Raw genomic sequence first — 72,089 nt, 5'->3', positions numbered from 1 at the left:
GTATGCAAGAGACCAAAAATTTATTCTAGTCATTTATATGTTCTATCTAGACCCGCGTATGAAAAAGTTAGGTATGTCTCTTTCTTTATCTATTTTTTTCCATCTAGATTCTCAGGCTGCAAGAAAATTCAGATTATTTCACCATGGTTACTTCCTTGCTTTGTGGTCCTTTATTATAATCCATCGTTACTTTTGTCAAACGTCTTGCTTTTTATTTTTTTCTAATTTAACATTCATCTAATAATATATTAACACGTGGATTTCGTATTTTCTTGTGCATAATTTTTACAGTGATGGACTTAAGTAGAGTATTTTAGTTAACTTGTCATGATTTAGTTTACGAGTCGTCACAATAATATGATCCAATCATCAGCTTAGTCCAGCATTCAATTTTGGCGTGTAATCCATGGCGATAATCCTCCATTCTTTCTCTAATTCTTCTTATGCGGGGACTTTCTCACTTCAAACACACTCAAATTGTATCCAACAAATAATTATTAGGCATAACGAACCCCATTAATAATAAAAAAAAATCAAATACAAATAAAAATTCAGGACCTCAGGTCATAATCACAAGAAAAATCGTTGTGCATTCAAGAGTAACAACTTTTTTTTTACAAGAGTAATATAGTTCTTAGATTTGTACCTTCATGATGTACTCCACCACAAGATTTGTTTCTAGTCCCCCAAGAGCAAATGACTACAAAAGAAACTAGAGTGAATTAATTTGTATCCCTGAATGAAGTTCATCAATTTCAGAGAAAAAAAAATGCAAGCTTACCTTCATGAATAGATCAAGATCTTCATCTGGTTTTATTCCAGCATTCTTTTCTCTTCTGGCTAGTTCTAGCAACATATCTGGTAAGAGTCCACGATTTAGAATTAGCATATAAACTTGCAAATTGAACTTGTTAAGACAATCACATAAGAAATATACCAAATTTAAATCCAACGCCTTGACAACGACCAGCAAACTGGAGAGTTTCCCTCACGGTCATCTCTGCCACATGCCAATCTTGTTGGCTGATATAAGCAGCAGTCCTCTGAGGAACAAACTCTTTCAGACCATGTCCATTGTATGTAATGTTCCCAGACATCTTCAAACGGCATAAATACATACATGAGATCGGGGAAAGAAACCAATATATAAATCCAGAGTAGAGTGTTGGCATAAATGATCAAGTATAAATCAAAGAGAGAAGGCATTTATCAGCTTTTTTTCTATCCAGTTCAGTCTAATTGAAAACAAAATTCTGTTTCTTTAGAGAAGAATAAAATTCCATTTATGAAAAAGGTACTTTTTACACGATCTAAGATAACAGTGAAAAAGTCAACTTTGAAGATAAATTCGACAATTTGATTGTTTTCTTCTTTGGAAAAAAAATAAGGGAAAAAAAACGTCAACAGTGGGTTTGTGCCAAAAAAACAGTAAAATTGAAGACTGTACTTTTAAAATCAACTTTTCCGTTATCAACTTACACCATACAAATCAATACTTTAGTAACCACTGCACTACTTATAAATAATGGACAAGATTTTATTTTCTTTACATCCATTTATTATGGATAATGGCACCAAAAACGAAAATCTCGAGTATGGATAACTCCAAACAGAGTGCAGAAAAGGCTCCGAATAGAGTTTATTACATTTTGGAAAGTTGTTCGTATTCATTTCGATTTCCAAGCAACTTGTGCCGATACTCGATCGGCATTAAGCTTAAACAGCACCTTGTCTGGCAAGAATTTTCAATAATATTGGCAAAGTAGTGGGGCGTCCAGACAAAAAGAAACCCCATTTTAATTTGATAGAGTAATTGGAAAACTTAGTACCTGCAACCCGGGTCCTAGCCTACCAGCAAGTGCTAATAGTAGTGTTGTTTTTCCGGAGCTTGGCGGACCCAATAGCAACGTTAGCCTGCAAGAATAACAAAATCACAGTCTATCCAATATACTTTCAAAAATTACAATTAGATTTTGAAAAAAATTTATCAAAGTATCATTTAATACATGACAACGATTTTTAGTCTTGTTTTGGGGTGTCAGTTCCTTCTCCCACAGGAAAAAAATAAAATAAAATAAACACGACAACGACATATTTGTCTGCCTGTGTTACATCATGCATGAAACGAATGCGGTTTATAGAAAATAAAATTGGAAATATTCAACAATTTTAAATAAAATATAAGTATTAAACAATGTTTTTCGAATCAATTTATTCGTTGTAACGAGCAGGAGAAACTGATTCGTAAAATTTATAATTTTATACATGTAAATGTTCTTTGAATAGGACTGGTAGTTGAATGTTAAAAAAAAATGTCACTCTTTTATCCTTTTGATTTGTCAAAGTGCAGTTAACGCTAGGTTGAACTTATCCCTCAACAGTCAATGAAAAAACGGAAAATAGGCTACGTTGAACCTAATGCCAGGACTTATACCCTACCTACTGAGCAGTTAACAACAGCACTATCTATTTTCTTCTCACATCATATTATTGTTATACATACACTTCCCAGTATAGGTGAAAAGTATTCAAACAGCTAGAAATTTAGGTTTCATTTTATAAAAAAAATAATAGATTTAGCAACCTTGACTCGTTTTTTAAGCAATAATTATAATTGGAAATCTAAGCTTGGTTTATTTAAAAAAGAAATTAAAGTTTAATTTTATTCATTTAACTTAATTACGTTTATTTATGAGAAGTTTTCTTTAAAAGTACTTGATAATAAATGTTTGTTTGAAAATAAATTTATGTGCACAACACAAACATGTACTAAATAGTAGATCTATGTAAAAAGAATTATGACCAGTTATTCACCAAGATTTTGCCTTGAGCTTGTAAAACGTGACTTTTTAGAAATGTAAGTAATTAACGTTGATCTCAAAATATTTAGTTATAAATTTAGAATCAAACTTATAGTATCTATTTTTTTAGTTTATACATCTAAAATTTGCTCTTTTAATTCTGTGCATTCATTTAACTCGTCTTAGTTATTATAGTATTTAAGCTAATTATAAATGCATGTGTCAAGGTCCAATGCAGAGCCTAAAACAAAAAATTGTATGAATATCGAGAAAAAAAAACTTTATTAATTAAGCACATGGATTTAAAGGAACATTATACTAGTGAATCTGGCCGTGGTGACCATGGATTTTTTTTTTTACCACATTACTTATCTCAACACTGACCTTGAAGGTCTAATAATCCCACTGATGTCCGCTAGAATTGTCAATTTGCTTCTCTTCCTTCTGTATATCAGCAACTGCCTTAAAAGAGCCTAATTACACATGTAATATTACAACCACGTTCCAAACAGGAAAAGCATGAAAAGGAAGATATTACAAATGAAATTAGGGAATGAAAGGTGAGAAAAAGTAAGCACCTCCGTCATATTACAAATGAAATTAGGAATAGTTGGCAGAGCTCTGCTACCGACATGTACGTAAGTCTCAACAGTCAAGTTCTGAAATCGAACTTCAATTTTCGGAAACTCCAAACCTACTCTGCGGAGTTCAGCATCCAGTAAAACACATTCAGCAAAATTTACCACCTACATTCTGATAATATTTAAACTGAAAGATCGAGAAGAAGCAGTAATAATTGTAAGCGAAGAACAAACACCGGTATTGTCAACTGTAATTGACTTAGAATCGCAAGTCCTGCTACTCAGTTACTCTAGAATATGGCAACAAGAGAAAGAGAGAGATTACGCGTTGAATCGACTTCTCATGCGGTGGAAGATGATCTCAGGATCATTGTCGACGCAGTCGACGAGCCTTTCAAGAAGAAGGCGCTGGTCCTGCGACTGGAGATCTCTAACGTCGATCTCCTTCATGTCACCAGTGAGATTCTTGAAGATTCCCCGGCGCGCTCGTTTATAAGTAGGGAGCCTCTCCAGCGCCGCCCAGCGCAGCGCCTCCTCGTCTTCCCCTTGCTCCCTGAAGGAGGCCGACCTGGCGAAGGCGTTCTCCGCAGAGTTCCACATTGCGCCCTCCCACCGCCACTGAAAAAAGTAAGAGAGTCCAGAACGCCTTGTGTGATTAGGAATGAATGTAGACGCAGTACTTCTTCTTCTACTAGTTGTTTGTTTTTAGCGTTGGATAGGAGGTAGTTGAGACTTGAGAGAGTACATTAATGGCCGCACTTTCTCTTTCTTCTTTGTTGAAGTGCAGCATAATGTCTGCGTGCTGTTAGAGGACCCTCATTTAATAGCCGCGGGAAAGACAAGTAAGGGGTTCTCTGCAACTTCCACGCGCTCTCTTGTTCCTACCCGCTCTGTTTAAGAGGACACGTCTCAGAGGACATACTTGTAATTTCAACATCTTCATACTTACTATAGTTTATATCATAATGATGTATATTAGTGCTAACAAGCGATAACGTTCACAATGCCCCCCTTTTCCGAAAACGGTTATACAGTGTGAGATTTATCGTTTTGCCCTTGAATGATGACGATCCAATGGTGGATATGATGCGATTCGCTATTACTATTTTGGGAAGGCACCTTGCTGCCGCTGGTTTCACGAGTGGGACTACCCTCTATAGTGACCTTTTTGCCTCCTCCACGAATCATTCAGATTAAAATAAAATAATGAAATTAAAATATTTAAGATTTTAAATTTTTTATAATCTTTTATCATATATTTCTTAGTACATACTTCACTATTCAATTCTCTTAGTGATCCTATACCATCTCAGTTGCCAAATATATGTTCGCCAACCAAAATCGATAATTAAAAATTATTGATTTAGTTTATTAGTTTAAGATTGTAACTAAAATAAGATTAAACACATGGATTAACTAAATACTAAGATGAATAATTAGTAACATGAATCAGATTTATCCAGATAAAAAAAATTATAAACAATAATATAAATAACACGCTAGAAAGGAACTAAGTATTCTTGAAGTTGTTGAGTCTTTGGAATGTTTTGTAGGAGGGTGTTACTTCCTCCACCACCACTTACTCCCTGCACCTTCCCATTCTACTTTTATCCTTCCTTTCACTTTTCTATTCCTATTTTATCCTTAAGTAAAATTTTACTTTTACTATTAATATTTTTTAACTTCTATCCACTCCAATCCAATCCCCTACGCATGCAGTGACATACAAGCTTTTCTTCCTTTTTAATGTTCCACGACATCTTATTGTTTTTGTTTCATTGCGCTCTTCTTCTTGTTTAACGTCCCTAAATTAATGTATAAACCTTAAACGGATGTGAGTATCTGTCAACAGATATCAACATCCGTTTATGGTAAAACGGATGTCAACATCCGTTTAAGATAAAACGGACGTCGACGTTCCTTTTACATGTTGACATCCATTGACAATTTTTAATCAAGGGAAAAAAATGACATAAAGTGATAGCTATTAGTTAATTAAAAGATATCGTCGTCGTGGTTCCTCCATCGGGGGAGAAGAAAAACCAAAACTACAACTCACTTTCTCTCTCTCATTCTCTGATCTATAAATCATCATCTCACTGTGAAAACTCAAAGTTGCGTTTTTTTCTCTCTGTTTATGTCTCTGTTGTTGTGCTTCCTTAACTTTTTCAATTTTTCTGCACACCCATTTGAATTTTCTAGGAGTATGGCTGTCACTTCTTCAATTTTAGCTTTGACCGATTTTCTATAATCTTGTTTTTTTATTCACCACCGGACAAGTATTGGTGGTTTCCGTAATTTGATCCAATTCCTTGGAAATCACCATGCACCCTTTACTGCTATTGTTATTTTACCCAAAAAGAAATGTTTTTTTCAACCAATATCGATTTCGGGAATCCTCAACAGAAAATGAAAATCAAGATGGAATCTTGGTTTGCTTCTGTTTCTATTTTTCACTTTATGCATGTGATGTTTGATTAAATGTGGTTCTTTACCCTTTTCTGCAGTGCTTTCCAAGTTTTGAATTTCTATCGTGAATAGGTTGTTCTCTTCATTTTCAATATTTTTACATGCAGTGTCAATATTTTTACACACCACCGCACCACCACGAACGGAAAGCAAAGGGAGAGTTGGAGTGAGAAGAAACGGATCTCATAAAAGAAAGAAAGAGTGAGAGAAAGTTGGGGGAGGGGTGGGGCTGGGAGAGAAAGTGAGAATGATTTAGGGTTTGGTAAATAAAGAAGGTAAAAAGTAAAATGATTAAAAATTATAGAGTAATTTGGTAATTAAAAAATTTGTGTGGAGGTGAAGGGAGAAAGGATGGTGGTGGAGGGAGCAACGCCCTTTCTAGGATATATTTGGTCATATAGAATTATTTTATTTTATTTTATTTTAATGAAAAAAATGTTAATTTTTTTTATAAGTTAACAGTACCATGTTGTAAGAATACAATTTCACAACAAAAAATTTACCATGAGAGTTATTTAAAAAAATAAGAATTAAATAAAATATTTTTATAAGATCGAATATATCTTATGAAAACTTCCACCTGTAAGAGCCTGAAAATAATAAGGTTATTGGGTCTTATGTTGAGGCAGTCAACCCATAAGCTAAGGACCCATGACCTTAGGAAGGGATTTTTTAAAAATCAGAATTCATTCATTTTGCCAGCTTTCTTTCTCTCCCTAAAACCCTTGCCCTAAAATTCTCTCTGTCTTCTCTCTATATTTTCTCTTCACTGAACCGATAAAATTTTGATTTGAAGGTGTTTTCGCGCTTGCTGCACCAAGGGCTTCAGTTTGAACCGAACGTTTTTCCATTCCGACCGGTAAGTGTTTTTCCCTTTTCTTCAACCGTTCTTGAACCTAAGCCATGCAACTTGCTGGTTGCCTATTACTGGTAGCTTTTCCTTTAGTTTCTCTGTCCCTTCCAACTCTAAGAAATGTGCTCTGCACCAATTTTTGGTGGCTTATAGGTGCTGTCAAACTCGCCTCTGTGAGGAGGTACTGCTAGAGTGTTCCTAGGAGTGGTACTGTTAAGCTTTCCAGGTAAGGGGAGCTAATTATTTTTGTATGAATTTATTTTATAAAAATATATGCATATGAATGTTGAACTGGTGTACTCTTGTGAAACTGTTTTATGACTTTTATTGTATTGGGTGTTATAACTGAAACTGTGAAATTGTGCATGTTGTGATGTGATGAATTTAATCTGTTTTGAATGAGTTTGTTGGCTGAAATTGATCTTGTTGGAAGGTCTGGAGTAAGGGTTCTGTAATAGCATGTATATGGGTATTAAATAGATGTACAGGTACTGTTTGAGGTTGCTGTGAGAGGAAGTGAAAATATTAAAATTAGGCATTTGAGATTTAGAGCATAAGAGAATAGGGTAGATAATTTTAATAAATTAATTGTTAATTGTTGAGAGCCTTTCTTTGTTGGTAGGATAGAAGAACCTTAAAAACCTGAGTTAGCACATCCCTGATCATAGAGCAGCTCTGGCCTGATCCAGTCAGTTGTGACTAGTCATATGTACTGGACATATTTTGAAATACTCTAGTGCTTGAAGTTTTAATTTCTTAGTAAATTCTAGAAGACTGTAATCCTATAATACTTTAAGTACATCTCTTAAATGCTTTCTAATATTATAAATTGGTCATGTCTTTGCATATATATCTATTGTATATTTGGGATGTCACACCACCAACATTCTTGAACAAACTTTACAATTTTTGAGTCAAAATGTTTTTAGATCTGTTTCAAATTAAAATAGAATTTGCATCCTAAAAATACTTCAATGCTTAAGTAACTGATCTAGATGACAATAAATATTATAATAATGAATGTAAATAATTTAACTCGTATGCTATGTTATTTTTACTATGTTTATACACTTTTACTTTGATTTGATAAATCTCACCAATATAGATAAATATCTTAATTAATCTAAATTAATTTACTTTGTGTTAATTTTATAATATTTATACACTTTTACTTTGATAGATCTCATCAATATAGATAAATACCTTAACTAACCTGAATTATTTTACTTAATGTTGTTTTAGTTATTACTTTAATTTAATAATCATTTACTCTCGTTAATATGTCTTAATCAAAATAATACAATATTATTCGAGTAGATGCAAACCGAGGTTATTTTAGATTAGAAAATCGAGATAATCTTAAATAAATAAATTAGAGAGCATCCATCAGGGTGACTCGTTGTGTGAATCCATTTGCTCAGCGAGTCTGCATAATCTATCGTACCATATTCTGCAAAATTATGCAACTCAACACCCTTTACCAATTCTAACTATTTTTCCCAACTTCTAACGATCCTAATTCATGTTATACACCTAATTAGATTTGATTGATTGATTTTAAACCTTCCTACCATCAATCTAAGGCATTTTATACACAATTTCTACTCCAAATAATCAAATTCATCAACTTAGAGACTCAAATCTCATTCTACCACTTTTGGCACTACTTTCAGCCACTTAAGGACTCAAGCAAGTCCTAATTGACCTATCTAACCTATTCTAACTTATCAATACAGCCTACAACTCCTGGTTCACAATTTCACTACCCCACTTCCTCAAAACTTACCTAAAACTAGTATACTTCATTCAAATTTCTCATAAGTCAATCTCATATAACAGATTTTAACATTTCATCTAGTCTATAACATCAGAATCATCATCCAAATCAGTTCATATTCATAGTTTCTTCACACACACTTACAACAGCCACAGTAAGCACATTCATTCTAACATCAAAGTCAACAATTCAGCTCATTATATATATATATATATATATATATATATATATATATATATATATATATATATATATATATATATATATATATATATATATATATATATATATATATATATATATATATATATATATATATATATATATATATATATATAACTAACATACTCTTCACACATGCACAATATAGTGAAATAAATAGAGATAAAATCCAGCTTTCCTTACCTCAGAGAAATACTACCCAACTCTAGAAAACCCCAACTTGAAACTTGTGCCTCAAGGAAACTCTACAGAAACCTATAACTCACCGATTGGTGATAAGAAGTCAACTTTAGGACCTAAAATGAGATAGAAATTGAAGAGAAAACAACCAGATACATGCAAACAGGAATCGTTGCATGATCACGGTCCAAGAACGTACGGAAAAAGAGGAGAAACAACTTACAGGCTCAAAACAGGAAATTGATCGGTAGATATGGTAGCCCTTGACGCCAAGATCGTCTAGGTACTCCCTGGTCGTCGAACAGATACCCCGAGAGTGAGAAAAAGTAGAGAGAAGTGAGAGAAAGAGAAGAGAACAATGTTTTAGAGAGATATAAGTATTTTAGATAATGAACCAAGCTTTATAAAATTTTATTTATATTATAAGGTTATTTTATAATAAAATACTCTGTCTCATTATTTCAATATACTTATCTATTCTAATACTCCATTTTCTAGATTCTTACATAATTTATTTTTCTAAATCTGAAAATTAATTACTTTTTGAAAATGAATGAAATAATGGTATAAATTTAGTTATTGACATAAAAACATATATAATATAAATATATTTTCATTAATAAAATTTTAAAAATATTTATTATTTGCAAATATATTATAAAATAAATGCATAGCAATAGTTTTCATTATAAAATATAATTTATTATGTCCAAAATGTTCATTAATAGAAATATATAAACAAGTGCTTACAATTTTGAACTATATACTCAACATGTTTTGCCATATTATGTTTACCTTTTAATGGAATAACTTCCAACAATTAATTAATGGAAAGGCAACCTCCAGAAAGAGGACATAGGAGGTGGAAAAGTCAATAAAACTTCGTTTATAACTGGACATTCTTGTTGGAAAAAACTGAGATTGAGTTTATGGCTTCAAATTTATCTCATGGTGTCACGTTGTTAGTTAAGGATACACGGAACATTCACCAAGTGGTGAATTTATATTAGTTTTCACTATTTTCAAATTAATTTAAGAACTAAAAATTTAAAAATAAATATTAAAAATATTATTTCACTGTATACAAGAGTTTAGTACGGTCCAATATACCAAAATATATATATATATATATATATATATATATATATTTATTTATTTATTTATTTAATTTTCATAAAAATCTGTTGGCTAAAAATAGCTTGAATATGGGGGCTAATGCACAAAAGGTTGAAGATAAGATGACCTCGGCTCCTAAATTAAGACGAGATGAATTCAGATTCCCAAAGACAAAAATTCAGTACTATAAATAAATATTATTCATGAAATATGATATCTTGTCCCATTATTACAACATTTATTATCTTATGTAAGGCTGATTTGAGTGTATTAGAATTAAGAGTGAAAAGAATAGATTAATCCAACCTGGTTTGATCCATAAAAAACAGATCAATCTGGATTGATATGTCAAACAAAAATAGATTAATAATGATATCAATTCCATAGATACTAACAAATCAGGTCAAGTATGTACATCACTTATTTTTTAATTTATTTTAAAAAAATTAATTTTTAAAAAAATTGTTTATATATATATATATAAATGAATATTAAAATTATATTTAATCATATAAAATATTTTATAAAATTTTAATTGATTAGTTAATATTTTTAATTAGATAAATTAAAATAATTATTATATTTATAAGTTAAATTCTTTTATCATAACTAATAATTAAGACTTGATCTATAAGTATTAATGATTTTAATTAAAATACTATTATATTTATGCCTTTTAAAAAAATATAAAACATTAATATTTTTAATTATTTTTTATTTTAATTTTCGATTTAAAGAAAAAACAGGTCAAAGAATCATATTAAATTGGTTTGCGTTTTTACTCATCAAATTGATAGTAAACGGATCGAATTAAAATATTAAAATTTTTTACCCGATCTATCCTTTTAACACGAGTTGATGAGATGATTCAATCTATTTTATCACTTTTACTCAAAATGATTTTTAAGGCAATCAAAGATTTTAGTGATAAATATAGTAGGCCCATTCACATTCATACCAAAACATAGGACATAACTAGAAAGAGTGAAGATACAAACAAGATTGTGATAGACACGTGTTTGACCTTGTGAAAAAAAAAAGGTACATTGAATAATTTGATAGCATTTTAAGAGTTGAAATAAAAAATAATTTAAATTAATTTTCTTAAAAAATATGTTCTAAGAATAAAACTGAAAAATAATTTTAAAAGAAACATAATTGATTAAAATAATTATTGTGATATGATCTGTTCCGTATGTGAAATTAAAATGAATATGTCGTTTCACTTTGGTGCCTAGAAAAGTTTGGTAGATTTGGTATAAATAATAATGTGCGTTATGAAATGGAGTAAGGTGACCCACTTGAATGATGTAGGCTGTTTCTAAATTGAAGAAAACATATGTATGGTTAGTTACTTATGAGATCTGAAAAATGCTTGGAAGATGCCTCTTATTCCTTCAGTTGGGCATCTGTTGTGGACTAGTGAGAGATGAGTTAGGTCTATTGGTTTGTCGATTTCACAAAAATTTTAAGAAATCAGAGAAAAGTAGTTCTGGCAAAGACCTCACTCTTCTACACATTGAAAGTGATATTTTAACCCTCTTCCCTTTTCTTCAACTCTACGCATTCGCCTTCATTCAACTGTCATTATGCCACTTGAGCTACATGACTTGCTACACAAGTCAACAAGTTTTAGGACACCTTCGGAAAAAAATGATTTTAACATCACTCTTGCTCATTATACAAAGGTAACATAATTAATAAAATTATATTTATAGATATTCCTGTTGAATATTAAATAAATAATCTTAATGAATATCCATAAATAATAACAATTATTTAATTTCTCATTTATTAAGGACGAGAGTGCGAGTATTATAGTTAACAACAATAAAAGCAGATATTACATAACAATTATAAATACCTATTCAATGGTTTTTATCTATTATAACTCAAATAGTACAACCAAAAATCATAGTATCATCCACCAATTAAAATATATCTACCAAATTAAACCATAAAGAAAAATAACAAAAAATCATAGTACAACCAAAAACCATATCTACCTATTCAATTTGTAAACCCTAAGATATTCACAAATTAAACCATAAAAAGAAAGATAACATATTTACAATAAAGAAAAAACTTACCATAAAAAATAATATGATCAGTTAGAGAGATCAATTTAAGAAATATACAAAAACAACTTAAAAAATTTAAAGATAAATAGTAAATGATATAAAGAAAAATAGTTTTATAAAATTATAAATTTCAAAAACAAAAAACTAAATAACTAAAAATCTAATTTTATATATTTAAACATGACATTAACTAATTCTCTCTGATGAGGTTGAGTTATTTTTATTGTGAGATGAAGGCTTTATTTAGATGAGATTTTCTAGGTTCACTTTACAACACATTTATCACACAATAAGAAATCTACAACAATCATGCCGCTCTCGAAACAAATATGCTATGTACACATTAACATCGATCATTATACATGATTCACATGGATTGCTTCACCTTTATAACAGAATCCTTCACACATCATTATTGTACTTTTTACATATACAATTACAATCCCTATTTACGTAAAATCATTTTAATTTTTTAAAAATATTTATTTTGCTTTCTTAATTCGTCATGTTTTTTTTTTCTTGTTGGACAAGTGTTTGCAGAAAAGGTATTTAAAAGCGTCTCGAACATAATGAATGTAAAGCGTTTCTTATAAATGGATGGAGAACTTTTGAGCTTGCAGCATGTGTTTGGCTGTTTATGCAGTTCACACTTTAACATCAAAATCTTAGCCACCACTTGGATTTGTTAGAATAGGCCTTTGACTTCCATATATATATTTTCTTTTCCACTCTCACTAAGTCTCTCTTTTCACATATACTCAACTTTTTTTAAATTTTATACAAAAAATATACAACCTTTTCAACATGCTAAACATATAATAACATTGAAGTTTATATCAAATGTATTACTATATACTAACATTTATAACTCAGGCTTGCTCTAATTTATTCACAACTAAAAATCATTGTAAATCAAATCAAAATGTTAATAATTATTTATTTTAAATTAATGAATCCACAAATTCTAAAATTTATTGTAATATGTATTAATAAATAAAAAATATGATATATCATATATCCTAAAATGTTATAGATTTTAACGAAATTTGTTGTTTAAGTGTTTTAACGTAATTAAATGCTTTAAAGTTTAACGAATGTGTCCACGATAAAATATGACATATAACAAGTTTTGTACGACAAATAATTATTTTAGTAATAAATTGTTCAAAAATGTAACATTTAAAATTTTATGACGTAATCTTTTTCATACGTAGGTTACTAGGATTATACTAATTATAAATTATATAAATATTTTATAATTTTTTAAAATAATATAATATGTTAATTGATGATTGATTATATTACGAGTGATTTTTTTTAAAGTTTATTTAAAATTGGAGGGTTGTATTTAAGACTGAATATAAATGACTCAAAACTAGATGATTTTATGTTGTCATATAATTTTTTTTGTTTTGATTTCAAATGACAACGGTTAATAAAAATAAATTTGAAGTATGATTCATTTTAAAACGTGGAACTTCATCACGTTTTTATTTTTGAAAAGCGTCTGATAAAGAGGAAGAAAGAATGAATATTTAAATTATTTTAAATTTTAACTTCTAAGTTATGTGAAACTACTTGACATTATAAAAACACTCTTAAAATCAAATACAAATTATTCAAAAGTGAAGAATTATGTATTGTCATTTCTCTATAATTGAATGAAGAAGTTTTATAAAGTTTGATCCAACCAATTTCATTCAATTGATTATTGATTTAATAGGTTGAGTAAAGATTAAATCTCTAGTATTTTTAACCATTTGAGATAAAAGTTAATTTATAGTTGATCTAATAAATAAAAAGTAAAAAAGAAAAAAGAAAATATGAGAAAAATCTCCACGTGGGTAAACCTTATCCATGTCTTTAAAGATATATTTGTAATAAACTCAACTAGAGTGCCTAATAAACAAAAATAATCAACTGAAACTAAGCTAAGCAATCATTACTTAACCACTATAAATACTTGTGTAGGTAAATTTGAAAGTAGTGAAAGAAGATAATCAACGAGAGAAGAAAATCACTAAAAGAAGAGAGTGCATAAAGAAAGAGAAGAAAAATAATATGTAATAAGGGTATATTTTGAAACCTTATATCTAATTTGAGTACACCTTTTATAGTTACTAAAATAAGGAAGGGAGACATTTATCATTTCATTTATTTATAATTATGTATGCTTAGTGAGGTATCTAACCTCATTTTATCTATTTATTTAACTTAACTATCTATATTTATCTCGAATATCCTAATTATTTCTTTATAATTGTAATAATTAAAATTTTAAATTATCTAAAGAAAAATTACATTATAGACATCATATTACACATATATTAATTAATTTAACGAATACTTTAAGTAAATAAATCATATATATAAATAATATGACAAATAATGAGTTTACTTATTATAAACTTGTTTGTAGTTGGAGGTTTAACTTGAGAGATCTAAATGAATTTTCTTTTTACACAAGATGAAATAATTTTGTATAAATTTAGTGACTCTCATTTATTTCGACTAAATAAATAAATAATATATTTATATATGTATGTTATTTTATTTTATATTATATTATTTTTACATATTAGTTATTAAGTTTTAAAATTAAATAAATATAATCTCCTTTGATTCAATAATATTATATCATGTAATATATATCTTCTTAACTCAATAATATTACATATATATATATGTTAAATAATGTTTCAGAATATTTAAGAATTTAATATAATTAAATTTCAAAAATTATATTTATCCATTTTTAAAATATAAATATCAAATTATATGGTAATAACAAAATTTTATTTCACATCGAATACAATAACTAAATATATTTCATCCTTAAAAAAACATATTTCCCCCTTAAAAAACATTTTCATGTAAAATGTAAAAGGGTGATTTCATTACCAATTTATTATATGTTTAAAGCATGAGCTTCTTGTACAACAGGCAACTAATGATTTCAATAATTGTCTATAACTTATTTATTAAGCATATACGTAATAATGAATATATGAAGAAATATAAATTTGTTTTACAAGAAAATCATTAAATAATAATATACCAAAATAATTAATCATTGTATTAACTAAGTTAGATATTATTTTTGTAAATTAAAAATCATTAACATCTAAAATAACTTTTATTATGAATAAAAAATTATAACTAATTTATAAATTAGAATTTAAATTGATTTTTAACAGGTATTAAAAAAAATTACATTCCATGATTTGAATGATTCCCCCTTTAAGTATGTCAATAATAGAAAAAGAGATGTGATTGAGTGTCCTATGTTTGAAGTATATTAATAAAAAAGAAGTGTTTGGGTGAAGTCCATTATTGTTGGTGGGTATTTATTGTTATTGTTTGATTAATGAGAAGGGCCTCCACCGTAAAATGTAGGAACCCTAATGCCATGAACTTCTTTTCTATAAACCATACTCCCATGCTTTAATATTAATACCAGTCAATCAAAACAACAAAGTATTAAATGCATTGTCATCTCTCTCTCTATTATGTACAGTGTAGTTGAAAAGAGTGTAAATATAAACACAGTGCAGTAGGCCTGCACTTTCATCACACATCGCTGTCCACAGCTGTGTTATCCATCGCAAGGAAAATTAAGCCTTTCGCATCAACTGTGTTGAAAATCTAAACCTCCTACCTGTCACAAACACAGTATTTCAAATTTACAACATCTCCGATCCATTTCCACAGGCGCTGCATACCCACCGAATTCTTGTGCAAAGTTTCAGATTATTCATTTATTTTTCTTTCAAGGATAAACTTAAGCTTATATTCTTAATATTTATGTAAAGATTTAAAAGATAATATTTTAGAATTGATAATTATAACATCTCAGATTATATAAAAATATATAATATAGTAGTTCATATTTTAATATAATAAAACAATTCGAATAAGACTTGCAGATAAAGTTTTAAAGTTAGAGTCATCCCAAAATGGATATAATTTAAAACTTTAAACACATATTTCAAAATGATATAACTTATCTAAGAAATCCTAAAAAAACTAAGTTGCAACATCATCTTCCACCAAGACTTGCTCCAGGGGCACATCACCTACCTCTGCTCACATCCAAATAGATAATCATTGCAAAAAGGACACACTACACACAAGGAGACACATAACAAACAGAAGGGTGAGCTAGATATACAAAAAACATGTTATAACGATCACACCCAACATACAAGTTTAATTCAAAGTTATTGGATCACATAACATAACTTGTTACACTTTAAAACTTGACTCGTCCGGACTTAGAATGATTGCCGAGCTATGGCAGGTCATGCACTCGTGGTGACTTCTACTGCTTTGCAAAGTCGTTGCCAATGGGTTTCACCCTACCACACTCACGAGGTTAGTCCGTTATCACTCACCTTGGATCATACTGGAAGCACCCAAGACTAGGACCTCCTACTACTCCTCACGACATAGATCGATCTTCTCTAAGTGAGAAGAAAGACTATTGGAGCTTAGGATAACCCCCAAGACTGAGCTTCCATGCAAATCATTCTAAACATACTAAGGGCACCACCATGGATCCCCTCCTTGAGGATCATGGAATTACGTCCAATAACATAGGGCACCACCATGTAACCTCCCTTTGAGATCCATGGAATTACGTCCATCAACCATACTGTCACTTTAAAACTTAACTCAAGACATGAACACCCAAATACCATAATACTATCACATTGAATCCAAACATATAACCTCACCGATCATACACTATCATAGATACTTCTACACCATTCTAATAATCAAAACATAGTTCAAGGTTATCAGAAAACAGGAATAAAAAGAATAAAAACAGGTTCTGGGCAAGCCGCCCAGTGCACCAAACTCGTTGTGCGAATAACATAAACAATGGATTTTACTCACTCACATTCGCTCAGCACACCAAGCCTGTGCTCTAAGCTAAAGTCCATTCGCTCAACGTACCAAGTCTGTGCGCTTAGCTAAACTGAAAATTCTGCTACACATTATCAGACCCTAAACCCTCGCATAGCGCCCCAAATTCGCTATTCGAATTAAACTAGCATTTTCCCAGGAAACCACCATTCGCACAGCGCCCAGATTCGCTATGCGAATCACCAAACAGAGAGCAGCACCCTCCAGTCATTCGCATAGCGCACCAGCTCGTACAACGAATGACTCAAATAGAGAGCACCATCAGCAGGGACTCGCTATGCGAGACCATTCACATAACGAGTCTACATAATCTGCATAACGCAAATTCTACAGAATTATGCACTAAAACACCCCCTTACCATTTCTAGGCCTTATCTCCAATTCCTAACACCTCTAATTCATGTTTTACACCTAATTAAACTTGTCTAGATGTTCCTAAACGTTCCTACTACAATTCTAACTTGATTACAACTCAACTTTTTCTCCTCAACATCAATTTCCACAACTTGAGGACCCTAAACCCAATTCTAACACTTTGCACCTATTTGGAGCACTTTGGTGACTCAAACAAGTCACAATACACTTGCTAAGACTGCCCCAACAGACCACGATAGTTCCTGACCACTACTTCTCAAAATCACTACCTCACTTCCTTTATAATAACCTAAAACACTATCAAAACTCAAAATTTTCTATCTAACCAAAGTTATAACAGATTTCACACTTCAAACACTTCCAATCTGATCAATTATAGCAATTTAAACTCATCCAAATCAATTCCAAACATCACAACACAGTTTCATAGATTTGAGTTTCAGCACAAACCACACCATAAAATTAAGACCTCAAATACCACTCTAAAAGCACACCAATTCAAATTTCAACATACATACATATCATACCACAAATTTAAAGAAGTATTCCAGCTCTCCTTACCTCAAAACTTCACAGCCCAGCTCAAAGACTCACCTTAACCTTGAGTTGTGAGAAACCTAGACAGCACCCTACACACCACCACTTGGTGATCAAGAACAACTCTTAGAGTTAGAATCGGACAGGAAATGCAAGAGAGGAAGCATAAGACGCATGCAACCAGCAGAGATTGCATGGTTTAGGTCCAAAACAGCGAAGGAAAGGGAAAAACAGCTTACCGGTCCGAATGAAGAAAGTGATCAGTCAGTTGTGGAGTCCTCTACGCTGCGGATACTTGGGCACCACCTGATTGGAAATCAAATGGTTCAGATAGGAGGAATGGTAGAGAGAAGGCATATGAACTTGAAGAACTGAGTTCTAGAGAGATAGAAGGATTTGGCTAATAAACCAGGATGTTCTAAAATTATATTTATACTGGTGAATATGTTTTAACAATAAAATATAGTTTCATTAACATAATACACCTATCAGCTTTCTAATTCTAATTTTTCAGGTTCTCACAATAATAATTTAAAAATAATAAAATTCAAATATGAAAGAGTTTTATTATTTTAAAACATATTATTTTTTTAAAAATAACTTTTTTAGACTTTTTTTAATTTTTACAAGAACCGGTAAGATTAACAACTGTCTTTTTCTACTCCTTTTCCGTAATTCTCTCACTTTTATTTTGTCTCTCATCGTTTGTCTCATGCGTACTTTTCTCCTTATTTTTTGTTGTTGTTCTTTTTTTGTTAAGAACTGGGCTTTTTACATTTTAAAAAAACTAGTTCTATGTATAGTAGGGGTGTTGCTCCCTCCACCACCCCAAGTGCTTCTGCACCTCTCCACTACTTTTTTTATTCCAAAAATACTCTACATCTTCTCACTATTTTCTTTTATTCCAAAAATACCTTACACCTCCCCAGTATCTTCAACAATCTTTCTCTTTCTCTCTCTGCATTAATGGAGCATTCATATGGCTTAGATTTAAACTTGATATATTACAAAATATAAATTTCAGGAAACTTCAATATTAGTGCTTCTACCACTTCCATTTTATAAACTTAAAAGTTAGATGCAAATACAAAATAATAAACACAATAATATTAATAGTAAATAATATATTATTATTATTATTATTATATACTAACTTTATAATGACGAAAGAACTAAATAAATTTCAAATCTTTAACAAATAACTTTTCTTTTATATTTAAGTATTTAATAATATTTTTATATTATTTATCTAATAAATTAAATACTTTATTCAAGTTATTTGAGTCAAACATGTTGGTAAGTTAAAACATAATATAATGTTAAAAATTATAGATATTAAATGTAAAAAAAACACACATATATATAAACATTTTTTTAGAAATTTAGAACAAAATTTTACCATTTGTTAAGTAATTTGAAGAAAAAAAAATATTGAACAGTGAAAATAAGATTGAATCAAACTTATTTAAGGAAAAATGTAAATAAAATTTTGCAATGTATCACAAGTTTAAATCTGAGCCATGTGAATGTTTCATTAATGTAGAGAGAGAAAGAGAAAGATTGTTGAATATAGTTGGGAGGTGTAGGGTATTTTTGGAATAAAAGAAAATAATGGAGAGATGTAGAATATTTTTGGAATAAAAAAAAATAGTGGGTAGATGCAGGAGCACTTGGGGTGGTGGAGGGAGCAACACCAGTGTAGTAGTCATATCAACTCTTTCCAACAGTGCAAATGAGATAAACTTTATTTAATTTTAAAATAAATAAAAATACTGTCATGCACTCAATTTTTTTATATTTATTTAATATTATAGTTTCTTTTTCTTTTTTGAAAAATACAAAATTATTATTTTCATGATTATTTTATTTTTATAATATGTGTCAATGTAGCAAATAAGGCAGATATGCAAATTAGTCCCTCTGTTTTTTTAGATGGATATGTTTCTTACGATAATCTTTTTATAATAAAACTGTTTTATTATGTAAACTGTGAATCGAAATTAAAAGTTAACCCTTAACGTTTACATGTATAGTTTGAATTTTTAATACTTTTTTTTTTCCTTTTACGTTTATGTCTTTTGTTTTCTGCACTTTCTTTTCGAATTGATATTTATTAGAATGTTGTTGGTTTAATTTTATTTGGGATGTTATTAATAAGGAAAGAAGGATGACGACACATACATCAATAATAGAGCTAGAGCTTTTTATTTTACTTGGGTTTTCTTTCTCATTTTTTTTTATTGTGCAATAATAACGAAAACACTATTGGAGTAAGGGTTTGATTTCCTGCGAAGAAATGGTGGTGGTTTGAAGATTCAATTTTCTGTTGGCTTTGACTATATTTTTTTTTTTCTTGAGTGACAAAATCAAAATCGAAATTCATTTCTTACATTGGTTCATGTTTTCCAAAGAAACACTGTAACATCCCGATTATATAATAATCAATATTATATAATAAGGACGTTAACATTCAAATATAGAGAACAGTCGGAAATTTGACGTGTAATTAAATGTAATAAATTACAGTCATCCAAACAAAAGAAACTGGAAATTCAAACTTGAACAATTGAAAGGATTAAACACTACAAGTGTTCAATCAATAAATTCTAAGGAGACTATTCTGCAAAATCAACAACCTCCAGCTATTGCTCCAAGGGAAACTCCGCGACAACATCTGCTCCCATCCAAGTGGATGATCATCGCCAAAGAAACATACCCAAACAGCACATAACAAAAACAATGCAAGGGTGAGCTAGATATAAAAACATGTTATACAGATAGAACAGTTAAATTCAATGTTTTCATACTTAGATTCGTATAAAAGAACAATTAGAGCAAATTCATTAAACCATAATTCCATCCACTCATACAACATGCAAAAGTCATCCAAACATGGTAAACCAACATTACAATACTTGTTACTTTATACCCCGACTTGTTACTTTATAGACCGACTCGTTACTCCATAGACAGACTCGTCCGGACTAGAATGAATTTTGTGTAGCTTCGATGTTCGTGCACCCGGGTGATGTAGTAACTGGAACTCTCATCAGCTGCCACCCGAGGTTAGTCCTATCTGTCCCGATACCCTAGGACTAGGACCTCCTGCCGTTCCCACACATGACGTACCCCCTCTACGTGAGGACGAGTACTCACGGAACATCAGGATGAACAACCGGCTAAGCTTCCCACATTCATTCTTTACACCAACTGATCTCACCGAGAGATCTAAATTTCCGATTCAATCCGACCATTTTAAATCTCATGATATTTCTTTTGGATCAACAATGTACATCATAAACCACTTACAACCATACCCTTTCAACCAATCTTGATTACATGAACATGCATTCATAAATTGCAACCGAAATATTTAAATAACATAATTTACTGTTACTTTGAATCTTAACCCCAATTATGAAAAATCAGATACCACCATATTATCCCAACATATCTCATACATTCACATAATTCATGTCATAGATAATATTCCAAACATTGGTACACATAATTCAATCCGAAAGCAAAGGAACTTAAAATTCAACATATTTGTAAAATACTATTTTGACGAGTACTGTTCACTGGACACTATTGGACGAACGCTCACTCAATTTAAGGACGAACGCTCACTCAATTAAAGGACGAAAATCAATGTGTTAAGGACGAACGCTTCACTATTTGGACGAACGCTCCACATTTTGGACGAACGCTCAACAATTTGGACGAACGCTCCACAATTTGGACGAACGCTCCACTATTGGACGAACGCCAACTATTTGGACGAACGCTCATATATGCAACTTAAGGACGAACGCACATACTATTTATTTAAGGACAACGCTCACTGGACGAACGCTCATTGGGAAGGACGAACGCTCTCTGGACGAACGCTCACTGGGACGAACGCTCGCGGAGAAGGACGAACGCTCTCTGGACGAACGCTCACTGGGACGAACGCTCACGGAGAAGGACGAACGCTCTCTGGACGAACGCTCACTGGGACGAACGCTCACTGGGAAGGACGAACGCTCTCTGGACGAACGCTCACTGGGACGAACGCTCACTGGGAAGGACGAACGCTCTCTGGACGAACGCTCACTGGGACGAACGCTCACGGAGAAGGACGAACGCTCTCTGGACGAACGCTCACTGGGACGAACGCTCACTGGGAAGGACGAACGCTCAAAAGCACGGACGAATACCATTTGATCACTAAGAGGACGAATACTGTTTGGACGCTCACTTAATAGGCCGAACACTATCAGATTACAAAGAATACTGTTTGAATGAACGCTCAATAAGACGAACACTATCAGATTAAACACGAAGAGACCGAACGTATATAGGCAAATACTACAAAACCGAACATGTAATTACTGTTTGGACGAATGCACATACAGTCAATACTATGAGACCGAACGCTAAAATAGGATTAAAGGACGAACGTTGACGTTCGCTGAACAAAACCGAACGCTCTTAACAATAGGACGAACGTTAACAAAACCATATGGACGAACGTTAGCTATTTTGGACGAACGTTAGCTATTTTGGACGAACGTCCAATTTGAAATCAAATTGGACGAACGGCGTTTCTGCAGAATTCTGCAGAATCGCGTGCAGTGTTCCAGAACTCAGAAACTTCATTTTTCAACTCAAAAATACCCAGATTTGCATCAACCACAGCATCATTCAACAATCAAACGAATAAAATCTAACTCCCCTTACCTCTTGAAGACCTCCTAGCAAATCTTGAACCAAGAAATACAAGTGTCTGGATCTCCTTCCAACTCCAAAGTTCTTCACTTCTTCTCTCCCAGCAACTTTCAAACTCTCTTCCTTCATTTCGGCTTTTCCTCCTTCCATCCTCTCTGTTTGCTCATTCCTTTATGCCCTCCACAAGTATTGTTGCAGACCGTGACAACATTCAAGCTGGACTAAGAAGTGTTGTTCTTCATTACTGTGCAAACCTCTTCCTTCTTCATTCTCCATATAAGAACGTGACTTCTCTGCTGGTGCTGGTCCAAGCTGCTGCCATGGCTTTGCTGGAACGTGGCCTCCGTCTGCTGCTGGACTGTGTTGATGGAGCTGCTGTCGCTACTGGATCAGCTGGCTGGTGGACGTATGTGCTCCTCCTTCTTCACGGTGGCATATCCATACACATCCCATCTCTCTTCCGCGCATGCTGTAATGGAGATAGTTGGACTCCTCTTCTTCCGTTTTGGTGGCTCGGTGTGTGCTTCCTTGCCGTCGCCATGCAGCTCTTTAAGGGCTCTGAGCTCTTCCATTTCCAGATTTTGCAGCAAGCCTATTGCTCCTCCAGATGCAGCACCGAACACCCCTCTCAGAGATATGGCAGCAAGAATTCTACTCTTCCCGAAGTTCAGAACCAACACCCCATGAATCCATGGCTTCTTACTTTTAAGGGAAAACAAATAAATTGGACCCTCCACTGCTGGAAGAACCACAACCGTTCCCTTCTACTCCTTGGTGCAGTGTCCATTAACGAAGGAGATGATGGTGTCTCCCTTAGTGGCTGAAGCACTCCAAAGTGGGAAGACCCACTACCCATTTTGATGCTGCCGAAAGAATGGAGCCCCCACCACTTACAGTTGCACCATCTGCTGTTAGATAACCGCCCCTCCCTCTTCCAGAAACGTGTAGCCACCCACATGAGGCCCACCTCCACCACAATTCTTTTCCAAAGAATATACGGTCCTTACAAACACTACAATAAAATGAATAGTTATGAACTTTGTCACTTTAGAGTGATTTGTATTAAAAGAATTTATTTATAAAGTTGAAGAATAGTTAATGAATAGAAAAGTTAATTTTAGGATAAGGCGAATTTAATTGAGTTAAATAGATTCAAGAGTATCCAAATTCTAAGAGTATTCAATACCATTGAATATGTAAAGTTTAATTTTTTTTTATGTTTCTAAATATTTATGCTAAGTTTGACTTTCCTAGTCACAAACTCTTCTTTTATCCATCAAAAAATTTTATATGATACATGACATTGCTAAGTTAAAACAAACTAAAAAATATTAATTTTATTATAATTTTTTTTATCTGTATCAAACTTGACAATGTTCAATATAAATGAACACATTTAAGTCTAACTCAGAATAATATTCAACATAAATTTACGTTGGACACTACCATATTCAATGTAAATTTTGTATCATGTATTTTACATAGAATGTAAATTTATGTATCTACACTAACTTTGGACTTATGTCTAACATAAAAAGTTTAAAATAATTAACGTTAAAGATATTTGTTATTTAAATAAACTTGTTTAAACCCACACTTAAGCATGCAATCAAGCAAATAAAAACATTTAACTCAATTACGGTATTGTATGACCACATGGTCATGCTTACGTGATAGACTGTATGATCATCACATGAGACACCGAACGGTTAAATCACTGTGAGATGATCATTAAAATTAATTACTTCAAAGCAAAGTGTGATTACCATCAATTAGATTATGATTAGATTACCGTTAATCTAAAGTTCATTATAAAAACTATAAATACATGTTTGAGGTAAAAAAGATAGATGATTGCATTTAATATGCATTAATTATTATAACTGTCAAACAATCACTAATTTTGGCATCAGACTACCTTCTGCAGGTAACTTCTAAATTTGATTGAATGAACATCTAAGATAAACCTAGCGAAGACTAGAGGTGTGTTTACTTGAGGGAGTGGATTTGAAGAAGAGGAAGTGAATGAATTTTAGAATAAATTGTGTTGTTTTTTTAAAGAGATTTGAAGGTGATTAAGAATGAATTAGAAAGTAAAGTTTATAAAAAGTTTGTGTAGGACATGACCTAGATAAAAAAATGTTTTAATAGATAGAAAATGAATATTACTAAATTGTCCTTAATTATAATAGTAATATAAAATGATATTTAAGAGTAATATTATATATATATATATATATATATATATATTATAAAATATATATTTAATTAGTTTAAATTAAATTTAAAGAAAAAAGAAAAATATATTAACGAACTACAACACAAAACTTAAAAAAAATCATATGAACCATGTGGGATAGGTAAAATATGCACCATAGAATTCGTTCACCAAAGAATCTGATTGCCCCCAACCCATAGAACTAATGCAACTTCATGAACCTGTAATGGAAAATAATATATGAATATTTTTGTAAAAGCGTATAACCTCCACATATTTCATTCGTAAATCCTCTCTTCATAATATTTTACCTATCCACAAATCATCGTCCATGAATCATCAAATACAAACATATAATCACCCACAATTTCTTTCCTTCTAACAATAAATATACCAAAACAAACACACCCTGAAACTTGGACAATAAAACATACATTACAGTGTAAAAGATATAACATCGACTCCATCATCAAAACAATTCCTATTAGAAAAATTATTATTATTATAGCATCGATCGAAATATCAGAGTTAAAGAAAACTTTACATAATCTCTAAAGGTCACAAGCTTCATATTTAACAGTTTATGGTTGTATTTTTTTAATATTGATTTTTTTTATCGACATTTTTTTTAATTTGATTATATAAATTCTATAACGTTTATTAAAAGTAAAAGTTAGATAACTACGGAAAAATAAAAAAGAAAGGAAGAACGAGGAGAATTGGACCACTATAAAGACAAGCTGAAGCAAACCTAACATATACATGTGAAAACAACCGTAAGAATCAAAGATTTTCTGGTGAAAGTGATTTCATCTTTTATGGTATTCGATTTTATCCGCAACACCGTGGACAAACAGTATCGAACTGTAAGAATCTTAGCACAAATTTCTGGCTTCTCTTATTTAAGCATGACGTGAATAGTATGGTCCGCTTTTTAAGTCTGTAGTGCAATGATTTTATTTTAACCAATTTAATGCAACTTTAATTTTTCCATAAATTAATGCAAATCACATTAAAATAAAGAAGAATTTTAGTTAAACAACGAAAGCAGACATCAATTCAGTTTGACACTAAAAATAGACTCAAATTTTAGTTACTCCTAAAAATAATACTTTCGTTTTAATTATTAAAACAAAGTGACTTTAATCGATTACAAAATTATTTTAATTAATTAAAATAGAGTCAGCATGATAACTTTGAGTTTTAAACGATCTTAACATATTAAAATGTCATGTTAATATATTAAAACGTTTTTTCTTGTATTTCTAGCAAATTTAGGAACATTTTTATCTATTAAAGCATAACTGTAACTGCAAGTCATAAAGGACCACACAATATTTTTAAAAGCTTTTGCAACTTAATAAATGATTAAATCAAGATTAAGGAAGTACTTACAACACGATTAAAACAAAAAATTACAACTAAAATCTTAAAACAAACACAAAAATAACATCTTCAACAGTACATAAAACTTAACATATTATGATTGAAAACATCAAATGTAATCTTCAAACTTACAATCATCAAATCTTTAAATTTCGAACTTTTATATAAACACACTTCCCGCAACATTGAATTTCAACTATTTCTTTTTTATGACTCAAGAATTTGACTTGAGATTTTATATTGATATAAAATAATAAATATTAACCGATTTAGTGAAGTTAACAAATATATCATAAAACCAATACCAGAAAGTCAAACATATAGTATTGTATGTTCTATTTACTACATAACTATTAACTATCAATGACTTTACCATAAACTCTGTGAGTAACTGTTCACTGTTCACGTCTAATCAATTTTCCTAATTGTCTTAAATTGCAAAAATACATTTCTCGTGTTCAGTAATTTTAAAAATTAAAAGTGTAGAAAAACTTTTGAACATGAATTTGGTCATAGGTGGTGAATAGAAGATTTATTATTTAAAAACATATTTTTATTTTATTTATTTAATATGATAAATAATTATGTTTTGATAAGAATAACATATCACTCTTTTAATCTTGTAATAAATATTTATGATTTTTATTTTCTCAAAGATGTTAGTTCATAATAATAATAATAATAATAATAATAAAAAAGCTAATTATTTCTTAAATGTAACATATTTGGACTCGGGGCAACTAAAGAATGAGGTTAAAATGGCCGGTGAACAGTGGTTCTAATTTCATGGATCCATGGCCCAACTTATACCAGCTCTATATTTCCAGGGCGAGCGCTTCATCTTACACCTCCAACATCTCATTCTGCACCTCCGAAAATTTCATTTTTAACCTTCTGACATCCTGCACCTCCAACTTTTTTAAAAATTTTATTTATTCTCTTTCTTATTAAAGATATTTTAATAACTATTCTTTAATTTTCTTCTCTTTCTTATTAAAGACACTCTACACTACCTTAAAAATAATTCTAATTTAATTTAAAATTTAAATATTATTTAATATAATTTTATATTTTAATAATTATTAAAATATGATTTATATTATAGTAATAGCTATATTAAAAAAATAAAAATAAAATAATTAAAATAAAAATAAAATAAAATAATAATAATAATATAAAATTTGACTTAATATATTCAAATATATTAAATTATATTAAAATATTAAAATAAATTAAACAATTATTAAATTGAAAATAAAAACAAATTTTTTTAAAAATTTATTTATCGGATATCCATATCTGATTATAAATTTATCGGAGTTAATATCCGACTAACGTTTCTAAAATTTTGTTTCTTATTTAAATTTTAATAATTATTTAATTTAATTTAATATAATTTAATATATTTAAATATATTAAATGTGATTTTTAATATAATTTTTATTTTTATTACTTTTACTCTTATTTTAGTTATTATTAGTTTTATTTTTTAATAAAAATATAAATCATATTTTAATAATTATTAAAATATAAAAATATAATAAATAATGCTATAATTTTAATTAAATTAAATATTGATTAAATTTTAAATAAAAAACAAAACTGATTTTCGATAACAAGTTTTTAAAAAATTTTGTTTTTATTTTTAATTTAATAATTGTTTAATTTATTTTAATATTTTAATATATTTTAATATATTTGAATATATTAAGTCAAATTTTATATTATTATTATTATTTTATTTTTATTTTTATTTTAATTATTTTATTTTTATTTTTTAATATAGCTATTACTATAATATAAATCATATTTTAATAATTATTAAAATATAAAATTATATTAAATAATATTTAAATTTTAAATTAAATTAGAATTAATTTTAAGGTGGTGTAGAGTGTCTTTAATAAGAAAGAGAAGAAAATAAAAAAATAATTATTAAAATGTTTTTAATAAGAAAGAGAATAAATGGAATTTTTAAAAAAGTTGGAAGTGCAGGATGTCAGAAGGTTAAAAATAAAATTTTTGGAGGTGCAAAATGAGATGTTGAAGGTATAGGATGAAGCATTCTTCCAGAACATCATTCTCAAACCCAAAAGAAGAAAAAATATTTGCGTTTAAACAATAAACAAGACTGTTATATTTATTTGTGGAAATAAATTTAAAAGATTTCAATTTTTTTAAATTAGAAATAACTTTCTAAGAAGGCTTTGATTTTAGAGAACAATTTTGAGAATTTTCAGAAAAAAAGTTTTGGTAATTTATAATTTAGGTTAAATATAAACTTGTAATTTCAGTTAATATGATTAAATTCAAATTAATTAAGTTGAGTTATTTTATTTTATTTTTAGATTTGGTCAAATTTAATCTAATTCAATTTAACTCGATTTTTTATGGGTTGGATAAGAACATTTTATATGCAAAACCTAAAATCGACCAAAGTTATTAAACAACACAATAATAATAATAATCTAAACTATTCATTAAATTATTTAATTATTCAAATACTAAATAATATAATATTTTTTATAAATTAATGTAAAAGATAAAAAAAGTGAAATTATAATGATTTTACTTAAACTCACCCCTGAGCACAATCTTGCGAAGTAAGATATTTATTTATAATATGTTTGATTGGATAATCCATTTTAAAATTTGAAATGAACCAATGGAAGCATTCTATACTAATTAAACATAGCGGTAAAGTGATGTTTTTAATTTTTGGGAAAGCTTTGGAAAACATAAAATAACACATTATAAAGGTCTATAAGGTTTTTGAAATTAGTTTTTAAAGACAAAAAATTATTATTGAAAATTGTAGTAATTTAATAATACAGAAACTGAACAAATCTTTGAACATTGAGTAATTGATTAAAAAATTTAATAGAAACCTGAAGAATTTCTTTTCCCAATGCGTCTTCAACATTAATTTAACTATGTATGGTAACATTTGAGAAAGTTTTTAAAACTGAAAATAATACTGTTTAGATCCTTATTAAGTGGATAAGATGTAATTTTATTTTTCTTATGTTTGGTAATGTGGTAAGTCTTAAAGCTTTTTAGTTTATTGGACTTTTACTAAAATTAAAATTAATCAACAATAAAATAATCTGATAGGTTTTTTATGTAAAAAAAAGGACTTCCACACGATAGACTCTGAAAGTCAGATAAACTTTCTAGATTATACATTTTCAAAATAAAAAATAACTTTCGAATTATATAATAAAAGAAATTATTGTAAAAATAAATAACTTATAGATTATATAATTAAAAGTAAAACAAATTTTCTAATTTTAAATAAGAGAAATTAGAGATTTTCATATTTACAAGAATGAAAAAAATGAAAATACAAAAAGAAATCTGTTTTTAGTTTAATAAACATTTTATAAACGATAATTTTTTAATTTAAGATATATATGCATTTTAATATTCAAATTTACAATTATTAGTCAAATAAATATCAATTAATTTATTTAATATTCATATGATAAAAGAATATTGATAACGCTTAATTAAGTTTCCATTGCATTGCGTATATGAGAGTCACATTTATTTATTTATAAAGAAAGACCAACATGGAAAATTTCACTCCATACACTTATTATTAAAATATCAATTACTTAAAATTATGATAAAATATTAAAAATTATAATTAATATGATTTAATAATTTTATATAATCTAAAATTAATTATAACCGGTATCAATTTATTTTTGTTGTCATATTATTTTATAAAATGAAAAGATTCTCTGAGAGAAGCTAAATCTGGCGGTGAACGGTTGTTGTGCGAAGAGGGTGACCAGCCACTCTAAGTACAACAGTGTGAATAGTTTCATCAAATAGTTAGAGTTATGTTCTAAAATCAACTCCCTGCACAGAAATTTCTAATTTCAAATGGATTGGTTTTCTCAACTCTGTGTGGCTGTCTCCATTGCGTTCGTAATCGCATTCAGAGCTCACAGGAAGAAATCCCTCAGCAATTCTGGCGCTATTGCAGGGTTCTTCGTCATGGCTCTTCACATTTTTGCGGGATACAGGTTATTTTTCTTCACCCTTCTCCTCTTTTTTGTTCTGGGGTGCTCCAAAACAATAATCTTTGTGTTTCCTTGGTTTATGGGTCGTCAAGGTTTGGGGCTGTGCTGCTTGCCTTCTTCTTTTCTTCGTCCGCTCTCACAAAGTTTGGAGAGGATAAGAAACGAACACTCGATTCTGAATTCAAAGAAGGTGGACAAAGAAATTGGTGAGTTCTTACTTTTTTGTCTGCATGGAGGTTTTTGATTTTGAATATCTTTGTGAAAGTTCAACTGGTTGTGTGTTTTTCAAGTTAGGAATGATTGCTTCCCTATTTGGATGTATTATTCTGTGGAGTTACCCATATGATGATTGAGATATTTCTTTGGTGTCGCTAAGTTAAGGAAATGTTGGAAGTTTCACGTTTACCCGTGATAAGGACACTTTAAGGAGCATTTAAGTGATTGCAAACCTCTCTCTTTACCTGTTTTCCGAGGTTGTCATAGTCATGAATTAAAGGTTATTATTTGTTAGATAAATTGTTTCAGCGAGTTATTATTGAATTATCTAATGTCTAGTTATATATATACACCAGATGAATCATTTTACAAGTGGATTCTTTTGATAGAGTTAGGTTTAAAATCTTTCTTACCGGGATGACTTTGGGGTTTTTTCTTTCTCTATAAAATCTTTCACATAAAAGTTTGTCATTTTAGTTTTTACCTCTATGTACGAGGATCCCAACGTTATCCCTACTTAGTTTTTGTCTTTTGTCTAAATATTCCTTGTTTTTCTATCTTTCAGGATACAAGTTCTGGCCAATAGTGGCATTGCCTCGGTTCTTGTTATAGCTATATGGGTGCTTACTGAAGGCCAGGATAAATGTTTGAACTCCAAAGACTCACCTTTGATCACGACTCTCATTGGTGCTGTTATTGGCCATTATTCCTGTTGCAATGGGGATACTTGGTCTTCGGAGCTTGGAATTCTCAGTGAAGATAAGCCCCGTCTAATCACAACCTTCAAGGTGAATAATGTCTTGGTCAAAGTCCTTTATTCTTCCGATCATTCTGTCCATATTTGGTGTTTTCTTCTTTAGTTCAACTTATTCATGAATGTTTGTCATTAAGTCTTAGGAATTTTCCTCAATTAATGTGTTTGGTAGTTGATGTTACAAGCTCCATTTCCCATAATCTTGGCCATTTTCTTGAAAGTCACCCTTGTTCAATTTGGATTAAAATTCAATTTTGGTCATCCTAACCGTGTCAGACACACTCCCTTATTCAACACAACCGAACCCTTGTATTCTCCTAACTTCATTCTGCAGATTTTGTACATTTTATACAAATACAAACAAAAATAGAACGATAGAATTTTATTAGTTGATGCTAACTTTTAAAACATTGGTTGTTATCTTTTAATTAAAGATTTGTACTTAAATGCTAGTTTTATATGTTGCACTATGCCCATGTTGTGTCTTCCAATTTCTAAATTTTGTCATATCCCTTGCCGATGTTTTATCCGTGCTCTCAGTTTAATCTTTTGTTGTTATTTTTTTTGCAATCTAGTTGCTCTCAGATCAAATTCACACCTATTAGTCCCTCAATGGACCACCTGATTCTGAGAAATATGGAATGTAGCCAAATTTAGCCTCGTTTTGATATATTATTAGAATAGTCTTTACAAGGTTAAGTTTAGCTTTATGTTAGTGATAAATTGCTAAATAGGGTGACATGTACTAGACGGACACTGTAGCATATGATTCTAATGATGATAGCTAGTTATTCCATCTGGCTCGCTTTACTATGGAATTGAAGGATTAAATGTGAAACTTGCTTACTGAGGGACTAAATTGAGACTAAAAATAGGTTAATGAGGGAAAATACGACTTTTGTCAAATATTCAACCTAACCATTTCATGAGTGATGGAAGTGAGTATAACTGGAGGCCACCCTTGGTGGGGGCATTGGGAGCACTTAAGGGTGATCAATGATGTTACAATGTCATTAACATTCACATTGTAGGGTAATGCAACAACCCTGCCCTTAATATGCCATGAATAGGGATATTATTCTAACACCCATATCAGTTTCATTCCTAGAAATGACAAATTCGTGAAATTTATTTGAGGTCTGAAACCTCCAGGGGATTTTAAGATTCTGGGCCTCCCTAAATTATTTCTCACATTCTGTTCTTATGGCATCCGTGTAAAAGGCATGTGGCTTATTGCATAGTGGGTCTTTAAGTAGAAAATTCAGATAGAATGTTGCTACTGAGTTTCAGAAATTGTGGTTACAAATTCATTTCTTTTGATTATCAGCATGTGAAGAAAGGTACAAATGGTGGTGTGACAAAAACAGGAATTCTCGCAGCTGCAGCAGCTGGAAGCTTCATTGGATTGTCGTTTGTTCTTCTGAGTTTCTCAACTACAAGATGTGAGTCTAGTACAGTTTTTAAGCAACTACTGGTCTTACCCATTGCCACCCTTGCAGGACTATGTGGAAGTCTCATTGACTCTCTCTTGGGTGCAACCTTGCAATTCAGTGGATTTTGTTCTGTTCGCCGCAAGGTAAATTTACTTACACCACCTATAAAGAATACTCTTCACATTTAGCATAATGCTTGAATTTCTATATTGTTGCATTGAGTTTGTTGAACAAATCTTCAAATTAGTGGGAGATGATTACTGGGGCAAAGTTACCATGATAAAAGGCACCATGAAACCCTCCTATATTAATTTAGATATCTGATACTTGAAATTTCTCACACGATTTTGTAGGTTGTTGGAAAGCCAGGACCAACAGTGAAAAAGATTTCTGGTTCCAATGTTCTTGACAATAATGCAGTGAACTTTGTGTCAATACTGTTGACCTCATTTTTTACTGCAATCGCTTGTTGGTACATTTTCTGAAGTCATCAAAAGAAGCAATTGTGGCCATAAGGTCCCAGAGTTCAAAAACTTGTGACTCTGGTGTTAGACTGTATTCTCATTCTTCAATCGGTAATGTGGATTGCATCAACATTTGATTCACAACAATATATGATTCTAGAATACAGTCAATCTTTTATTTTCTTTGGTGGAAGGAGGCGACATTTTTAGCATATGATAGTTTATTAATTTACCGTCCATATCAAAGAAACACTTGCCATCGTGAAATTATTTTGTTGTCAGCAAAAGCAGCAAAAAGGGTCATGCATTAGCTGGTTATTGTTGCACAGTTAAACAGCATGCCTTGTACTTATGCATATAGTTAGAATAGGTTTTTTATTGTGGTAACGAGAAATAGAGTTAGTAACTATTAGAAAGATTATATTGTTCATCTTTATTATTCTCACTCTTAGTAAAACAAAATAATTTTCAAGCTCTTACCTTGAAATATAGTCGATGGTAGTATGTAGTCGGCAGTTTCTTTTACTGACCCATTAATTTAATTTTATTTAGAGGATGTATTTTGAAATGTAAATTTTATATTTAAAATATATAATTTAGAATATAATTTTTTGTATTTTAGAAAGTATAATTTGAAATATAAAAATTGCATTTTGAATTTTACAATGCAGAACGTACTTTTAATCTTGTATTCTGCATAATGTAAAATATATAAAAAAAATGTATTTGGGATGGTATATTTTGTAGTACAAAAATTTATGGGATGTAGAAAACTAGTGGCTTATATGAGATATGGTTAATACTTTTTATTTGTACATCACCTTATTATTATTAACTACACTCTTGTAAAAAAGAAACTAGAATAAAAAAGTTTCTTCTAGAATGTTTAGTTTAGAAAAAAAAATTAAGATGAATTACATGTTTCAAAAAACTAAAAATGCATTTTATGTTACGAGAAATTTATTCTTAGAATTTTATTATAAAAATTCTATTTCAAAAATTTTCTTTCAGAATAATGTTTTCGAAATTCTAAAAGAAACGTTTCAGAAAAGATAAATCAAATATTCGAAGAATAAAATAATTATGTTAAAAACTTGATTGTTTGAGGAGTGCAATGGAGTTTTGTTAGAGTGATAATGGCTTTTTCATACTTTCTCAATTTTCACGAGAAAACTCACCTACCCATCCTTCACTCCAAATCCATTCTAGTTGGCCTAATCAAACCCAAACTTTATATTCTAATTCTTTTAAATCCATCAACCCTAAATTGTGTGATCCAAACACGGCCTGCATAATATTTTAGTAATAGAATGAATTGTTTTCATATATTTCGTGGACCTCACATTTTACCAAATATTATCTATTTTAAAAAATAAATATTTAAAACGTTTAATAAAAGTAGTATTTTAATAAAATTATTTCAAAATTTATGTCCATTTTAATCTTTAAAACTACAAAAAGACAACTTCTCCAGGTTATTTTTTATTATCGTATTTTTCATCTCCTTTTCCTACTCTTAATCTCTAAAATTTAATTTTTAAAAACTGAAACCAAGAAACAAACACACCCTTATGTACTTCCTCCAACGACATTAAAACGTTCTTTAGTTTTCGACGTTTGAAAATGTTTTACCTACATTACTCTCGTACCAAACAGATGGAGGCATGCATGCATGCATGCATGGGACAGAACATCTAAATATAACTACTTGATGAATCTGTAAGGGTTTGGCTTTAGTTTTGTGGTAAAAAACAAATAAGCATTGTTCTGCCACTAGTAGATGTAAATTCAAAGCTGAACTCATAGAAACTGTTGAATACCATGCCTACTCAATTTTGGACCCCAAGAGGGCTCCAGTTCATCACTCTGCTCTACAATCACTATGCCTTTTGCCGACAACATAACACGATAAAGGGTCCCAAAATATTCATACTTTATTCTTCATTTATAACCATTACACATTATCACTGGAGTAACTTGCGCTAAATTAAAATATTCAACATGGAAAGAACACAAAAAATGGTACTTGTTAGGTCTATGCCTCCTTGATCATAAAGTAATTTTGCAAAAAAAAAACTTATCACAACCATAAGTCAAAAGTAACACACTCATATCAGAAAGTCTCATGTTCTTCTGTAATTATTACTTTTAGATAGATAGATACAGAGAGAAGGGAGTATATGGTCACTCTTATCTAGGGGCAGCAGCAACATAACACATCCAAACAGCACTCACAGGTCTCATAGCAGCAGAAGCAGCAGCAGAAGGCGAACAAACTGCAAGTGCAAATCCCAATGAAAATCCCCACCAGTCAAAAAATGACAGCAAAAAACAAAATAAAATTGATAACAGTACAAACTGTGAAAGAAAAAGAGAAATGATGAAGTGTCGAGAAGAATGAGAGCAACATGATGAAAATTGAATGATCTGTGTGGTAGAGTGACAACAACAATGATAAAAACAAATTTAAGAAATAAGTATACAAACCAAGCGTAAAGGCATCCCTTTTCTTGGTGGCGTCTGCGAACGTGTTCCACATAACTTGTTTCTTGGTACTGTGGAGGTGCATACATTTTTCCCCTTTCTGTGTGTTGTTGAAGTTAAATGTCGAAGGTGATGAAGTGATGCAGAATTTGAAATGTAAACTACATAAAATGTGAAACCCTAAATCAGCAATTTATTGGTAGCAAAAGGGGTTTGGGCAGTTGGTTAGGACGGTAAGGAAGGAAGTTATTTGTTATTTTGTTTTTACTTTTACTTATCAACTAAGTTTCTTCTCTGCCAACTGCCATTCAATTAATTTCTGTTCCTTCTGTGAATGTAGCACAAAACCCATTCACTCCCACAAATTCAAGGAAAATTTTAAAATATCATCTACTGAATAAAAAATAATAATTAAAATAAAAAAGTATTATCTGATAATAGATTAAAATTTTATGCGTGACTGGTCTCATTTAAATTCTTATTTTAATGTTTATAAATTCATAAATATGTTTTAAGTTTTATTTTTTATGTGATATTTTTTTAAATTTAATAATAAGTCATATAATAAAATCATAATTTATTATGATAATAATAATTATCAAAATCATACATGTTATTTCTTTTACATTAAAGATTTATTATATTTATCTTATTTATTCAAAATAAAAAAATCTTAAAAAAATTGATTTAATATGAATTTGTAATTTAAATAATCTATACGAATTAACTTGTAACTCAAACAATCAATATCTAATTAATCCGACAAATTAAATGATTTAATATAATTTTTGAAATATTAAATTTAGATTATATTAAATTAGTTATATTTGATTCAAATCCAATCTAACTTAAACATACTTAGATATAACTTTGACTTTGAAGTGCTCATTGAAATATTATGAACATAAATTAGACTATATCATAATAATAACATGAATAACAATAAGTAATAATAATAAAGATTAAATGTATTTTTGTTAAAGTAAAATATATACATTTTTTGTAACGGATTTATCAGTTACATGATCAGTAACCTAAACACCACATATGCAAATAATATTAATATGTACAAGATTAGTTTACATTCATGTAAAGTTTTTTAAAATATAATATAAACATAATTATTTGGAGGAAAATAAATTTTACAGCTATACACATATATAAAATTAGTTACATTAAAATAAAATCCTTTCTTCCGTGTAACATATATGATCGCAGTATATAGAAATAATAATCAGGATAAACTAGTATATTTAAAATATCTAAGATATCGCAAAATTTGTAATAAAATAACACGGCATCTCAATCTTAATTAGTTTTAAACAATTCATCTATTATACATATAACTTGATTGACATTAAATTATTACTTTTGCAAGAATCCTCCTGCAATGAAACTCAAATATTATGCATCTATAATATCACATTCAATATATTTTTTGCAATTTTAATTTAAGCTCCACTTTATCTATAATACGAGGTCCTAAGTCTTTATTACTACATCACTATAGTATGTTAGACGGGTTCTTTTTCATATCAAATTTTATTATAGAAATCTTCGTCAACTCATCACTTGAATATCTTCATTTATATGAGTTCAAACATATATTAAAATTTGGATAATCTCATTAAGGAATCCTTATTCGATACACGTTATAAACCATACAATAGAGCATTTTCTTCATAGAAATACTTTATACTTACCACATGCACAAACATTCAATATCTTGATCTATCCTATTTGTCCACTTTAAAAGAAACTCAATTTCCTTTCTCAAAAACTGTCACGCTTTTTAGGCAAGCTCTCTAACTCGTCCAACGGCTACCTCCTCGAGATACTTTTGCTAACGTGTTTTTGGATTGTCTAACGACAAATTCACTAAGAGCTCTCTAGATTTTTTAGCATATATTTGTCCAACAGGAACTAATTCGTCAATAATCTATCAGAGTAAAAGTCTCACATTTTTGCTTGACGAGTCCAAATCACCATTCGCTACTACATTTTTAAAAAAGAAAAAAAAATCATCTAGTGGCGGATCAGTTCGCCTAACAGCTATTATGTTCGCCTATCAACCAAGCCCTTGGAGCTATTATGCCTATATTCGAAACCGACACAGGTGGGTAGGTAGAGAATACCTGGGAGCACGAGACAACTCTCTCTAAGAACTCGACAAAATAGCCCCGTAACTTCGGGAGAATGGGTGCCTCCTCACAAAGGGGTCGTAGAGACCATGCTCAAGCGACTGTATACCCAAAACACGGGTCTCCTCAAAGTCGTAAGACCATTTATGGGGACTGACGATCCTAAGGTAGCGAAATTCCTTGTCGGAAAAATTTCGACCCACACAAAAAGCGTAATGATCTGGACACGGTCTCAACGTGGTAAAATAGACATACATGTGAAGATTCATACTAATTACGTTTGGACAGAAAGATCCTATAAAACTTCACTAGACCTCATTAGATTTCATTTTTGATCAATGAAGATTTAACTTGTTCAGGAAAGATTTAACTCACTCAATGAGTTTATTTAAAACTAGAAACCTGCAAAATATATCAGTTTTCTCAATTGACTCTAATAATTATTTTTATCTAGTTTTCAATAACACTCCAATGAATTCAATTCAACAAAAATCAACAAGAGCATATTCAATCCAAATTGGTATATCTACTCTCAAATACAACAATTCCATTTATATCAAAATGTTCTAATTTAACAAAACAAAAACATAACTAACAAATCTACTTCAATAATCTCGTCATACAAATCATACAATTTATTTAAATAACTAGCTACCCTTATTTTATTAGCATAATCTTAACACCATATGTGCTCTAATAGCACAACTCCTGCATATAGTTCTAACTATAAAAAATAAAATAAAATGATTAATAATCTAAATTCATCTTCATGGCTACAAAAGAATAGAAATTCACTTTGAAATACTTAAAGTCATAGGTGAACTCCATATAGACTACATGTTAGAGATTAAAATAATGACTTAAGAAAAATTGTAGAAATTAAACTTAATTTCTTCTCATTTCTGATAGGTTGGTTGTGTTGTCCTTTATGAAAGAGGTACCAAGGTGGATTTAAATATTCAAAGAGAATAATAATATTAAAATCTTATAGAGATAACGGAAAAGAATTTTAAAAAATATTTAAAAATATAATGATTTTTATATAATAAAACTCGACTACTATACAATTCCAATTATAGTTTCGCCTTCTAATAATATAATAATTGAGAGTCATCTCTATAAAATTATTATTACTATTTTTCTCTAAATTTTCATTTTTTTTTCAATTCCCCAAATTTTTTTTGTAACTTTTATTTCTTGAAAAATTATGAACATTTTTACACTTTTAATTAAATTTATAAATTTATAAATAAATATTATTTATTTATCTACAAGTTAAACTTAGGCACTAGAAATAGTTTTTTTTTATGGTTCAGAAGGATTAAGATATATGTGATTTAAAAAATATTTTTCTAATAAATTATTCAGTTGGATATTTGGTGCTGACTCTCAACTAAGATTTCCTCGTGTAAAATTAACCAATGTGTAAAGTGTGTTAAATTATAACTCCTTGATATATTTTTCTAAACTATGAATCCATGTTATCTTGATATATTTATTTAATATAAAAATAGTAATACGACTATATAAACTTGTGCTTTTTTACATATACTGTCTTAACGTGGAGTTAAGATATAATATTATGCGTAATGTTATATCAATAAGGTGTGACACACAAGCAACTGAAAGTTGAGACTCTTTAAGTATATGACAAGTGTTTGATTCTATTTATGTGAATGGAAAAGTATTTGATACAGAACTTCTCCTTCAACCAATGTTTTATATTTTCGGAGATTAATCTTATTATTGTTGGCTGGGGTCTCGAAAAAATGAGTAATCTTATATCATTCTATACTTTTACAAATCTCAGCTTTTATAAATAAAAATGTAATTAAAAAAATTAACATGTTGTTGATGATAATGTTAAAATTTTTCATCACATTATCAATGAATTATAAATGATTGTTGTAAAAGTCAATACCCTGTGCACATAACAACGTATTTTCTGGTATATTTAAAGTAATAATAAAAATATGAGAATTTAATATTTAAGAGAGGAGAATTAGTAAGATGTAAAATGATTCTATATTATTCATAACTATATATATGTAATTGATTGTACGAGAATTAAATTATTTCTTCTGTTGGCCACGAAAATACAAGAATTTTTGTTTCATGGGTAAACTTGGAGAAAAAAACCACTTGTTTAGATATGTAAAAGGTAATAAAAATGAATAAATATCATAAAAATTATAATTTAAATAAAATTTGTATAAGAAAATCTTCTTTCAGGTGGGAATAATATATATATATATATATATATCTTCCCTTTCTGCCTGAAAAATCAAACAGTGTATGTAATGGCAGAAAAGGAAATATGTGAATCCAAGTCAAAAACTTCCATATCTGTGATGCAAAAGTTATGACATTAATTATTGAAAAAGAGAGTTGAATATTGATTAGTCCAAACCAAAGAGGAGACTGATAACAGTGGCGTAAAGGGTGAACGCATTAAATATAAAGTGAACTTTTTGAACTTTCATTGCTTGCAGTAGGTAAGTAAGATGAAACACCAACACTAGTTTTATTCCATTTTCTTCTAACTGATAGCTATAAAACTTGATAGTTCATTACAGTAATGAAACAAATACTTTTGTTAACTAATCCTTGTGTAGACTTTGTATGCGTTTAAAGTAGAGGTTTACATCATTCCCTGCCAAAGAGGTAAATGTGTGTGATGTGGATGAGTCATTTATCAAAACTGAGTTTGTTTGATATGAAATTATGGAGAATGAGAAAAAGAGAGAAGGAGAGCAGGTAAGCGAAAATAGAGTGTTGATTTGTGAGTGGAGCAGGTAAAAATAGATGTAAGAAAAACTGATTTGGTTCTAACTTTGCATAATAGGTAGAGAGGGTTAGAATAGAGTGTTGCAGAGAAGGGACTTAGGTAGGTCCCAGAAGGTAAGAAAACTGAATAAAGAGTCAGGGTTACGGTGCTGACACTGCAAATAATTGCACGCACGAATAACCCACCGACACACACACCCCCACACCTGCTCTCTCTGCCATGCTTTCTCTGCTCTTTTCTGCTCCTCCTAACAACAATACAATAATAATAACACCAATAAAATATCACTGTCTGCTTTCTTTTTTCTAACCATTAAGCATTATGCATTCTGCAACACCCCTCCCTCAGTCACCACAACTTTTTTAGGCTACTAAGTATATGTATTTGTATACATAAATAAAAACTCAAGAACCACACCACTATTATGTAATTTAATTAGAACCTTAATTAGGCTTACATAATCATCATCATCATCATCATCATAATATCATATCATAATATCATATCATAACTCAAACCAATTAATTAGCTTAGCATGCCACTGAGCATGTAGCAGATTTTACTGGGACTAAAACATCACCACTACCTACAGAAGAAGATTGAACACTGCCAGCAGCAGCAGCAGCAGCAGCTTCTAGGCGTTCCCACGTTACTCTCCTCCTCTCGGCTGCAGCATTTGCACCTGAATCTTCTTCCTCAATCCTGCGTTGGCATGCTAGTACCAGCTCCTCGTCCATCTGAGACAGCATCTTCCTTATGTTCTGAGTCAGGTTCAGCACTGCTTGGTTCCAGTGACTTTGAGCATTATGTACGAGTGCTGAGAACACCAGAGGCAGAATCACCTGTCGGTTTTGCGTTATCAGATTCAGAATGTGCTCATTGTTCCATAGCAAATGTGCTCGTTCAGCCACCTGAATTATTAAGGTATCAATAAATAAGCTCACAATCATACCAACACAACACCACACAACCATGTTGCATAACATGATTCAACTCACTCTGGTAAAAAATGACTCCATCATTTATATTATAAAACGACCATTTCATCTGTTTACAACAGAACCAGTGCAGAAAAAACTACCTGATAGTGAGAACTGTTAAGGCAGTGAGCCATTCGTCGAAAGAGAGGGATCATGATCTTTTGAAACTCGGCCATGCTAGTCATTTCCAAAATCTCTTCCAACTCACTGATGAACATGAGCTCCTTTTGGCTATTTGTTACTGGCCAGTACTTCAATAGTCCCTTTATAACCGAGCTAGCCAGTCTTTGATCCTTCTCTATGAACTGTACAACGCAATATGTTAACTGCTGGTGATAAATGCCAACAGATTTAGGTTTGTGCAGAGGAATTAAAGCCCTCCACAAAAATATCTTATGCTCTTCCTTCAATGGCAAGGCAAATCCACTGATCACACTCCCAAAAATCTCAAGCATCTCTGCGATTCCGTTATGCCGCTCCGTCTCAAAAACAAACCTGTAGATGATGTTGCTAACAGATTTCCGTATGAAAGGCCTGTGAACCATGAATTTCCCATAGATTCTATGCAGAATTGTTTTCAAGCAGTCTCTTTCTCTGGGGTCCTCAGAATCGAAAAGGTCTAGTAATCTTAAAATGAAAGCATGATCTATGTGCGCTTTTGCCACCTTCACATCAAGAGAGTTATAGTTGATGAATTGGAGGAGTAGATCATAAACAACTTGCAAGTGAGACCAGGCAGGATCAAACATAGGTTCCTCGTCTTCTGTTTCTCCACCAGCAGTACTTGTTCGAAACTTAGGTGGGAAAACCCTGAACAAATTAGTTGCACACATTTTACACAAAGCAGCGATTGCTGGTTCTGTGAACTTGACAGATCCAGAAGAAACAAAATCAACAAGCTCCAACAGCGTTTGTCGTTTGAGATCTTGCTCTGTACTGTTCTTATCAGGATCACTCATGTCATAAATTTTGCAGCAAAGGTTTAACTTACTAATGAACAGGCTTTGCTTCTGTGTGTTTGAGACATCTTTGAAGGACAGACACGGGTCAACTGCTTCCACTCCAGCACTCATGCTTGCAGGGAAAACAACCGAAGATACCCTCTTCACGACATTTAATTTGCTTGAAATGGTGCTTCCAACATTTGTACACTGAAAAACATTCCCAAAACTTGTAGAATTGCTTGAATCACTCCTTGAAGAATCTGATGAGTCGGATTTTGGTACCTTCTTTGGCAATTTGCTAAGAATTTGCTTTATCATGGTGGCAATCTATCAAGAACGCCTGCAACCAAATTATCACTCTCAATTAAAAGCTCAAAGCCCAAGAGTGTTCTTTCAAGTTGATTTGTCATGTAACCGTAAAATCAGCTAGCTTTAAAGTAATCATTCAACTACATAACAACAATGTAAAACAAGGCACGTTTACCATAAATGGAAGGTGTAATCAGGACCAGCTTGGAGATTACACCAAAATATCAAACATTAAGAACTAAAGAAAAATTACCAAATCCTCTGTAAGAAAGAATATTAGACCAAGTATGAAGACTAACTCAATATACTCCAGAAGCTTGATAATCTGAAGAATAAGGCAAAAGCATGGGATATAAGCAGAGAGAGAGAGAGAAGATCAAGAGAGAAACACTGCTGTTTGAATAAGGTAAAGTGCCAAAGGAATTGAGGATAGTCAAAACATAAGTATTTGAAAGAAGGTACTTCGGTATGTCTTCCAAGAACAGTTAGCAGCATATTCTAGCCAGATCTACCAAAAGTTTATAAATTTGTATCCATAGATATTATTGAATTTGGTGCATTAGTATGAATCTCAGTAATTTTTCAACTACAAACTACAATTAAGCACCCTAAGATGTTGTGGACTAAAAGACTAGTCATTCCCCCAAGCACCAGCTGAACATACTAGAACAAGTTCATCTCAGAAAGTTTCGGAATCAAACAAGATAAAAGAGGGGGCTGGGAGAGAAAATAAAGAAAAGAATGTAAACGACCCGTTTAAGGCAAGAAATTGACAAGCCTACAGGCGGTACAAAATTAAACAGTATGGAGAAGCAGCAACAGTGGGTGGGTAGAACCGAGATCTGGGTTTGAAAAACAGAAGAAGAAATAGAAGAATCACAACCACTTGAGGAACCATTAAGGAGCTTGTACCTGACAAGATCATTGCCAGTACTAGAAAATAAAAATTAATACTTCAGTACATAAGAATTCAGTTAAACTCCAAAGTGAGTTCAAAACAGGAACCCCACCAAAATTAGTATATTTAAGAACAGGTGTTGAGAGAGAGTATGAGTAAAAGAAGCAGAAAAGACCAACCTGGTTTCTGTGAGACTGAAGCAAACCCTCTTAGGAAAGAGAGAGAAGGGAAGCAGCTAGTCAGAGAACAAGTTTAACTTTAACGGTTTGCATAAAGATGTAACAAGGTGCAGGGATAGGTGAAATGGGAAGAGAGAGAGAATGAAGAAGAAGAAGAAGAAGAAGAAGAAGAAGAAGAAGAAGATGAAGAAGAGGTGGTAGTGAGTGATTGTTTGGAGGTGAAGAGTGAGGAGAGAAAATGGCGTTTGATCCAAAGAAGAAGAAGAATGCTAGATTTGGAGAATGGATGGAAAGGGAGCATTTTGATGCATCAAGATGGATCCCTCCATGAATGGCAGGCAGGCACTATGCTGAGAAAGAATTTCTCCCTGCTTTTTTTCCTCGATTCAAGAGAAGAAACGACGCCACATGTTGGTTTAGTTAATGTTGCTTTGTTACTCACAACACAACCGCATCGCAGGTACAACTACAACGCTCCAATCTCCACCCAACCCAACTTAAACTCCATCTTAATCTTCAGCTTACACTGCCTCCTGCACAGTGAACTCAATTATATAAATATGAATCTAAATTACCAAAGCCAAAAAAATTTGTTACAATTATATATAACAAACGGAAAACTACACGACCACGTAGATACTCATGTAAATAACAAAATATACTGAAAAAGAAAAATACATGTGTGATTATGAAATGGTTAATTCGGTTATTGGTTTAGTTTTATGATTTATTTTATTACTTGTTTTGGTTGGACAAAAAGGTTCATAGGGCATAGTCCTACACAGGGTGATTACGTAAAGTGAAAATTGGAGATTTTGGATGCCCGATTTCGAGGCTAGATTTTTGGAGTTAGAGGTTTGGGAGTGACAGAGAGACAGAGAGAGAAGGTGGATGAATGAATGAATGAATGAATGATGAGTGTGCGATGGATGAGAACAAAATAGAGAATCACGAAAAGTAAGGGACAGAATCACCGCAAACACAGACACAGAAGAAGAGATAGGTAGGGTAAAAGTTAGATATGGCAAAAATTATCATCATCCAACACCAAATACAACACATAAATTACCAATGTCCTGTTTCAACTTCTAAAACCAAAAAAAAAAAAAAACATGTTATTTTACATCATATAAATAATTGAAATTAAATGTTATGCATTATTAGGCTTTAAGTGATTATATTATATATATCATTCAATTTAAAATTTAGATAATAGAATATTTTAGGTTTACAATTAACAAGAAACCTCCTTTGTAAGGAACATATGCTAAATTGAATATTGTATTAATGTGGTTTTAAATTTTACCTCGATAATCAAAAACCGTTTGTTCAACCATTTATATCTCTCCAACAAACATAGCATACAACCCATTAAAATAAAGAACACCAGAGATTGATGACTGTGGTTGCACATATAACTATTAGACAACTGTATTATATTTTCTTTATTTTTTAAATTTACTTGTATGTACACATTATTATTCCTAATGACCAAAAACCAATAGAAAGGAATAAGACAAAGCATAAAGATTGTGTGATTAACTGTCATGATACCTAAGTGTTACAAAGATACTGCATATGATCTCCAAATATTTCAATAAATGGTTAATTCGTTGAAATATCAATGTTTGAGAAGTATTTACTATAAAGATATAATAATAATAATAATTTAGTTTTAATAAAAAGTATTAAAACATTAATTTTGTTGGTGTTGTTTAAATTTTTCATCTTCCACTTAAATTTTCAAGAAAGTCTTTTTATATTTATTAAAAAAGAATTTTTATATCAAAAACTAATATAAATATAGGAACTTTTTATACTAATTTTATAATTGTTATAGAAAGTTAAGTTTTTATAAAAAGTCAAGAAACTTAATATAGAAAATCCACTTAAAGAAATTTTATAATAAAAATGACTTTTAATACCACTTAAAATCACAATCGATATAAAAAATAATATTTTTTATATTAATTAAGTTTGCAATTAGTATAGAAAGTGACACTTTTTATACTCGTCAATGTATGATCTTAACTAATATAAAAAGTAATTTTTTTTTCATGACAAATTTGATTATGATTCTTATCACATACAAAATTTACATATAATTATCCTTAACAGTCGTGTTTTTATTCAATCTGATGTTGACATTAAATACAATCCAATGCTTATATTAAATATAATACAATCTTAACTAAATGATTATATACATCTAAGATTTACATGAAAAATCATAAAATACCTAACATCATCTCATAACACTCAAAAGAAACGACTTCGTTGCTCACGAACTTTCTTTAAAATTCATTACTCCATTAGAGACATGTCTACGTAATGAATAATCTGAGTCAACAATCTTTTAGTGATAAATACTTAAGATTGTTGGAAACAATAATATGTGAGTTATAAATTGTACATATTACCATATCCCATGGGTCAACAATGTTTGCGAATATGATTGTATGCGTGTCTCATGGTATAATATTCACACTCATAGCTTTCTGTTTTACATGAATACTACAAGTTAAATCCATATAATATCATAAAGTTGATAATTATATTTCAATAATTTGAACTGCAACTTCTTTTCATAAGTGATTTGTTATCCCTGTAAATTTGAATGAGTCACAATCGCTCTATAAAAGTTAATGTACATTGAAATAGTGTCTAGTATTGAACTTAGTAAAATTAAATTGTATAACACAAACACAAGAGACCTCTAAAAATTACTAGCAAAACCCTATAGATTCAAATAACATTAGATACAATTAAGTTTTACACAAATATAATTTAATTTATAAAAGAATTGCTTATTGTTATAAATAAGGTGTTATGTACATCTTTTTTCCCCTTATCAATTGCACTTCTGCACTTGTTCTCCTTTATTCCTAACATCTTGAATGGCGTTTGGTTTAATAAATCCATATATGTGGTCATTCTTTCTCTCAATGTATCTACAATGTAAATACCTTAAACATTGAACTTAAATAACAGTAGAATAACATATTGAATATATTCAGACTTCATAAAAGTGATAAAAGTTTACTTACGACAACAAAAGTTGTATTTATGATATACATAACATATCGGTAATTGAGAGAACTTAAAAAACATCTCTTTCACATATAAAAAAAGGGATGTTGGAGGTCCTATTTGTGACTATGAGAGACATTTCTAATTGTATAGGTTGGAAGGTGATAATCACTACCATTGCACCAAGTCATTTTTAGAGTTGTCTTGTGGTGGGGATTCATTCACATATTCATTTTCTTGTATTCCAATTTGCTATATATACATATTTAAAGAATTAAATAACATTGTTATACGTCAATATAAAAAAGCTGCATAATCAAAACAAAGGAAAACAATTATCTCTTTTACAATTGTTTTTGTTAATCTAATTGACCAAGGAATATAATGTTTAAAAATCTCTATAGTCTCAACTTCTTGAATGGACACATGAATTTCAATTATCTCTTTTACAATTGTTTTTGTTAATCTAATTGACCAAGGAATATAATATTTAAAAATCTCTATAGTCTCAACTTCTTGAATGGACACATGAATTTGAATAGTAGCATCTTGAATGTTTATAATCATCACCCTCATTGTATAATTCATAATGCTTTCATGTTATATAATTAACTCGAATGTATACATTTCACATATTTTATCTAAAGTAACTAAATAATATTTATAAAATAAATCACACTATCCATTTGCATGATATGTAAATTATAATTTTGAATTTTGATGTTGTGATATAAAATAGTTAACCATCACTTGTTTTATTCATTTATTTTCACTAAAAAAAGATGATTAATAATGACTCCATTTAACCCATATACTCGATCATGACATTCCTACTTTTCATGGCTAAAGCTATGTTTGAAAGCTTATTGAAGTAAGACAAATTTTTTACCCTCCAATCAACAAGACAAAGCGAAGGGCAGATCCATGTAATGTAATCATCACTACATTGCTCAGATAATTTGAACTTTATTAAGTTTAGTTTGAGTTATGCAGGGCGAAACAAAATAAAAAATATTAACTATGATAAGTACTCATGTTTTCTAATTTTCATCCTAATCTTAACTAATAACACAAATACTAATTTGCTTAAACGTCGAATAAATCCTTTTTAAATAATTTTCCGATTTAGAAAGTAGACAGGATTTGATAACTAAATAATCTTTACACAAAATAATAACTCAAGACAGAAAATTTAACACGGCGTTCTTTTTAATTAGGAAAATGATAAAGGGAATGAAGATTGATTAAAAACTTTGAAAATTAAGATGGATGATGATCAGAAGCAAACTAGAGGACAGAAAATGATTAAATGAAAAAAAGAAAATGAGAGACACTTAAATGCTAGATGTAGAGTAAATATCTTGTAATTTGCTTCAACATAAAAGAAAGAGAAAAAGGTGTTTCAAAAGTTTTATGAGAGATGGACATAAAGTATTGGATTTGAACTGTCAGAAGAAAAAACAATGGAAACATTTTTTAATATATATTTAAGAAATATTTAATTTGAACAACATATTGAATTAAAATTATTCATAAGATGGATGAGTATTTTAAAAAATAATAGATAAATTTCAACGTTCACGAAATGAAATAAACTAATCCAATTTTTTAGTTTTAGAATTTGAATCAACTCAGAATAAATACATACATTTTTAAAATATTAAATAATATATTAACATTTTCATACTATATACTCGTACAAATATGATAAAAATAATCGTGTAAAAAAATATAAATAGAATGCAAAAACAGTGTCACGGTTAGATTAATCCGAAAATTGAAGTTACCAAAAACATGACACTTCCAATATTCAGCTGCATCTTCCATCAAACGCCAAATCTGTTCCACTTTTACTATTTTGTTTTATTAGAAAATGTTACAGTATATAATATTAGATGTAGTGTATATAAAAATATTACTTTAATAAAAGTTTTGCCTATTTCGATTTCTTTAATTTGAAACAATCTACACAAAAAGTAAGTAAAAAAATATTTTTATATTGACTAAAATCTTATTTTGATTCTTTAATTTTATAAAAATCATTAAAATCTTTAATCTTTTATAAAAAAAATTAAAGAAATAAAATAAGATTTTAAATTAAAAAATATAACCCACACCAAGCCACACACAAGATTAGTCCCGTAAACAACGTCTTAGGCCAAGGTAAAGTCCCTAGACTAAGACCTCCTACTACTTTCACTATATGTCTCACCCCTTCTTACTTGAGAATATATGACCATTAAAGTGTCAAGATAATTTCAAAGATTGAGCTCTCACAATCACATTCATTAGTGATTCATATTCATTCATCAAACATAATTCTTACTAAAATAATTATCTTAAATGATAACATATTTAATCAAACATCATTCTCATATAACAAACATAATTTCAAACTTCTTAACACAATTTAAAACAAATATTAACTTTACTTACCTTACAGAATACTAAACTGCTCTAACAATTCTTACCTACTCTTACGAAGCACAAAAATATGATTAGAGTATACCGTTAGGACCATTAATCATCAAAACAAAGAGAACTAGCATGAAAGGAAAACAAAACTAACCAAAGAAAAGAGCAGAAAATCAACTTACTCTATCTGAGAAACTAATAAGTTAGACTTTAAAATTTCCCTGCGAGGATCACTCGAACAGTTTCCAATCTTCAAACAGATAAACAAGAGATGAGAACTCCTAGAAAAAGTCAGATAACTCTAGAAAAGCGATTTATAAAAAAAATATGTGTTTTAAAACAATAAAATCGTTATTAACAAAATTATTTATATTAAAATCTTTTAATATTAAAATAATCAAGGCTAATTATTTTTAAATTACTATTACTTATAAATTACCATTTCTATATCTTTACAGCATATATCTTTCTTATATTTACCACTTTAATGATTAAATATCAGAATAAAATATTTTACTTCCTTTACTTTGCACATAATTATATAAGTATTAAACTCAACATAAATTATTATTCCCCATAATTTTCTTTTTTAAGATATTTTGTAAATTAGTTGAAACTAAAAGATTAGTTAAAACTTATAAGACTAGTTAGTGATTAAAAGTTTTCAACTTATACTTAAAATTTGTATAAAGTTGGAGAAAAAAAAAGGTGAGAAACGATGTGTTCAAATTCCTATATATATTAACATCTGAAAGTTAAAAAATAGATTTGGTGGATTTAAGAGAGAGGTTATGGGTTGAACATATATAAGTAAAATATTGTGATAAATGTAAAGATATAAAATTTACTAATCCGTAAACGTCTAATTAAAGTTATTATATTAAATAATTAACATTATTTTTTCTTAATATCATAAATAATATATGATAATGAAAATTTATTTTATTTTTAATATTTTGAATATGTTCTATTTTGGATTATAGAGTGTGTCTTAGCTTGTTCTTATTATAAGTACTAAAGCTGTGTAAAGGGGAAGCTGCAATTAATGGATGAATTAGTTGAAACATAGAAAGTGGAAACAAACTTGTAATAGAAGACATCCAATTTTGTGTTATTACAATTTCAAGTTTTTCAGTGATTAGTATATCCCTTTACATGGAATGAAGTAAAGTGAAATAATATTACCTCATTTTTGTTTTCAGAAGTTAAGAATGACGCAAGAGCTAAAAGTGGGATAAATTAAAATAGTATTTTTTAGAAGAATTTGTGTCTGAATAACTATTAAGGTGTAGAATATATTTCTACTTTATCACGAAGATAACTTAAATAAATAAATAAATTACCATTTTTGTGTTATATCTAATAGCTAAATCTCTTATGTTTTTCTTTATCATAAATTTCATTGCATGATATGTCCTTTTATCTTAGTCATGCAATCAAATTATTTGTATTTTATTCACATTAGACTATCTAAATAATAACAAATTAAGGGTATATAAAGACAATTGCACAAATTTACACTTTTTTTTATTTATTTAGATGTGTTTTTTTCTTTTTATCTAAACATACATACAACTTGGTTTTGAAATGTAAAGAGTCAAAGATTTGTTATAGCATATCTTATTAACTCTCATTGCAATGTGTAACTCGTGTTCTATTTGTTTATATAAGATCTTAATTTTTGTTAATATCAAAACCATCTGTGTTTTGTATAAGTAAAATAAAATATATATAGACATCATCTGTACTTATAAACTTCAAATTTACATATCATTTTATGCTAAATTCATTAAACTTTTATATTTTATTTGTGTTATATTCCAATTTGTATCATCTGTTATAATTTTCAATCTGTGAATCTTGAATACCATCTCTCTCATGACTATATTAAAAAAATTTATTATTATCCTCACTGTTCTTATTTCCCTTAGTTATTAACAATGCTTTTTTACCTTAATTCTGTTTTACTTTAACTTTACATGTTTATAAAACTAAATATAATATCATATCATCCCTGAAATTTGCTCATCATCTAAATTAAAGTTAAATATGTTGGTTTAAAAAAATAAAATATTTATACAACGAAGTCCTTTATCTAATTACTAATTTAGAAAATAGTTCATACATAATTTAACTTTAAGTCATAACAAATATTAATAAAATATTAGTTATATATACATATATACCCATTAATATATCTTAATAAAATGAATTTGCAAAGTTAAAATATTATCCAGATATTTATTATTACATATGTAGAATCATTGCATTTGTGAGAAAGTAAAGTGACAATGAAGTTAAAATACATTTTATTCTCAGCAGTGAAACCCAAAACAAGACTACCCCTCGTAATACCACCAAATCAAATGTATTGCATTATTCATTTTGCAATTTCTTAGGACAGCTTAGTTGCAATTTAGAACATGATGCTAAGACAGGCTCTTCGATTTAAAATTCATTCCAATTTCTCACTATTATTTCCCATATTAACACTTATGTTAAATGTCTACAATGACTTCTATTTTAACATATATTACTTATAATAACACATATTATGTCTTCGAATTATTGTAGGACATTGAACAAATAAAATAAATGTTACAAACAATAGTATAGTTAAACCGAATGAAATAATATAAAAGAGATAACAGTGAATAATAAATGAGTTAACTTACCTTGTTTAGGAGAAGCAATAAGAAAAGGTAATAGATGTTTGAAAAAATGAGCTCCAGACAGTGTTGATGATTTGAGTAAACCAACTTTTGAGCCAATAAAATAAAAACTGGAATCATGGACAGAAAATAAAACATTTTGCATAGATAAAAGAAGAGAGAAATCGAAACATAGAAAAGTGAAAGTTCCAAGAGGCAGTAGTAGTGAGCCCAATTATAGGGTCCCAACAAAATGTGGACTACGCAAATACGTAGGACAGCAAATGCATAGGCCCACACACATCAACGTAAGATATTAAGTACAAATTATTTTAAAAGTCTTCGAGTAGAAGAGATGTTTTGCATTCAATAATTCCCATGTGGGAAGTTGGCATAATACAAGCTGGAGCATGCATTCTTGCATTCAGGCTATACAGAAATAATAATAATCATAATAATAATAATGGTTTCGTGTTCACAAGGAAAAAGAAAATTGCATCTTTAATTCAACCAAGAGAAAAAGAATAATAATATACATATCTAGCTATTTTTAACAAGCAATTAAATATTGAAGACAGCCTAGCAGTAGCGCATTAAGAGATGAAATGAAATATGGAGCAGAAAGAGAGAGAAGAGCAGTAGCTAATTACAATGAGAATCAGATTTACTACTGCTTTTCCCCTTACCCACCAGAGTAACACAGATTAGAAGGTATCTATATATATATATGAAGACATGTAGATCGGACAGTCTGATGCAAAACTCTCCAGGTAACCATAGCAGGGAGACTGATGCAACTCCGAACGTTAACCATTTCAAAATCTTAGGTGCTTTCTGCTGGAACCTCGTTCATGAAACCAAAGTTGTTCACAGGTTTGGGCCTCCACTCAGTCCTACCCCTCACAATCTCAGCACCATTTTCAAGTCGAAGCAGGTGTTTGCACTCAACATGTCCGCTGTCAGCCAGATTGCCAATGTTGGCACCAGATACAGCGGTCAGGGAATCCAGCACACTGTCCCTACCACACTCCCTTCTGTACTCTAAAGTCATCGAAGAAAGCTCATGACTCTCCAAGATTGGCTGTGGAGCACTCTGCAAGAATCAAATGTCCTTTCTTTGGTCAAGAAGCATAACAAAAAATAAATTTAACTTACCAGGCTATATCTCCAAGAATAAATCAACCAGCAATAACTAATACAGGAGAATATAAGTCCTTTACATAAATATCACCCCTATTGCCCAATTATATCACATTATTTTCAAGCCGCCACCACACTTTGCTCCTCCGTGGCCCACAAATTAATATCGTATCAATAATTTCCATGAACCAGGAAAGTACCCATAATCTGATACCAAATTCCCTCCCAAACACACTCACTTCACAAACAATCAATTGATTAGATAGACTAGAGTAGGGTTCACCCACAGGGCAACTGGGTGTCTGACTATCGTAACCTGCAATTGGCCTGATTCTAATCAGATGACAATTTTTATTAATAATTCTACCCTGAATTTCGCATGGTCTTTCCAAGCTTGTGCTACAATAGAATGTTCCCAACGAAGAATTGAAGAGACAAAACAGGAAACAAGAATTGAAGTTTTTTAGAATGCAAGTGTAAAAAACTACCTCCAGAATCCAGCCAATATACTTCACATTGTTGACATGCTGGTTGACATCAAGGTCACTCCATCTAGGCTGAATACGTTTTGTCAATTGATTAGAAAAGAACATATGAAATAATTAGAGAAAATAGCTAATGACAGCGATCACAAATAAACTAGTTGACATACACTTAAACCAGTACGAATATAATCTGCTGTGTTGTCATCAAGTTTAGTCAGTTTTCTGCTATCCTCTTCCAGAATTGGATCAGAATCCACAAAGTAAGATCCTATCTCCTCTCTGACTTCTTCTGGAATTTTAGACAGCCTTCTCGTCAGCTTATTCATCATGACCCAAACGCTGTAGACCACCAAAACCGTAACAAACTGTTCAGAAAATATATGATGCTAACTACAAACTCTAGGGGATGAATGCGTACACATGATACTTAATAATAAACTAAGATAAAAAGTTATGTTTGTTCAATTAGAGGTTTTCACCTGCAAAATACACTCATCGATTACCTCAAATTTCAGCTGTGACAAATTTGACTTAATCAGGAAAAAAAAAAGAAAAAAAGAGAAGATTGGTTTTCCATAACTTTTGTAAGGAGTTTGAAAGATCCAAAATTGTGCCAATCACCAGTCATGCACATTCAGATACACATCTTTAAATTAGCTGGAAGCAGAAGGAAGGGGAAAATGATTTCTACCTGGAGGCTCTAGTCAGGATTTCACCAGTTTTGCAGTCACGTAAAACCCAATCACGACGCATACCATTCTTCCCAGACCCAGAAACCCACGTGTCTACTTGAACGATGTCACCCCTGAAGCAAATTTTGACACCCAACTTCAGATGATTAGATTGAGAACAACCATAATAATACTCACTAATAGCTTATCTAACTGCAACCCAGCCGCCAAGAAGCCAAAATAACTGCGTACTTTATACATCTAGTTCTCAAAAATAAATCAACAACAATATACCACATAAGGCTTCCCACAGTACATTTGGTATAAAAGCTCGTGTTTAAATACCATGACTGTATTTATAGTGATAATTTCTTATAAAGATTAACTAAAAGAGACACAAATAGCTTTAGCATGGATACATTCAAAATCGCATATGTGAATCTGGGTGACATACCAGGTAGGATAGCGATCAACCACAACCTGCATACGAGTGACTACCCATATCAAGTTCTTTTTGCACATTTCTGGAGTAGAACCAAATCCATCACCAAGAAGGCCAGCACTCTTAACATGATTCAGTGCAGTTTCCTGTTAAACAACTAGTTGAGATAATTCTAGAATGAAAAATATTTAAAAGAAAAATTATATTATCTACATTTGAGTTTCAATTATGCACAGTGAATAAATATACAACCCTATCTTAATTATAACATATTCATATCTGAAGATTAAAAGAAATAATTGGTATGAGAGCGACCTTACCTGCAAATGGTTCATTACTGTTTCTATAGATGCTGTTCGATCAGCACCAATCTCATATGATCTGATAGAAAAGTTTTCACGGAAGACAAGACCATCCTGAACAATTCTTCCTATCCCAAAGGGATCAATAAGCATGTCAGGTCGCCTTGGTTTCCAATCAAGCATCATCCACTGCTTTTCAGCTGCTAAGAAAATTGTCGTGATGGCAGCAAGAAGCATGCTCCAATCAGGTAACTGATTGATAAAAGTCCTAGGGGGAGGTGAAGGTAAATCATCCTCAAGCTTCAAGCTTTCTACAGATGTAGCAACTGTGCTTCCATTAATTTTCGAAGGGGCTTGTGCCTTTGCCTTCAAGCCACCAGAAGTCACAAGTTTGGACTTTAGTCCTCCAAGGTTGGCTTGCCCACCAACAAGCTTGTTGCCTGCTCCGCCAGAGTCCGGGGAGGGAGAAGGAACAGGAAAAATTGATGAAGTAGCTGCAGTTGCCACCATAATGAATTTCTACTGCTGCATGCAAAAGTTTAATAAAGTTAGAAAGAAAAAGCAAAACATGCATATATATTCTCTTCCATCTCCTCCCACCGAATGGGGATGACAGATAAACAAGCAAAGAGGCAAACAATATGAATGATATGATATAAAATAACGGAGTATCAACGACAGACATATGGAAGAGGCTAACCACTTCAATAAATTTCAGTATCTCGAAATATTAGTCTGGTTTGACTGAAAAAAATACCCGAGTTCACCCAAAAATTACAGTTCAACCCATACAACAAATAATAACAGCATTTATATGACAAAAAGAGGCGAGTGGTAACAAACAATTTTGGCAAAAGCAAACTTGTTCCTAAAATTATTTATTAAAAAAAATAGCAACTCCATACAGCAGCTCCAATTTCAGAACAGATCTATAGAATTCTCTTTTTCATGCCTCAACCCTTTATATTTATCTCATTTGAACTTGAACCAGCAACTCCAGCCAGTCGCGAGTCTCATTTTGCAAAGTGACCAAACGAAAGAGAAAATAATCCATTTACTAAAAATTGAATCAAGCTTTTATCAGAAAGAATCAAAGCACATAAAGGATTATAACCACTGAAAAAAGTAATCGAAAGCACTTGCATAAGTGATCGTTAAAAATATAACTACAATGTTCACAGTTCTATTTCAACTAAAATAACACGCGTATTTTAGCACGTGAGAGATTCCAGAAGCGAAACAAGTCAATGAACCAAAGAATAACGAACAAGAACAAATTCGTCGGATAAACCGGTGCAGATCTGACTCGGAATCCTCAAAACACCGCTAACCCAAAAATGCAGAAACGATGCGGAGGCTGAAACCGCTTCCAAAATTAAAACAAAAATGGCAAAGTGCAAAAAATAAAGCGGAAAGCGGACACCAATGCAATCCAGTCCAGTGGCTGGAAATTGAGAACAAGAAATAGTACGCACGAAGCTCGCATTACTTTTTTGAAAAGACGAGTAATAATAAGGTTAAAGGAAAAAACCGAGAACCTTGTGTTGAGAGTGTAGAAACGTAGAAAAGGCGGGATTTTGTGTATTATCTGGCGGTTGGATCTCCGAAGGTTGAGAAGAATGAAAACGATAAGATGGATTGAGTGGGGCGTGGAGGTGCAGTTCGTGGACACGTAGATCAGAGAGAAAGAGGATTGAAATAGCAGATTTGCGCGTCCGCGAGTGAAGCAGAGGAAGGAAAAGAAGAGAGAGAGAGAGAGAAAGAGAGAGAGAAGGCTTCAAGAAAGAAGAAGAAGAAGGAGAAAGAAGAATAGAAGAGAAGAAGGGCTATTGCGTAATTTGGCGTTTTCCCTAAATTTGAAAAAGAAAAGAATTGGAGAAAAGAGAGAATAGTGTGTTGTTGTGTGCTGGAGAGAGAAGATAAGAGATTGTCATTGTAGCCTCTTCCTTTTATACTCTCCAGCTGGCCCTCCTTCTTCCTTTCACCATGTCTCTTTTCGATTTTACCATTCTACCCCTCCTTCTACATGTCCCATTCTTCAAGGATTTTATTCATTTAAGGTTTAATGTCTCGGTAGGTCCCTATTTTCGGCGTGAATTTCAAATAGGTTCCTTTTCTTTTTGGCGTTTCAATTGGGTTCTTTTTTGTGTAAAATTGGAGCAATTAGGGATCTGCCGTCAAATTACACAAACGGCCGTTTAAGTTTGCCTACGTGTTATTAAAAATGATTTTGAATTAATTTTTGTATTAAAAAATGGATTTGTTCTTCAAGGGCAAAAAAGGCAAACTGGGGCAAACCCTTTTCTTCTTCGATTGGAAGCGCGGAGGGGAAATCCCTTCCGAATGAAGAACTTACAAGAGGTCACGATGCTATTAGCTATCAGGACCGCCGGCGACGACGCCGGTCACCACCAGGGCTTCTCCCAGCGCCCCGCTTCACTTCGGGCAAAGCACTCCTGCACCAGCGTCCACAACCGTCGCGACCCCTCGAGATCTCGAGTCAGGCGACCGTTGCGCGACCACGCTCTGTCAAGCTAGGACAGCCACCGGCGATGACTGTAACGTCCAGGCAACTCGCAGGGACCATCGACTGCCCCCACAGATCACCACCAGGCTTTCCAGTGTGCTTTGCCCTCACTCGCACACTTTCCGGGAAAACTTCCCAGAAGGTCACCCATCCCAGAATTACTCCAAGCTAAGCACGCTTAACTATGGAGTTCTTATGAGTCAGGCTACCGAACCCTTCCACCTGAAGCTGCCAGGAGCCGCTCCTTGTCTATGCCCCCTGCACCATGCTTCTTGCACCGGCGTCCCTCCCCGCCCTCGTCTCCGTGCCCGGGTGTCACATGCCCACCAGCTTCCGTCTGGTTCGTCCTCGAACCACACCGTACTGGGAGAGGCTAGGCTCTGATACCATCTGTAACGTCCCAGCAACTCGCAGGGACCATCGACTGCCCCCACAGATCACCACCAGGCTTTCCAGTGTGCTTTGTCCTCACTCGCACACTTTCCGGGAAAACTTCCCAGAAGGTCACCCATCCCAGAATTACTCCAAGCTAAGCACGCTTAACTATGGAGTTCTTATGAGTCAGGCTACCGAAAAGCAAATGCATTTTGGTGATATGAGTAGTCAAATCAATTCCTTTAAGATATCCTTCAACTGTATAGTCCCATACCTACACAGTCTCCAGATCCCTCTCATTCCGGTGTATGTCCGATTCGTCCATGTACCCCTTCCACCCGAAGCTGCCAGGAGCCGCTCCTTGTCTGTGCCCCCTGCACCATGCTTCTTGCACCGGCGTCACTCCCCGCCCTCGTCTCCGTGCCCGGGTGTCACAATGACGGTCACCGTAGGAGGAAGATTTACCAGCGTCAACGCGACCTTCTCCTTCTTCGCTCTTCTCCGACAACCTAACTTCACCGTGCTTCTCACTGTTCCTGTTTTTTGACTGTTGGAGACATGAAGAGAAACTCAAAATTTGTTTTGTTTGTGCCCGAGTGGTTCTTGATGGTTCCTAGTGAATACAGGTGAGTAATGTGAGGGGTGGAGAGTAGTGTGAGAAGTGTATGATAGATGATGAAGGCGTTGAGGTGGTTACGGATGAGAGGAGTCAAAGGTTGGAGTTTGTATGGTTGCAATAGGCAGAGACTGAGAAAAAAAAATGAGTGAATGAAGATGGTGGTGATGGTTGGATATGGGTGGTCGGTGTTGACAGAGAATGGAGGAAGTGATGAGTTTCTGAGTAGGTCAATATGTTGAGTCAACAGAGGAATTCATAGCAGTGTTAGAGAGAATCCCCTTATCCCCTCCTTTCCTCGTCTTCTTGATCAGTCTCTCTGCTTCTTCTCGCAATTGAATTTTCTTTTTTCTTTTACCTTGCGTGAAGGGGTTAAAGTCTGAGGGTTGTACCCTGACACTCCATTGCTTCCTGCTCCAGCCATCCCTGTCTTCCGCGCTTCCAATCGAAGAAGAAAAGAAGAAAAGGGTTTGCCCCAGTTTGCCTTTTTTGCCCTTGAAGAACAAATCCATTTTTTAATACAAAAATTAATTCAAAATCATTTTTAATAACACGTAGGCAAACTTAAACGGCCGTTTGTGTAATTTGACGGCAGACCCCTAATTGCTCCAATTTTACACAAAAAAGAACCCAATTGAGACGCCGAAAAGAAAAGGGACCTATTTGAAATTCACGCCGAAAATAGGGACCTACCGAAACATTAAACCTTCATTTAATTAAACTTTCATTTCAAATGCTAAACTAAACTACAATTTATCATTTTCGAATACACTACTCCGTTTCTTCTATAATGATTCAACTACATTCTCCATAATAAATATATAAATTATAAAATATTTTCACGTTGATCAAATTATGTACTTAAATTTGTAATATGTCTCTAACGTATTTTGGACGGAAAGTTTAACCTAAATAGTGAAAGTGTATATATAGGTTGCTAAATAGAGAGGAGAAAGATGAAAATAATAAAATAAGAAAAAAAGAATATAGTTTAAAGAAAACATTGTTGCAAGAAGAAAACAAGGAAAGTGGAAGAGGTTACAAAATCGAAACTTTCTTTGATTTGTTTTAGTTTGGCTGGACCGGTTCGTTGAACGGTATTTCCCAGGCCATTCTGCGATCTATCATTTTCTTCTTTTATTTTCTTCATTATCATATAATTATATAATTAATTACTCAGCTTAATTAACTCGGTACTTTTTTAAGTTCTTCTAACTAAGATACTCATTAACTATTTAAAAAATACTGAACTAAAAATTGTAGAATTTCTTTTCATTATTGTTTTTTTCACTTGACATTCTCTGTTGAAATCAAAATTTATCAACTAGTTATCCCACTAAATTATGCGTTTATGTTTTTCGTTGTTCGTTTTATTACTTTAATGGATTTTATTGTGTTAATTGGTTATGATTTATTAAACCTGATTCTGTTGTATATTCTGAGAAGGAGAATATCCCAAACCCTTTAACCATTGTGTTAAAAACATTTACTAACATTTCTCTAATGTTTAGTATTAATGTTAACAAAATAATTGTTTACTTTTAAGTCCGTTGTTTAATAATAGTTTTCACCATGCCTATACCATTTCCAATTATTCTACATCTTCGTATTCATTATTTTTAGTGTAAAAATATTAATCTACTATGAATAATAAAATATTTGTTTTTTATTTTATTTATATGAATGTATGAGATACTTTTAATGTTTGTGTTTGTATATAGAAATTTGGGAAGAAAAACAAAAGTGGATTAGTAGGACTGCTCTCTCATTTTATATGAAGAGATTTGTGGAAGATGAATATATTTTTACTTAAATATTTAGCTTTTGTTTTCTGCTGTTTCACAGGATTTCCGAACCAAATAATTTATGGTTTTTGCTTGAGAGGAATAGCTTATGACTTTTGCTTACATAAATATTTAATATTTATACCAAAGAAATTGCACTTTTTATCTATTACAATGATTAATTAATTTTTTAACATTAATATTTTAAAAAAATTAACTAATCTAAAAATAATTTTCTATTACTTCTAACACTAAAAATAATTTTATAATATTTCTTTTTTATTTATTACTTTGTTTATCTAGCACACCAGTTAAATTATTTACAAATTTTTTAAAATCTTATTCTAAATCTATTCACTTTTTCTTTTAAGTTTTTTGAAAAAAAAAACACAAATTTCACTTTTAAATCTATTTAAATTCATCGTCTTAAATAAAACTACATCCTTAATTTTGTTAATTATCACTACTGAAAGATTATCACTACTGAAAGAGATTATTGAACTATTTTCTTCTTGTTTAATTACTTTGTCTCTTCTCACTCATCATATTATTTCCTTTCACATTAAATTATTGAAACTTTTATCATAATTTAGAGTACAATAGTTTAAGAACATGTATTAAAAATTAAACAAATATGTATATGCTTCCTGGTTTTTAATGAATGAACTTCTTTAAAATTTATATATACTGGTACAATAAGTAATAAAGAAGTTTTAAATATGATAATTGCATAATCTATTGAATATAAATCATGGGAATACTTAAAATTTTCTAAAGCTATTGTGACTTTCAAATATGCTATTATAAAATAAAATAAATATTTATTTATTTATTATTGCTAAGGACAAGTCTTTAAACACATAGACAATTAAAAAAAATTGTAATCTTTAGTTTTGATTTAACCTTTAAATTTAGAGGTTGATTTACTTATAAGTGGAAATATGATCAGATTTAGTAATTACTATTTTAAATTAATATTTTGTTTATTTAGCTGATAAATGTATATCTGTTTTGATTGGTGCAAATCCATATTGAAATTGTGGGTATACGAACACATGAAATAGATATTGCATTAAGAAATCCAACATATTACTGTCAAAATCAACGATGTACTGATACACTCACAGATATGTAGAAAAAGGAATATAACATGAGTTTCAAGTACAATATATGATGTGTCATTTTGAATTTATTTTTTAAATATACCATAGTAAATATAATTCTAATCAATGTAGTATATTTTGTAGAAGCAAAATTCAAACATATAATAATTATATCTAATCACATGTTTTTATTCATAAATATTCAAAATGTATAACATAATTATATATTAATTTAAATTCATAATATAATTCATATGAAAAAGATGTAAAAACTAAGTTCATTATTAAGAATGATATGAATTATAAAATTAAGTGAGTATATATATTTTTTAAAAATAGAAAATTTTATTTACAATTTTTGTTAGTTCTTTGAATAGAAACGAAGAAGAAAGAAAACTCTTAATAAAATACTTAATATTACTTATTTTTTAAATAGATCATAATTCATTCTATAATTATTTTCAATGACAATGTTTTAATAATTCTAATTCAATTTCTCGTCACATTATAATATTATTTTAATTTATCTATATATTAAATTTTTTAACAACTATGTTTTTAAGTTATAAACTTAATTTTAATATATTATTTTATATTTTTTAAACAAATCAAGTCATAACACAATTAAATAATATATATGGAAAAAAATTAATATTATTTTCTATATTATAAACATCCATCTTCTAAAATTTAAAAATTAATCATTATAAAAAATATAATTTTTAATATATACAAGTTAATTATACATATTATGAATGTATATTACAGTATATTTGAAGATTTCAGTACAATACAATGATCCGCACTAGCTGTACTTCTTTTTCTTTTATGAATTTTAACAGTATAATTCGTTGAATAATAAATCAAATTTTTCTAAACACTAAAATGAAGAAAAGTCGTTGAATTAAATTCTACCCATCTGTTTCAGGGTAAAGTACAAAATATAAATGATGATCTGAGATAAATGTTTGTAAAGAAAAATAAAAAATAAAATATTTTGATGGAAGTATAATTTAGAATTGAATTTGAAAGGTGTGGGTTGGTAAACGGTAAAGCAACGTGTGTATGTGTGAGATGGAGCAGTGTTTGACCTTTTAGGGTGTCTAGAATGAACCACCGAAATCACAGGAGAATGAAGAAAATAGTCATAGCCTTCGCTACCTCTCTACTTATTAATTACGCTTCATCAACCTCACAAAACAGTTGGAAACTACCTTAAATAACAAAACCATCCTTTTCTATCATCTTATAAACTTCATTTCTAGTAATAATAAAAAGTAAAAGTAAGACATACTGTTTGTATGATAGGTTACCTAAGCCAATCGATTGATAACCCAAGCGACCACTGAAGATAAACAGTTTACGGCCGTCTCTAAACGATCGCCCACTTATCAGGTGGAACGATCGTTTAGAGACATCCTATGTTTGTCATCGCCGCCCTTGACATCAATCATCATAAGCGATCGTTGTCTAACGATCGTCTATTGATTGAACTAAAAAACGATCGGTCAAATTTAGTCAAAATTGACATGTTAATCCTGAGAAGTTAAGGAACAAGCGGTTGGAAGTATCCGGCTATAACACCGCAAATCACGGAGTCAACTGACCCAGTATCAAGCACGACTTAACGGTTGTATTTTCCAGATAGTCAGATTCTCTAACCAACCGGATTTTAAGGTAAACGGTTTATTTTAATGGTTAGGATAAATATGAAAAGGCAAAAAGGAAAAAAGGTACGTTATTTCCCCTGGAGAGAGATTAAGAAAGAGAATATTGATTTTCTTATTCGTTTGAACTGAAAAAGGTTCGATCAATCCTTTTTTGGTGTTGCTTCCTCCACCACCACACCTTTCTCCCTTCACCTCCCATTTACTATTTTGTCCCTAAGTAAAATTTTATTTTTAGGGTTATTATTTTTTAATTTTACCCATTCACAACCTATTCCACTAATAACCTATTCTACTCTCCCGTACATGAGTAAAATACTTTTCTTTCATTTTAACATTATATTTCTTCCTCTCTTTCTTTCGTCGTTGTGAGATACTACAAGTTGCAAAGGTTGGTGGTGGTGGAAAGAATTATCAAGCAGTCTCCCTCTCGTGGTGCAATGTCGCTCTCGTGGTGCAATGTGTGGAGTGGTGCAGTGCGTGTGTTGCTTCCTCCAGGTGCGTATTCGAATAAACCTTCAAATAAAACCCTAAAATAAAAAACGTAACCTTTAAATGGAGGTGACATCCTTCAACGGATGTCAACATCCTTCAACGGATGTCAACATCCTTCAACGGATGTCAACATCCGTTTAAGGTAAAACGGATGTCAACATCCGTTTAAGGTAAAACGGATGTCAACATCCGTTTAAGGTAAAACGGATGTCAACATCCGTTTAAGGTAAAACGGATGTCGACATCCGTTTTTCCTTAAACGGATGTTGACATCCGTTGAAGGTGTCACCTCCGATTACGTTTTTTATTTTAGGGTTTGTTTTATTAGTTTATTCTTTATTTTGGAAATATTTTAATAATTTAATTTAAATGTTTTGATTTATTATTTTTGAATATATTTTTAATGTATTTTAATAATGTAAGGAAAATGAAGAAGAAAGAAACAGAGGAGGAGAAGTGAAACGGAGAAGACAAATGGGGTTGCAGAGTAAAATGGAAGACAAATTGTTAAACGGAATTGAGAGATGGAAAGATTGGGTGCAGGGAGTAAAGTAGGACAACTAGGTTTGAAATAAATTAAAATAGTAAAAGTAAAACTTTTAATCTAAGGATATAATTGGAATTAAAAAAAATTGGGGAGGTGGAGGGAGAAAGGTGTGGTGGTGGAGGGAGCAACACCCATCCTTTTTTCTGATTTGAGTGTCGGAGTGCCTTTGCAGGTACCCAGCCCATTTTTCCTCAAAGAGCTCTTTACAGGAAGGAGACGCGACAGTAACAGCACCACTGGAAAGAGCGGAGGTGATTCATCACACACGTATCTCGGCCTCAATTATTCTACCAAAACACTGTTGGAATCCATATATCCATATATATTCAAAATGTATCCATTCATTTTCTTTCAGCAACAAGTAAATATTTAATTACCAAACATAATAAACAATCACAATTTCGACATATGTAAGGGTTCTAAAAGTCTTAATGTACTTATCACAATTTTACTTGTTTTTAAAGATCAAATAAATTCAGTATTTTCACATTAAATTTTTAGAATATAACTTCGGTACTTAAATTTAGGATTTACAAATAATCTTATTCAATATATTTGTCAAGACTCTCACATCTACAAATCAATTTCAACTAGAGAATTTCATCTTAGCTTAACAAAATCATTTATCACAAAAGGAAAATAACTTTTACATTAGTTCATCCATAAGTATCTAACTTATGCTCTGTTCGTTTGAACGAATTTCACTATAGATGAGATTTAAGAAGATGGAAATGTAGGATTTTTTTTGTTCGTTTGAAAAGAAACGAAGGTGATGCTGCGGATGGAAATGCAGGATTATTTACCAACTCCCATCTCTCATGTTAGGAGAGATTTGAAGGGATTTGGTGTAATTTTATTATATTACCATTATGGCTTTAATAATAATAATAATAATAATAATAATAATATAATAATAATAATAATAATAAATAGTAATAATAATAATACAATTTTTTCATGTTAAAAATTAATTTTTTATTTTTTTCTTTTCTTATAATAATTTTTAGAATTATATATAATATTAATAATTATAATTTTATATTATTTTTACTATTAAATATATTTTAATAATCTTGAATTTTTACCAATTAAAATCTTCAATTTTTACTAATTATAACATTAATAATTATCATTTTATATTACTTTAATAATTAGGGGTATTTTGGTAATCTTTCATTTCTATCCATTAAACAAAATTTTTTATTTATCACATCAATCAAATTCTACACTAATTCTCGTAAACTTTACTTCTAAATCCACCCTCAATTACTTCTAAATTCACTAAAAGAAACAACAAAAAATCCACCCTCAAATCCTCTCAAATACATCCACTCACTCTCCCCCAAATCCTCTCCTCCAAGTGAACACACCCTTAGGATTTGCAATTCATCCACAATAAAAAGAATTAGTTAACTTTTTTAACCTTTATTTTTATGTTCTTTAAAGAATTAATAAGAAAAAACTTTAAAAAATCATGGAGATTGTAACTTATAGTCATAAAGTTTAATTATTTTAGTAATTTTTCAAATTGTGGAATTAAAATCCAGATAAAAAATAATCATCGAACTAAAATATTTAGAGAAAAGTGAAAGAAAACATGATATCTTTCCTCTTTTAAAACAAAATATCTACATATTTAGTTTTATTTTTAATTCCTGCTACCATTTTTGTAGTCCTTATTTAATATTTTTAAAATGATAAACAATTGTATTTGTAATTAAATGAATTTATTAGTTTTATTTATATTGATTAATAATTAAAATTATCATTAGCATGTATCAATGCATGAAATTTACTAATATGATTTCCTTGTGTTAACATAAATGTTAACAACTCTAAGTCTATAAATATACTTTTCTTTCTCATCTTAATACCGTTCTCCGCTTTGAGTTGACTATAAAATATTACTTCTTATTTGTTTTTCTCATTTAATGAGACAATATAATTTTTATTTTTTATTTTTCAGAAATCTAAAAACTAAAAATATTCTTCAATAATTACTAGCTATCATTATTGCGAAAAAAATATAACAAGAAAGATAATCCATTAGTAGATTTTTTTTAAAAAAAAAAGACTATATAATAAAAAAAATTGTTAGTCTAAATACTTTTTTCTAATAAAAGCGAGAGTTTTGGTGACATATACGACTGTTAAATATAAATTAATTAAAAGTATTTAGATGGTCTCATGACTATATAATTATCACCACCAGATAATTTTGCAAGTATATAAAGATATAGTATACAAATTTTCAAATTCGACTACTTGGTTATAATTTACAGTTTTAGTATTAATACAATTTTTTCTTTTATAAATTTGAATAATTTTAATTGTATTTCTGGTAAAAAATATATTTATTGAATATTTATATTTTTTTATATTTTTTAATTAAGTTGATCATTTTATTTTTCCTTGATTAAGTGATATAATGTTATATTACATTATCATCTTGTTTATATAAATTATAAAATGTACGGGTTTGTGGGATAATATAAAATGATACTATGATTTTAATTAATATTGTGATTAATATAAAATAAAACTTTTATTACTTAAAATTGTGTTGTATAACACACTGTTATCAATAATCACGATAAATCATTATTAATCACTATACCTACTAACATAAAAGTTATTACGAAACATAACTTCATTATGTTTTCAAAAAAGTAATAAAAATTACTCATTGTTTTTTAATTAATATAATATAATTTTTACATTAACCTATAATCTCACATCTTTTATGTCAGAACCCATTAAAACCCACTGAAAACCCTAAGTAGTGGGAGCCAAGTGCCATGAAGAGAGTTAGCATTTTAGTTAGTGGAAAACAGGTGGATGTAGGAGTGTGGCCGTTTGGTTTTAGTGACGGCAGTATTTAATGCCAAATTTCAAATGTCGTGCCACTTGTCTGCATGTTTTCCTTCTTCTCCAGACTGCTGAAACTATTTCCTCCTCCTTCTCTCTAAATCTCCTTCATCTTCTCTCTAAGGAAATCTCATTTTTCTTCTTCCGATCACCTCTCAGGCACCGTTTCAACTCTCCCGGCGTCAAGGGCTTTCATTTAAAACGATCGGGTTGTGGTTCTAAGCCGGTGAGTTATTTTCTCCTTAGCATGTTCGTTCTTTTCGCATGCAAACTCATATTTCTGGTTGTCTGAGCGAATCGCATTATTTTGAGTATGTCTGGTCTTCTGTTTGGTTCAGTTTCTTAAAGCGTGACTATCGAACGTTAAGGTCTTTGGTAGTGGTGAGCTATACTCTGCACCTGTGAGCGTTCGGTTACGTTTAGAGGTAAGGGAAACTTATATAATTTGATTAAGATTTTTGTTTTGAACGTTTGTATGTTTGTATGATACTTTGTTTGATTATTTGATGAGTATGAAATATGCGTGTTACTGCATGTTTGGATGTGTCGATGGATGATTGAAATGGTGTGAACTGAGTTGAGATAGGGTTTGATCTTCAAACTGTAGTATTCTGAGTAAATGTTGTAGTACGGTCGAGCGTCACTAGTGATCGTTCGATTCTTCATGGAAGTGAATGGTCTTAACTGATTTCTCATGCTTTAGGGATATTGTCTAAGAGTCACTATGTAATACTTTGCAGAATTTCGTAAACTATAACCGAGAGTCAGTATTGACTGTTCAGTTTTCTTTTGAGTGTCCGTATAAACTAAATTCTTTTTCTGGAGAGAAGTTCGTTCATGAAGATCGTTTTATGATTTTAGCTATATGTAAAAAAGCGTTCGACCCAAGTGTAGTTCTCCTTTAGGTTTCCTAAACAGTTTAGTTAATGTATACTATACTACTTAAAGTCGTAGATGTTATCGTTATTTTTCATTAAAAATAAGTGTGGCGCAAGTGTGTATATATATATATATATATATATATATATATATATATATATATATATATATATATATTCATTTTATAAGTTTAGTAGTGCTTGGTCTTGGATCAGCGCTCGTTTAATAGTATTCGGTTTCTACAGGGCTCGGTCTTAAAACAAGTGCTGGGTATCATTTCAGTAATCTATTATTACTGTTTTTAGAATAAGAGTCTTCAGCCAAACTCAATAGCGTTCGTTACTTCATAGTTTCTCATCAGTTATTAGTATTGGGTGTCAAACAGTGTTGGTCTTTAAAAGGTGTTCGGCCTAGAGTCTTAGTACTCGGCCTAGGCTTTGTGGCGTCCGGTTTGAACTCTTAGGGGTCTGTTTATTGAGGTGAATAAATTCGTAAATAACGCTCGGTTATGTTAGTTTCTAAGAAGTGTTCTTCCAGTCGGACTTGTGCTATGATGAGAAAGTGTGATCTTATTTCAGTTGAATATATTGATGATGAAGTATAAGAGAATTTGAAATGTGATGTGAATGAAATAGTTTGGTTATGAAAGAGTATTCCAGGGAGGAATATCTCAGAAAGTGGTTATTGATTGGTAAAGTATGAATGTGGGCAGAGCTTAGCGGACGTTTATCCTGATATTCTATGATTACTCATTCTCACGTAGAGAGGAGTAAGTCATGTGTGGGAATGACAGGAGTTCCTAATTCATAAGGTTAACTTGGACAAAACAGATTAACCTCGGGTGGCAGCTGTTGAGGGTATCCCAGTTATTACATCACCCGGGTGCACAAACGTCGTAGCTACACAGGATTCATACAGTCCGGACAGTCAGAGTCAAGTGGTCGGTCTTTACATGCCATGATGTATGAATTATGATTTGGTTGTTGTTTGATTTTATTCACGAACATTGTATGTTTTATTGAATTAATTAAATTACATAAGCTTACCCTATTTATTATTTTGTCTTTGTTGTGCGTTTGGTTGTTGTCCTGTTGCAACGATCATCCATGTGGATCTGAGCAGAAGGAGAAGAGTTGCTAGAAGAAGCACTGGACGAGGTGAAAGTGAAGGCCGAAACTTAAGAACGTTCGGTTAGTTGTTGGCCTCTTCTTTTGTAGGACCGTTCGGTATAAGTTTATTTTGTAAACCGTTCGATCTAGTTGTAGCCAGTGTGCGGTTTTTTTTAATTCCCTGCTATTATGTAAGGTCGTTCGGCCATAATAGTATCTTGTTATGTGTATAACTGATCTATAATATTATTAATGTGATTATTCTATTATATGATTTTATATTGTATTTTTGGGATGTTACATTTTAAATCATAAAAATAAATAATTGAAATAACAAATTAATATAACAATCATGGCAAATTATTAAGAAAAAAGTTAGACTGAAAAGACTTAATTAAAAAATATACATATCTTATTTACTTGATAAAAAAATTAATAATAACTCAATTAGAAATATATAAATTTACGAATAACTTAAATCTTAATTAAGTCTAAAGGATATTTTAACATTGAGCATTTATTTTGGGTTGACCTAAACCACTAACGTTCTGTAGAGTATCTCAAAAAGTAAATTATTTTAATGCCTTATTTATTTATAAAAGCATTGTTAGAAAAATTGTTAAAATTACTATTTTGAAAAATAAGATACATACAAACATATTTTAAGATATCAAATGAAACGTACATTGTTTGAATAATATAGTATTAATTGAGTACTGAGATAATAAAATCATCTTTACTTAAAGAATACATTATTTAAGTTTTGAAACAATTAAAATTTCATCTGTACTTAAAGGAAATACAACTTAAGTAATTGTTAAGTATATTCATAATTATAAATATGATTTAACATTATTTTGTTATAGCGCCTTAGGTTGTTTATTTGTAAAACGAAGATTGACCCATTTTCAATCCTTATAAGCACTGAGAATAGTAATAAACACTTTTTTTTTTTAATTTAATTTTTTTTGTGTGTTATAATATATCAAACATACTTTTTAATTTAACCTTCTTAATAAAATAATTCAAATTAATGGAAGAGATGTACAGTTTTGTTTTAATTAATTGACTGGTTTGGATTGCATACTTGCATGGGTGAGAGATTCCCAATTCCCACGACTCATGGTGAATTTGTTCTCTCTTTTTCTACTTTCTCTTCTACTATGTTTTTCTCACCAAAAATATTCAAACTGTTTTTTCGGCACCACTATGACACTAGTTTTCTTCATTAATTAGTGTTTATAGGTTGATAAAAGAAATATATTTAAATAAGAAACTTCTAAAATAATATATATATATATATATATATATATATATATATATATATATATATTAAAACTATAGTTTTAAGAAGTTATAAAAAATGAAAACCTAATCAATTGTACTCATTAATAAAAAAAATGGGAATATGGGAAAGAAAAATGAAAAAAAAGAGGAAGAGTTGGTAGAAAAGACAGATTCTTCAATATTTGTTGAACCAGACAATTAAAATTGAATTATATATTATAATATAAATTAGTCCTTCTCTTAAAACCAATTGATATTAAATGAAGTTATCCAATTAATATCTTGAAGTCGCACTTCGATATTTGAGACTTTCCAACAACCACCAAATTAATAAATGGTAACAAAAAAAAATCATAGTATTTACTTTTGCCTCATTAGATGAGATCGAACATTGAAGTTAACAACAAAATAGATTGTGTGAAGATAAGTCTGAGTAAAAAGGATGAATTATTGGTGTGATAGTGAGAGTGGAATGGTGGATATGATGTTATATCCATTGAGTCAATGTTGATGCAAGTCTTCCAATAGGTCTTCCAATAGTAATAACGATGGTGATGAGTACAGTGAGTTAGTAAAGTTTCTACAGTTAACAAATTGGTACGTTGAGAGATAGATGTTTTAAAAATCTCTCTGACATAATTAAGGTATTTGGTAACTGATATAAAAACAATATAAAATGAATGTAAAATGAATGTAAAATGTAAAATGTTACATTATAAATGTAAAATGTTAATTTCTAAATTAATTGTTAAATAATTAATGTAAAAATCCGATTAAACATTATAAAGCTGTGATACGCCACACGCACGTTGGTTATGTAAAACTTTAGTTCAAATGGAACATGGTATTTTGATATCGATGTAATTTAGTATCTACGACATTAATTAGGATTGTGCATGCATGATAAAGTTGGCACATACCGTTAAATGACAAAAATTCAATTTAAATATTCGTTAATAATGTTTATCGTCTTACTGTTTTGAGACATTGGTTTTGAAAGAAAAACATATATGAGGCAACATTCCTGTTCAATATTTTTGTTGCCTACGTCTGTTGCCATCGGAATGCAAATAGTTGAGAATCTAGGACTATAGATTGACATAGATATGGTGTTAACGTAAAAAAATTACCCAGTTTACTCACATATGACGGATACATGTCAAAATCATACACGTTTGCTTAAGAAAGAGATACAATTGACTCAATTGCCAACACCCTCTGTACACAAACAATTTTAACACCCCAACTATTATAGTCAAAGCGAAACCAAAACTAGAGAAATTACTACATTGCAAAACCTTGTTTAATATATATATACTAAGTATTACTTCCTAGATTAATCCAGAAAAAGAACCAAAACTTATAAACATGTCTCATAGTCTCACTCCAAAGTTAAACTTAACATATAGTTATTGGAAAAATATTATGATTGATGGCATCATATTTAGTCTGTACCTAATAACAAATCTGTTTAGTTTATAAATTAAATTTGGTAAGTGGTTGGAACCTAACACGCGATTTATAATGTTTTGTGTATAATACCAACATTAAAAGTTTGAAAGGTTACAGCTCAATTATTTTTAATTATCTCACTGTAGTTATTACTTCAAAGTAATTTAATTTAGAATTGAGGTATCTGCTCACGTTTACAAATTGAAAAGAATCCTATTTTGCTTTTTTTTTTCTATATTAAATACTCTTAATTTTTAAATAATTTGTCTTACATCATTCTTATATCTTGTTCGTTCGATCTTTAAGATTTTTTGTTCGTTTAAAATCTCTTAGATAATATATGTAAAAAGTACTCAAAGGTAGTAAGTAATAGATCGAAAGGATA

At 30.6% G+C, this 72,089-nt stretch overlaps 4 protein-coding genes and 1 non-coding gene across 9 annotated transcripts in view; 1 reads left to right on the top strand and 4 right to left on the bottom strand.

Annotated features, from left to right (window-relative positions):
* The window catches only part of LOC108345347 (ABC transporter G family member 32), a 10,979-nt gene extending 6,798 nt beyond the window's left edge, over positions 1–4,181 (bottom strand). Inside the window, exons 1-7 of the mRNA XM_017583948.2 lie at positions 3,708–4,181; positions 3,380–3,500; positions 3,186–3,274; positions 1,830–1,914; positions 938–1,097; positions 782–858; positions 647–700 (exon numbers count right to left, since the gene is read on the bottom strand). Of these exons, the coding sequence (XP_017439437.1) occupies positions 647–700; positions 782–858; positions 938–1,097; positions 1,830–1,914; positions 3,186–3,274; positions 3,380–3,500; positions 3,708–3,982 (861 nt within the window). The 5' untranslated portion in view covers positions 3,983–4,181. The remainder of the gene's footprint in view (positions 1–646; positions 701–781; positions 859–937; positions 1,098–1,829; positions 1,915–3,185; positions 3,275–3,379; positions 3,501–3,707) is intronic.
* Positions 4,182–29,979: 25,798 nt separating this feature from the next.
* Positions 29,980–33,433, top strand: LOC108329665 (protein PGR). Its single transcript, XM_052873563.1, has 5 exons — positions 29,980–30,272; positions 30,362–30,475; positions 31,051–31,273; positions 32,567–32,815; positions 33,026–33,433. Exons 1-5 carry the CDS (start codon positions 30,130–30,132, stop codon positions 33,155–33,157), a joined length of 861 nt encoding a protein of 286 aa, XP_052729523.1. The 5' UTR covers positions 29,980–30,129; the 3' UTR covers positions 33,158–33,433.
* Positions 33,434–35,050: 1,617 nt separating this feature from the next.
* LOC108340745 (uncharacterized) lies at positions 35,051–35,846 on the bottom strand. The gene is made up of 2 exons (XR_008247221.1): positions 35,624–35,846; positions 35,051–35,412 (listed from the first exon to the last, which is right to left on the bottom strand). It is a non-coding gene; the product is annotated as an uncharacterized LOC108340745 (transcript).
* A 5,100-nt stretch (positions 35,847–40,946) lies between these two features.
* LOC108320256 (serine/threonine protein phosphatase 2A 57 kDa regulatory subunit B' kappa isoform) lies at positions 40,947–44,772 on the bottom strand. Of its 4 annotated transcripts, XM_017551662.2 has the most exons (5): positions 44,599–44,767; positions 43,860–44,392; positions 42,756–42,813; positions 41,631–42,680; positions 40,947–41,460 (listed from the first exon to the last, which is right to left on the bottom strand). In XM_017551662.2, the coding sequence occupies exons 3-5, from the start codon at positions 42,789–42,791 to the stop codon at positions 41,080–41,082; spliced, it is 1,467 nt and encodes a 488-aa protein (XP_017407151.1). In that variant the 5' UTR covers positions 42,792–42,813; positions 43,860–44,392; positions 44,599–44,767; the 3' UTR covers positions 40,947–41,079. The 4 variants fall into 4 exon arrangements, with proteins under 4 accessions (XP_017407151.1, XP_017407142.1, XP_017407132.1 ...); XM_017551653.2 differs by having other exon boundaries at positions 41,631–42,813; positions 44,641–44,772; XM_017551643.2 differs by having other exon boundaries at positions 41,631–42,813.
* Positions 44,773–52,385: 7,613 nt separating this feature from the next.
* LOC108320727 (palmitoyl-acyl carrier protein thioesterase, chloroplastic) lies at positions 52,386–56,910 on the bottom strand. Of its 2 annotated transcripts, none has more exons than XM_017552247.2 (7): positions 56,534–56,910; positions 55,014–55,520; positions 54,706–54,839; positions 54,272–54,385; positions 53,748–53,919; positions 53,584–53,652; positions 52,386–53,048 (listed from the first exon to the last, which is right to left on the bottom strand). In XM_017552247.2, the coding sequence occupies exons 2-7, from the start codon at positions 55,503–55,505 to the stop codon at positions 52,779–52,781; spliced, it is 1,251 nt and encodes a 416-aa protein (XP_017407736.1). In that variant the 5' UTR covers positions 55,506–55,520; positions 56,534–56,910; the 3' UTR covers positions 52,386–52,778. The 2 variants fall into 2 exon arrangements, with proteins under 2 accessions (XP_017407736.1, XP_017407742.1); XM_017552253.2 differs by having other exon boundaries at positions 55,014–55,517.
* Between the last annotated feature and the right edge of the window lie 15,179 nt (positions 56,911–72,089).

Source organism: Vigna angularis, chromosome 1, assembly GCF_016808095.1.
Source record: "Vigna angularis cultivar LongXiaoDou No.4 chromosome 1, ASM1680809v1, whole genome shotgun sequence".
Lineage (NCBI taxonomy): Eukaryota > Viridiplantae > Streptophyta > Magnoliopsida > Fabales > Fabaceae > Vigna > Vigna angularis.
This window is presented reverse-complemented; position numbering and strand designations above follow the sequence as displayed.

Excerpts from the sequence above, each read along its gene's own strand:
- LOC108329665 (XM_052873563.1), top strand. The coding sequence starts at position 30,130 with ATGGATTGGTTTTCTCAACTCTGTGTGGCTGTCTCCATTGCGTTCGTA. Across the intron at positions 30,476-31,050 it reads GAAGGTGGACAAAGAAATTG|GATACAAGTTCTGGCCAATA; the intron begins GTGAGTTCTTAC and ends TCTATCTTTCAG. Across the intron at positions 31,274-32,566 it reads GTCTAATCACAACCTTCAAG|CATGTGAAGAAAGGTACAAA; the intron begins GTGAATAATGTC and ends TTTGATTATCAG.
- LOC108320256 (XM_017551653.2), bottom strand. The coding sequence starts at position 42,791 with ATGATAAAGCAAATTCTTAGCAAATTGCCAAAGAAGGTACCAAAATCC. Across the intron at positions 41,461-41,630 it reads TTAACAGTTCTCACTATCAG|GTGGCTGAACGAGCACATTT; the intron begins GTAGTTTTTTCT and ends TTAATAATTCAG.
- LOC108320727 (XM_017552247.2), bottom strand. The coding sequence starts at position 55,505 with ATGGTGGCAACTGCAGCTACTTCATCAATTTTTCCTGTTCCTTCTCCC. Across the intron at positions 53,920-54,271 it reads ATCCTGACTAGAGCCTCCAG|CGTTTGGGTCATGATGAATA; the intron begins GTAGAAATCATT and ends GGTGGTCTACAG. Across the intron at positions 53,653-53,747 it reads ATATTCGTACTGGTTTAAGT|CCTAGATGGAGTGACCTTGA; the intron begins GTATGTCAACTA and ends AAACGTATTCAG.